Source organism: Quercus lobata, chromosome 2, assembly GCF_001633185.2.
Source record: "Quercus lobata isolate SW786 chromosome 2, ValleyOak3.0 Primary Assembly, whole genome shotgun sequence".
Classification (NCBI taxonomy): Eukaryota; Viridiplantae; Streptophyta; class Magnoliopsida; order Fagales; family Fagaceae; genus Quercus; species Quercus lobata.
In genome coordinates this window covers 80,703,557-80,757,352 of record NC_044905.1, presented here as the reverse complement: position 1 = coordinate 80,757,352, position 53,796 = coordinate 80,703,557, and the positions used below count along the sequence as shown (strand labels likewise).

Here is a 53,796-nt window from a genome sequence, read left to right as displayed (position 1 = left end):
AAATCTTACAATTTGAACTATTTATTGATGACATAGCTATTGATATTTAATTTTCTAAAAATTTTGCAAGTATGAAGAATATAAGAAGAATATATCATCTAATGGTGGATTTGTTAAACTTCATTTCTAATAAAAAGATATTGAGTAAGGTTATAGCTTAATACTACAACTAATTTTATAGTTAAATTTTTTCTATTTTTTATTATGAGAAATGTTACGTTCATAACAAATTTTAGATGATAAATTGTTATTGGTTACAATTTGAGTACATCATTGAAATTATTTTTTTGTCAACCAAGAACAACTTACCACTTAAGATTTATTGAGAAAATTTTGTAAAAGTATTGTGGACAAATTATTTTTCATTTTTTATTTTATTAGGTAATTTTCCATCTCCATGTGAAAGAGGGAGAGAAGAACCTCCAAATGAGGTCCTGCTGCTTGTGGACAGAAAGTTGCTTTTGTAGGTGAACCAGTCAAGAGGGAGGGATTGCTGAAATTACATAAATTATTCTGGTCGACCAGAGGTTTTTAATTTATATACCATTAACATTGAGTTAAGCTTGTCAATAATTTCATCCCCCTTTGGTTGTCCTCTCGGCCTTTTTTCTAACAACATTGTGTTTTTGTGTTATAGACAATCAATAGGTATATGCAGCAGCTGGGCTTGCTGTGGTTTTCTTCTTTACCTTGCTCTTTTTCAAAAACCTTTCCCCATCTTATTAGTCACAGCCCAGCCTCGCGGTTTTCTAACTGCAAACTCTTCTACTTCATGGACCAACAGTCCTGCTCCCAATTCTGTGAAATTTAAAGATGGATCATTTCATTTGTGAGAATCATACTTTCCAGTCAACCCTCCAATATATACCAGGTATATACCTGTGCTTGTGGCTTCTTCTGTAATCAAACATGCAATAACAGTACACACTTTGCCATTTTCAGTCTTTATTATTTATCCGCAAACACCACTCTGAGTGATCATACTCCACATGTTTTATGGTCTGCCAACCCAAAGAATCCAGTTAGCTACGATGCGACTTTGCATCTCACCTCAGATAGAGGTTTGGTGTTACAAAACGTTGATGGAACTATAGCGTGGTCGACAAACATCAGCAGCGACAAATTTGTGGCTGGTCTAAACTTAACCGACAAGTGCAACCTGCAGCTCTTGGATGAAAACAATGCAACAATTTGGCAATCTTTTGATCATCCAACTGACACGCTTGTTATTGGGCAACAATTTACTAGTGAAGGAGGATTGTTTTCGCTCTCTCTCACCACTTATGGGTTGTTTGCTTATTTCAATTTTTATCCTCCTCAACCCTATTATTCTTATACATTTAGTAATTCTTATAAAATTAGTTATGCTCAATTTCAAACTGAATCCTTTGATTTCATCGAAGGAAACCGTTCATTTTTCAAAATAATTATTAGTTCAAGTCAATACCAAATTTGCTATATATATGAGATTTGGGCTTGACGGACACTTGAGAGTGTATGATATTTTCTGGAAGGAAGTGGATGATCTTTTAACAAGTGATATTGGTTTCTGTGGTTACCCAACGGTTTGTGGCAATTATTCTATTTGTACTACAAACGACCAGTGTAGTTGTCCTGGACCCCGAAATGGGACAAGCTATTTTCAGCAAATCCAAGAAAGGCAGCCCGACCTCGGATGCTCTCTGGTTACTCAATTGTCTTGTGAAGCTTCCAAATATCACATTCTTTTAGAGCTCCAGAACGTCACATACTTTCCCTTTAGAAAACAGTCATACTTTCAAGATATAAATCTAGAGAGTTGTAAACAGGCATGCTTAAAAAATTGTTCTTGCAAAGCTGCTATTTATTATTCGATCTCCCTTGTTGGGAATTGCTATTTACAATCCCAAATTTTTTCACTGAGGTCCATTGTTGTTGAAGAAGAAGAAACTTGCTTTGAAGTGTACATCAAGGTGCAGAATAATGTTCCTCCTCTTCAGCAAAAAAACCAGCTTCAAATAATATTGGGATCCACTCTTGCATCTTTCTTTGCTTTGCTTCTTTTCATTGGAATCCTTGTTTTTCTATTTTGGAAAAAGGAAAATGCTGATGAAGCAGAGTATTCTTTAGATCTTGTACCAGGAATGCCCACGAGGTATTCTTATGCTGATTTGCAAGCAATAACAAAACAATTCAATTAAGGAGCTTGGTCACGGAGGATTTGGCATAGTTTTTGAAGGGACTCTATTTGACGGCACAACAATTGTAGTGAAGCGTTTTGATGGTTTTAGTCAAATCAAGAAATCATTTTTGGCTGAAGTTAAGACAATTGGTAGCGTTCATCATTTCAACTTGGTGAGACTAATTGGATTTTGTGCTGAAAAATATCATAGGCTTCTCGTTTATGAGTACATGTCCAATGGATCTTTAGATAAATGGGTATTTCATAAAACTTTTGATATGTTGCTTGATTGGCAACATAGAATGAAGATCATCCTTGACATTGCAAGGGGACTAACTTATTTACATGAGGATTGTAGACAAAGATAGTTCACTTGGATATAAAATCCCATAACATCCTCTTAGATGAAAATTTCAATGCAAAAATCTCTGATTTTGGGTTATCTAAACTAGTTGATTGTGATCAGAGCTAAGTTGTTACAATCAGGAGAGGGACTCTAGGCTATATGGCTCCAGAATGGTTAAGTTCAGTAATAGCAAAAAAAGTGGATGTGTATAGCTTCAGAATTGTGCTCTTGGAGATGTTGTGTAGAAGGAGAAATTTTGATCGCTCTCAGCCAGAAGAAGCAATGCATCTACTTCATCTTTTCATGAAAAAGATTATGGAGGACCAATTGTTGGATCTGATTGATACGTATAATGAAGATATGCAATTACATGGAGTTGGAAGTTGTGAATATAATGAGGGTTGCAGCATGGTGTTTGCAACATGATTTCACAAAGAGACCTTCCATGTCCACAGTAGTTAAAGTCTTGGAGGGTGATGTGAATGTTGAGTCTGACCTAGATTATTAGTTTTTGAATCCAACTTTACCAAGCATGAGAATTGGAGTTGATAACCAGGAAGAGCATCTTGTTGTTGTTACTCCATTATTGCCTTCAGTTTTATCAGGACCGCGGTGACTTTTTATTGTGCCATCTTCATTACTTAACCAATGAGGTAATTTCCCTACTTGTAATAAATTATGTCTTCCAATTTTATAGCAATCAGATGTAATTTACTATTTGATGAATAAACTTATTGTATTGTTGTGTTCCTCCTAAGGACTGGTGCATAATATATAGTATTGTTTTCCTAAGTTTGTACAATAGTTGCTGCATAATTATAATTATAATTATGTATGTGTATACAATTACATATTTGTGTTAGAGTCTCTCTCTCTCTCACACACAAATTTGCAATATCCTTTGTTTGATTCTTAATGAATAGAGTAAAAATGAACCTCTCACCAGTTCTTTATAATGTCATTCTCCACGTACCATCATTGGTGTTTCTTTGAATGAATACTTAATCGCAGACATAGTTTCGTTTTGGTGATAGACATAATTGATTGGTTGGTGGATTTTTGTAAGCAATGAGTCACTAAAAAATTTAACATGGTTGTATATTTTGAAAATCTAAGCGGTGTATTGCATCTTTGTTTATATTTTTAACATATATGTCAAATTACGTTTAAATTGAATGTTATTAACTATTCGATCCATAAACTTATTTTTTATGCATTATTATTATTATGATAATTCAATAGTTACAAGTGGAGTGAGATTTGAACAGTGGATGTCATGAACAAACCAAGATGTGCCAATCAATTGAGTTACGATACTTTTGACTTTTATGTATAATTTAAGATTATAAAAAATTGAAATTTAAATATTTGATTGATGACATAGCTATAGGTATTTAATTTTCTTAAAATTTTGCAAAAATGAAGTATATAACCAATTGAGCTAATGGTGAATTTATTAAAATTCACATATAATAAAAAGATATAAGGGGAGTTTGTAACTATTGCTTACAAATAGAAAACTTTGTCGTTATTATATATTATTTATGACAAAATTTTGCTACAAATTTGGTTGTAGCCTAAGGTTACAATTTAACTAAAAAAATTAACATTACTGCATATTTTGAAAATCTAACTATTGAATTGCAATTCTTAACACATATGTCAAATTTGATGGAAATTGGACGTTATTTTTTATGCATAATTTTAAACCAATAAAACTTAAAATTTAAATATTTAATTGATGATATAGTTATTGATCTTTGATCTCTTAGAATTTTTATAAATATGAAAGATATAAAAAGAAAATTTAATCAAATGATAAATTTGTTAAAATTCACATTTAATAAAAAGATAATGAATGAAGTTACAATCTTATACTACAACTAAATTTATTCCCAAACTTTATTGCCAAATTTTGTACTATTATTTATAGACATATCTAATGGTTAAAGAAGCCCAACAAGTCAGCGGTGTTGCTCCTTTCATTGATTGCCGTCGGAAACCCATGCAATGAAATGAGTCCTATTTGATCCAAAACCAAGTACTAAAGCTCACACTGACCCAATCTCAAGTGGGCTTGAATTCTCAACATAGTCTGTGGACTCATTGTAGTGGAAAGAAATTGCTATTGACTTCAAATCACCTCCTTGGGACAACACTGCTACTAGACAATACACTATAGCTTGTCGAGTCACTCATCAGCATAAAAACCAGCTCATTTCCCCTTTTCAACTCCCAAGAAGAAACACCCTCAAAATGATCTAAACCAAGCTCCATATTCCCAACTTCTCAAATTTGCACCTCACTCTTCCAAACCCAAAAATGCCCACCACTACTACCACCACCCTCCTCCTCCTCCTCCTCCTCCTCCTCCTCACCACTACAACCACCACCTCATCCTCCCCAATCCTAGGCCTAGACTCCTATCTAGCCCAACAATCCCGCCAAGACCCACAAGCCACAAACGACACCTTCCTTACCCTCCCAACCTCCCTAAAAAAATCCCTCTCCTCCCCATTCCCTCTCCCCTCCATCCCTTCCCTCACCTCCTCCCTCCTCTCCTTCTCCGTCCCTCTCTCCCTCCACATCCGCCTCGTCGGCACTTTCCCCCCTAACTCCCCTTCCCTCCTCTCCTCCTTCCTCTCCACCGCCTCCCAACCCCTCCACCACTTCCACGTCATCTCCCCTTTCAACCCCCCTTTCCATTCCCTCTCCATCCAACACACTCCCCATTTCGATATCGCCTTCTCCCCTCCTTCCCTCACTTCCACCCTCTCCGAATCCCTTTCCTCCCAAATCTCCAAATCCCCTTCTCCCCTCCGCTCTTCCCTCCTCTCCATTCCCTTCTCATCGATCGATACCATCGTCTCTTCCGATTTCCGCAGCGAAAACGAACACGAAAACCACGACGGAATCTTCATCTACCTCCTATACCTCGGCCCTCAATCAAAACCTTACGCTTACACCTACTCCGACTCCCATTCCTCCGCCGGCTTCACCGATTGCCTCGGAACGATCCACGCATCCAAAAATCGGTACTTATGGATCGATTTGGCCGCCGGACCCGTCGATTACGGCCCGGCTTTGTCCGGCGACGGCGTGCTCCCCCGCGGCGAATTCCACCCCCTCGCCGCCTTCCACAGCCGCCAGAAGTCCCAGAAATCGCTCCTCGCCGACGTATCTTCCCTGATTTGGAGTGCTTATCAGGTACTCCTCGTTCCTTCTTTGAGAATTCCTGTTCCTTTTGAGAATTCGTTGCTGGTTCAGTTCATACATGTTCGTAGTGGTAGTAGGGATTCGAGTTCGGATGGTTTGGATTGGAAGAAGATTGAGAGGACTTTGAGTGAGGATGGTGGATTGTTGTTACGTGATCAAACCTTGAGGTTTAAGAATTATGAGGTGAGTTTCGATAAGTGTCCGATTTGCTCGTTCGCAGTTTCTAGGTCGATTAACTCATACACGTCGAGGTTTCTTTTCGATAATTATACGTTGATTGTGAATGAGTATTTGGATTCAAAGCGTTTGCATCAGATATTGTTGGAGTCGGGTCAGGTGTTTAGGAGTGAGGCTGAAATGCCAGTGGATAACGATTTCGGTAGGGTTCTTCCGGTTTATGTGTTTGATTTGGATTACAATAATCATTTGTTGCTCGATCGGTATCACCAGTCTGTTGCTTTTAAAGACATGGTTATCGCGGTGAGGACTAGGAACACGCAGACTGTGAGTGATTATACTTGTAATGGTCGTCACATGTTTACTCAGACGAGTAGTCTTGAGAGGCCGCTTGTTGGTTCGATTCTGCAGAGCATGTGGGGGGTTTCACCTACCCATTTGTTGTGGAGCCCTAGACATAATAGTACTTTGGTGGATTATACATGGAGCGTAGGGCAGACCCCGTTTGGGCCGTTCTCGGAGAGTTTGTCATTGTCTTTCGTGCAGAAGGATGCAGCTAAGAGGAGCGTTCTTTTGACGATGATGAATTACAGTATAACGAGTGCCATTGATTTTCTTGAATCCATTGCTGAACATGGTGGTGATAGGAAGCTACTTAAACAGAATCAACATCTTGTGTTCGAACAAAGGTGGACTTTGTTCAAGTACAAGCTTGACAAAGCAGTTTCTGCTTTGTCGCATTTGGATTTTGAGATGGCTTTGTACTATTTGAAGTCTTCTGATCATGATCTGTATGCCATCCACTCTCTTGTCTATACTGCTTCTGATGAACTGGAGGCATCACTGGTATGCTTTAAGGACCCACCATTCCCATGGACTTTGGTTTCTTTCTCTGCAGGAGGTTTGATAGCTCTCTTTTATGTTTATTCAAAAAGAGACAAACTGTTCAGAAGTAAAAGAAAGCAATTTTGATGCTCTTCAGAGGAACCTCAAGTTTGTATCATTTGAATGCAATACTACACATGTATGTTGAAAGAGAGGTTAGTCAGAGGTCAGAAACTAGTAACTTATCAAAAAGAGGTCAGAAACTAGTATTCAGTTCACAGAAAACATTTTGTACTGCAGTTTGAGCTTGCACTTTGCCATGTTCTTAATCTGTTCTCTTAGTTCTTAATTTTTTTCAGTTACATGCTTTAATTTCATGACTTGTCTGATGGATGTTAGCAGTTAGCACTTCGATGGAGCTTCTGTGGTGATTGTTATACATTTTTTGCTGTTATTTTTTTTTATTCTTAAACCTTTTTTACTGACTGCCACTAGAATCATTAACATACACATACTCTAGATGAATGGTTATATTTTTTCTCTTTTGCAATGGAAAATTTTGCGTTGTAGCTAACTTCACTCTAACTGGTAATTCTATTGTTTGTGTAACCAATTGCATATGATGAATCACACAATTACTACTGTTGATACATGATACCATCTTTTGTTATCAATATCATCAATGTCATTCCCACCTGGCTTCAATATATAAATATCTGATAGCTGAATCTGGATTTCTAACATAGGAAATAGATAAGATGTCCAGGTCGTTTTGTCACAGAGATTTTGGGCCCTCCCTGTTCAGATAATTAAATCAAGTTTTCAGCTTAGGATGAAGATTAAATGTCCGATCAGTTTTGAAGGTCAATGCATCTGCACTTTTGGACCTCCCGTTTAGAATCATTGATGATTCTACTGTTATGAAGAATCGTAATATGGGTGGAGCTATAGTTCATTACTTATTAAAAAAAAAAAAGTCTATGAACTTACTAAAAAATGTAATGAAATCGTTTTCTATAATCTGCTGTCCTTGTTTCATTGGGATGCAGCTTTTTGCATCCTAAACTTTCTATTTTGGATCAGTTGATACCAAATTTTTTTTTTTGATAAGTAGTTGATACCAAATTTTTTAGTATTTGAAGCGCTAACACATTTATTTATAAGAGAGATAAATTGGAGTTTCTGAACATAGTATCTCAGTTTGTTTCAAACATTTGCTGCTGTTCAAGCAGGTATGTTGCCCTGTTGCTTATATTTTTTTGTAGATTGCTTTTATTATGAGTTTTATGCTCTATCTTCATGACTTTCCCAAGGAATCATAGCAGTCATAGAAGTTTGGTGAAAATTGAATGGATCTTGTGCCCCCTTTTTTCTTGGTTATACTAATATGTTCATTCCTCTAAGACCAGTTATGTAATTCAGATTTTAGGCCTTGTTTAACTTTTTCTTGCAGCTGGCATAATTGGGAAGAGAAACCAACTATTGTTATGATTATTTTGATAAGTTTGGGCCCCCAAAGAAACCAATTCTTGTGTTCTTACATAATACTAAATATGTCTAACATCTACTATTAATGTGTTCATGACACCATCATATATTTACACCATTAGTTTCCATCTTGCTGCTGTGTGCTTTACCCGATTGATTGAAGTTAGATTTTTAATGTTGAAGCCAGCTGATGCTTCAATTTACTTTTATAGATCCTGTGTGTGATGATGGTGATGAACTGATGATGATAAATACGTAAATACCAGGATATGTACTTGTGTAGATGCTAAGTAGAAAGATAATACTAGATAGGTGCTTGTGGTCCTTTTTGTCTTGCTCTTTCTTTGCATTGTAGACAACTACGTTTTAAAATCCTGAATTTTTTGGAAATATCATTCAGATATTGTATGTAGATTGTTAAGAATCATATGGGATTGCATCAGTTCTGCTGCTTCTGCATCATGAATATGGTTTTGTATGATTGTATCATGAGCATACCAAAGCATCATGTTAGAGCATTGAACCAAAATCTTAAGCAGTTATTGTCCGTACTTAAGTTATTTGGACCCTTAAATGAAGAGCACGTTTCTTTCTTTTTCAAATCCTTCATTGGTTTGAGGAAACACCACCTACGCATGACTACATTGTGTGCATGCACCCTTCCACTCTAGTTCAAATACAATGGTTTTTTAAAATAAAGTCTAGGATGCACCTAATTTTACCCAATTAATGTGTAACAGGTTGGTGCATAATAAGTTGAGCGTCAATAGTGATGTTGATCACCCCATTGTCAACTCAGCAAGATGTAAAATTGGGTGTGCAAGTGTCCATAGGATTGTTGTTTTTTAAGGATAAAATAGGGAAACCGTTCTATTTGGTCTTAAGGACTCTCTTGCATCTCTATTAGGAAATGAAAATTATATATAAAAATATAATAATAATAAAATTGGAAGCTAACTTCATTGGAAGTAATAATTATATTGTTTATCTAACCAATCTCATACATGAATTGCACAATTACTTTTGGTGATACCATCTTTTGTTATCAGTCAAGAGTCTTGTAACTCAATTGACACCTTCTGGTGTTTCCAACAAAGACTTCTAGGGTTCATATCCCCCTCCCCCATTGTATCTATCAAATAATAATAATAATAATAATAATAATTTTGTTATCAATATCATCCATGTCAATTCCACCTGGCTTCATTGTATGAATATCGGATAACTGAATCTGGATTTCTTAGGAAAAAGATAACACGTCCATGTAACTTTGTCACAGATTTTGGGGCCTCCCTCTTGTCAAATAATTGAATCAATTTTTCAGCTTAGGATGTAGATCAAACGTCTGATCAGTTTTGAAGGTAAAGGAATCTGTATTTTTGGACCTCCTGTGTCCATGTAACTTTGTCACATAGATTTTGGGGCCTCCCACTGGTCAAATAATTGAATCAAGTTTTCAGCTTAGGATGTGAAACTCTCTTTCCGAAATTTGTAGTTATAAGAGATAAATTGGAGTCTCAGGACATAATATCTCAGATTGCTCCAAACCTTTGCTGCTTTTCAAGCAGGCATTTTGCCCTGTTGCTTTTTGTGTTTTGTAGATTGCTTGTGTTATGAGTTTTATGTTCTATTTTCATGCCCTAGGAATCTTTTCATTCACAAAAGTCATAGGCATTCCTCTGACCAGTTATGTAATTTAGAATTTTAGGCCTTGTTTAACTTTGGCTTGCAGCTGGCATAATTGGGATGAGAAGCCAATTATTATTATTATTTTGATAAGTATGGTCCCAAAGAAACCAATTATTATGTTCCTACAAAATACTAAATATGTTCTTACATAATACTATATATGTCAGTATGTCACACATCTACTATTAATGTGTTGTTGATACAATTATATAATTATATCATTAGTTTCCATCTTTGCTGCTGTGTGCTTATACCAATTGATTGAATTTAGATTGTTAATGTAGAAGTCAGCTGATGCTTCAATTTAGCTATTTGAAAGATGAAGGCATTTGGGTATGAGCACTTCAAACCGATCAAATAATTGAATCATAGTTTTTATACATGAAGTTGCAAAATGTCCACTGGTGTTTGAGTTTTGATTCTTTTGATTTTGAAGGAAAACGTCTGCAGGTTTAATAGTGAGGGTATGAACTTGTAGGAATATTTCCATCATCCTCTGCCATATAGGTTGGGTCCTGGGAGGATTTATATGATTCATCTAGTACATTCTTTGACTCATGTTCATATATTTTTCTTTTAAAAGTGTTGTAATTAGTGTACAAAGCTACTGCATTTATGATGTTTGGGAGAGGTGGGTCAGTTATAGACATATTAGTTCACCTACTGTTACATTTTTTTTTTTAATTTTTATAATGAAAACTTTTTGCTCTCTCTCTTTCTCTCTCTCTCTCTCTCACACACACACACACACAGCTGGGTCAGGAATAGACATATCATCTCACCTGCTGATACATTTGGTTTTTATTTTTATGCGAAACTGTTTTGCTCTCGCTGTCACACATGGATATTTACTTTTATAGGTCCTCTGTTTGATCATGGTGATGAACTGATGATGATAAACACGTAAATACCTGGATATGTAATTGTGTGAGGAATCTTATGGAATTGTATTGGTTCTGCATCAAGAATTTTGTTTTATCTGGGTGTATATGTGGAACTGAGGCCAGTTACCTGTGCATGTATTATGTTTCCAGTGTCTAACTTGTACCAAGTATGTGAAACATTCATAGTCATAGTTAAAGGAGAGAAATTGAACTATTAAATTTTTTTTTGGTATTCTATTCCTTACTGAACACTTGAAATTCAACAGATGCCCGTTTCCATCGGGTCATTAAACTCCTTTGAATTTTTATTTTTATTTTTTATAATTATAAATCCAATGGGGAGAAGAAAGGAACAAAAAAAAAAAAAAGAAGAAAAAAAAAAGGATGCTGCCAGCTGAAAATCAAATTATGATAATTATGTTGCAGTGTGGTTAAACAATCTACCAAACTGTATAATTACTTGTCTAACTTTTATTTTTGAATGAGGTCTCGAGATTTTTAGATCACTATAGTGAGTAGATTATGGGGATGACCCAGCAGGTCTGGATGTTTTGTCGCTTGAGGTCATCTTCTTTATCAGTTTGATTGGTGAGTATTTATCACAGAACCATCAGAGTCCCTACTTAATTAGTACTTGGGTGTATATTTTACTCTATTTTCTCGTTTTAAGCATGCCTTTGCCTGTTGAAAAACACAAGAAATAACAGGCACAGTTACAACTTACAAGTATTTCTTTAAGTCAAGCATGAAGCATATGGTGCCTCCTTTGCGTCCTCCACGATTACTTATTAGGATTCTAGGTGTGTCTCATCAGAAAGTGTTAAAGACTAATATAATATTCAATTTGCAAAATTCAGATTGATAAAGAATTAAATTTCATGTTGCATAATACAGCTTACAAAACATAAAGAAAAAGCAATAAAATGCGTTGAAATTTTTAAAGGTATTGTTATTGTAATACACAACATTTATTTTTACGTGGAAGTTCAAACAATATGGTTTTCAATTGAACAACAAGCACTCTCTCCAACCGCATAAGTTTCTTGGTTCCTCAATTGCCATAGGGAAACAGCATGTAAGGGGTTCATCTTTGGTTTCTTATGAGAAAGAAATTCTTGAGACACCCATTTCATTGTTGGTCGAAACTTTGGTTTAGCACGTAAGCATGCAAATGCAATTGTAGCAACGAAGAAAACATCCCGAGCAACAAGTCGGTTTGGAGGTGGGAGACGTTGGTCTAATATTTCATTTAGCATCATATTTTGAGGTGATGATGATGATGATAATGAAGTCAGGAGTTCACCTGGATGTGTTCCCATTAATATTTCTAGTGCCAGCACACCAAAGCTATAAACATCACATTTTTCAGTCACTATCATAGTATATGCTAGTTCTGCACATAAAGAAAAGAACAATGAAAAGTATTAAAAAAAAAAAAGTAGTGCCTTCATTTTTTTTGAATTTTCTTTTGAACTTTTTCTTTGTGAATTTTTTAATTTTTTATGAAGAGGTTGGTTTTTATATAAAATTCCATTGCGAAAATGATTGTTTGCTACCATGAATATGTGGTTTGGTTCATATAACAAAACAATAAAGTAAGCTAAGTAGCATGATTATCAAGAAAACCCTAAATGGGAAATAAGGTATAGTTGGAAAAGAAAATTCACCTGGAGTAATATAACCATAAGTCCCAACAAGTAATGTTTGATTGGAGGAATTCGGATCAAGAAGTCTAGCTGTGCCAAAATCAGAGACGAAAGCCTCCAACTCAGAGTTCAATAGAATGTTGTTGCTACTTATATCTCGATGAACAATAACTTGGCCACATTCATGATGTATATAAGATAAGGCATGTGCTATACTTTTGACGGCAATCATTCTTTTCATCCAATCCAATTGCATCGCCTCATCATCATTGCTTAGGATAGAAAACAAGCTTCCCATTTTCATGTACTCATAGACCAAGAACATGCATATTTTATGCAAACAATAGCCATAAAGTTTAATAATATTTCTATGTCGAATTTCTGTTAACATTTTGATCTCATTTTTGAAACTCTTGTCAAACGTCGGATCCTCGGCTTCTAAACGATGAAGTTTCTTTAAGGCAACCACTTTACCATTGGGCAACTGTGCTTTGTAAACACTAACATAACCGCCTGTTCCAATACAATATCTAATGTCAAAGTCTTTTGTCGCTTCAATGATGTCTTCATATACAATTTTGCCATCATAATTCCATATTGAGAACAAGTCCCCATTCTTTGTTTCCATTGGATTAGATTTAGTTTTCTTGACCCTGTTTTGAAAGTGGAAAACACACCCAAGAATTGCAAGGACAGGCAAAAAGCCGAGAACTAAAAATTTTATTTGGTGGACAATTGATCTATTATTGTGTGGGAGGCAAGGAGGGAAACCTTTGATGTCACCACATAAATCTTTGTTGCCCATGAATGTGTAAGATGAAAATTTTAAGTAGCCATTTGGGATCCGACCATGTAAAGAATTGTAGCTAAGATTCAAGATCTCTAAATGTTGTGGATACCCAAGTTCAAATGGAATCTCTCCAGTGAGCTCATTATTATTAAGGTACAACTCACTCAAATTATTCATGTTGCCTATTTCTTGGGGAATGGAACCATTGATTTGGTTTAAATAAAGAGACAAAGTGACCAAATTGGTTAAATTACCCAAAGAAGAAGGGATGGAACCACTGATTTGGTTCCAATGAAGAGACAAAGTGACCAAATTGGTTAAATTACCCAAAGAAGAAGGGATGGAACCACTGATTTGGTTCAATTAAAGAGACAAAGTGACCAAATTGGTTAATTTGCCCAAAGAAGAAGGAATGGAGCCACTAATTTGGTTCGACTGAAGAGACAAAGTGACCAAATTGGTTAATTTGCCCAAAGAAGAAGGGATCGAGCCACTGATTTGGTTCGACTGAAGAGACAAAGTGACCAAATTGGTTAATTTGCTCAAAGAAGAAGGGATCGAGCCACTGATTTGGTTCGACTGAAGAGACAAAGTGACCAAATTGGTTGATTCGCCCAAAGAAGAAGGGATCGAGCCAGTGATTTGGTTCGAATGAAGAGACAAAGTGACCAAATTGGTTGATTCGCCCAAAGAAGAAGGGATGGAGCTAGTGATTTGGTTCGAATGAAGAGACAAAGTGACCAAATTGGTTGATTCGCCCAAAGAAGAAGGGATGGAGCCAGTGATTTGGTTCGAATGAAGAGACAAAGTGACCAAATTGGTTAATTTGCCCAAAGAAGAAGGGATGGAGGCACTGATTTGGTTCGAATGAAGAGACAAAGTGACCAAATTGGTTAAATTGCCCAAAGAAGAAGGGATGGAGCCATTGATTTGGTTTGAATGAAGAGACAAAGTGACCAAATTGGTTAATTTGCCCAAAGAAGGAGGGATGAAGCCAGTGAGCCTGTTATTAGTGAGGTTCAAGGAACTCAAATTCTTATTGTTTCCTAATTCTAGGGGAATAGGACCATTGATTTCATTAAAAGACAAATCCAAATTGGAAAGATTGGTTAAAAAAGCAAGAGCTGAAAGGATTGGTCCGGTGAATTTGTTATTATTTAGACTTAATTCTTGAAGATTCTTTAAATTTCCCAATTCTTTGGGGATGGAACCTTTGATTAGATTATAAGAAAGGTCAAGTGTCACTAATTGAGTGAGGTTTGCAATTGAAAGAGGTAATTCACCAGTGAGTTGATTACCTTGTGCACTCAAATATGTGAGATTGGTTAAAAGATATATCTCTGTGGGGATTGGTCCAATGAAATAATTTGAACCTAGATCTAATTTAAGAAGATTCTTTAAATTTCCGACGACTTTGGGGATAGAACCACTGATTGAATTATAAGATATATTAAAGGTCACTAATTGAGTGAGGTTTGCAAGTGAAATAGGCAACTCACCTTCCAGAACATTGTTGGATAGATCAAGGTAGGTGAGCTTCGAAAGTGTACCTATCTCATGTGGGATGCTCCCCTGAAGTCCCGTGAGAGAAAGACTGAGACGGACCAAATTCGGGAAGCAAGAGAAGTTCAATTTACTTATCTCATATCCTAGATAGAACCTAGCCATGTCAATCTCTGTGACGCTTCCATCATTGCATGTAATACCATACCACTGGCAATGACTTAAGTATTTACCGTTGGAAGGAAAAATCCACCACCTAGTCTCCATCAGAGCCTTCGCTTCTAGTTCTAGCGCTGGTGATTTCGAAGCTGCCATAGAGACAGCTGCATTAACCATTGTTGTGGCATGCATGAAGATACAAAGAACCAATGCTACTACCAGAATGGAAATGGAGACAAAGGAAGAGGGAGCCATGTTTGTTAGAGTGTATGATTGATTGATGAGTGCAAATGCAAGAACAAATGGTTGATTGCTATATACATTGATGACTGAACATCACTTTAAATGAGTGCGCTACTTTTTCTTTTTCTTTTTGACTTTGAATGAATACCAACGTGATTCTCACCAAGTACTATTGTCTTTTTGGAACCTTCCCGCAAGATTTCCTCCATATAATTATATCATCGTGGAAATTAATTTATCTTCGAATTTTCCTCGTAATGCAATTGAAGCCAACATTTTCACATTCCACTGTCGTTAGTTTGATTGTTTAGTCAAGATTCTATCTAGAGGACTTGCAGCGTAGCTTGCAATTTGAGTTAGGACTTAACTAGGACGCAGACGCAGTTGCGAAGAACCTTAGTAGTTCAATCAGTATTCTTAGTGTTTGGTAATAAGAATTATAAAACGATAAGAAAGTAAAGGCTCAGAGTTATAAAAAATAAAATAAAAAGCTTAAAAGGAAAATGCAATTTCATAGACCATATACTCAGTTTTACTCAGGGAGGTGAGCTGGTGCAGAAATTATTAACTATTTTAGCATTAGAACCAAATTTTCCTATTTTACACTTATTTTTCAAAACACCACACATCATATTATCAAATTTAAGTTACGTTTCATTAAAATATCAAATTTTCTTGATTTTTTTAATTGTTTCTCTTTCTTCACATAATAACTACCATTTACTCTTTTTCTTTATCCTCAAGATACATAAAAAAAGGAATAAAATACTAAATGCCAAATGAACAGTGCTAATGTAAATTTATAAGATTATTGTAGTAACTATGTATTTTACACAACTTTACATGACCTGATGTGGGTGAATTTTGGGATTAATTGGCTAAAATGTAGTACTTTTTCTATTATGCAAACATTGATGCAAATGCTCTTGGGAGTTTATATAATTTATTCCAAAGGTGCCAATGGTCTACCATACACATTAATATTTAAGAGTATTTACATTTGGTTTTGAAAAAAAAAAAAAAAAATCACTTTTTGAGAAGTGTTACGTTTGTAACATTTTCACAACACTTTTACAACAAATCTTAAATGAGCAGTTTTTACTACTTCTAATTTGAACTTACCACAGAAATCACTTTTTTGTCTACTAATTACAGTCAGTAACACCTTATTACTTAAAATTTATTTGTGAAACTGTTGTGAAAATATTGTAAAAATTACATTTTTTGAAATTCTTTGGTTCAACCTCCAATGGACCAAAATTTTGGAGAGATCAAATTTTATTTTTAATGGACTCAAATTTTTATTTAGGGTGGTCAAGCTTTTTTTTAGGGAGGTTAACAACCCATATTAATTTAAAATTAAAAAATTTTAAAGTATTATATAAAAAAAAAAAAATCAATTCCGCTGATTAACATGTAGAGCCGCCAGTGGGCATGCATGAAGATACAAAGAACCAATGCTACTACCAGAATGGAAATGGGGACAGAGGGAGCCTTGTTTTTTAGAGTGTATGATCGATTGATAGAGTGCAATAATGCAAGAACAAATGGTTGATTGGTATATACTCTATATATGGACAAAATGGCCTTATGCCATTTTCACCCAAATTATATAGCCTTATGCCCCCCTTTTCAAATTAATTAGGGAAATGCCCCTCTTTTGTAATTCGATTTTCTCAAAATCGAGTTAAAAAAAAAAAAATTCTAGAGTCCTATAATGACGTTTTTAAGACTTATAGTGACGTTTTGTAACTCGATTTCATGGAACTTGAGTTACAAAATGCCACTATAGGTTCTTAAAAACATCACTCTAGGGCTTAACTTGATTTTGAGAAAATCGAATTTCAAAAGAGGGGTATTTCCTAAATTAGTTTGGGAAGGGGGCATAAGGCTATATAGTTTGGGTGAAAAGAGCATAAGACAATTTTGTTCCTCTATATATTGATGACTGAAAACCAGTGGCGGCGCCACGTACAGGTCAGGGTGTTCCCAAGAACACCCTGACCTGAAAAAAATTAAAAAAAAAAAATTTATATTCAATCCATATTAGGAACACCCTCAATCCAGAATTAGGAACACCCTCAAATTAAATAATAATAATAAAATTATCCGTTCTACTTTCAAGCCAAAAAAAAAAAAAAAAAAAACCCAAAAAAAAATTTTTGAGCAAAAATCTGAAAAAAAAAAAAAAAAAATTGGTAACAGAGCCAAGCCCACTGCCCACGGCAAGCCCAACATAATACGGAGGTAGCAAACCCATGGATTCTCACCCCAAAAAAAAAAAGTACAGAGTAAATCAGAAATCAAACCACGGTCATGTTGTTGGCAGAGATCAATACAGTCTATACTCTATACAGAGCAAAAGCAAACCAAACCCCATTACCCAACACTGCAATACAGAGGTATTTATCAAAAAAAAAGAAAAAGAAACCAAATACAGAGTAAACCAAACCCCAGACCCAGAGCAAACCAAACCCACGGTGAGACGGTCACGTCGCTCACAGGTGCAACTCGCTCTGTTGCTCGTCGTCCTCGTCTAGTCATTGTCGCTCGCTCGCCCCTCGTCATCGCTCGTCGTTGCTCGCTCGCCCCTTGTCGTCGCTCGCTCGCCCCTCGTCGTCGCTCGCTCGCTTGCCCGTCGTCGCAGATCGCAGATCGGTCTCAGCTACTCCGGTGCTCGGCCTCAAGGTATTTCTCTCTCTTTTTCTCTCTGACTCTCTCTCAGTCTCTCACTCTCTCTCTCTCTTTCTCTCACTGAAATGAAAAATATGAAATGAAAAATATGAATGTCTGATGTCTCTCTCTCTCTTTATTCTAGTCTGAGTCAGTAACTCTCTCTCTCTCTCTTTTGAACTGTAAGACTCTGATTGGCTACCGAATCTTTACTCTCTCTCTCTTTTTTTTTTTTTTTGGGAACCAATCTTTACTCTTTAACTTTAATTTTCTTTTTGTCTGTTTTTTGGCTATATCTTAGCTTTATCTTATCCGTTGTTGTTGCTTGTTGGTCAGTGACTCAGTGTGTGTTGGTGAGATATTGATTAGTAATATGTATTGTGATTGTGAAATTTTCTGATTGGCAGGTTGTGATTGGGAGATGGTTTGTACTTTTCTGTTGAGTGGGGTAGGGATAGATGGGTTGATGGGCAGTGGGCACATGGGGCCGGGTAGTAAATAATAATTAAAGTAGTGTAATGTGTTGCACATTACACTGCTTTTATTATGCTGCACATGGGATGTATAATGTTTGGTTCTTTTAGTGTAATGTGCACAAGGGACTAAACAATATAACAAATTAAAGTAATATAATTAATGACAAACAAATTAAAGTAATATAGTTTATTGTTACGCTAAACAACAATAATTAAAGCAGTATAATTAACCAATACATTATAAAAGACAAATAAATTAGATTATGTTAGGCTAAATAATAATTAATAATTTTATAATTAATGAAACAATAATGTAACAAATTATAGTTTATAAAAGACAAACAAATTAATTAAACAACTAAACAACAATAATTAATAATTTTATTAATATTTCAAATAAACTTATAGTTTATTGTTTATTCCTTTGCTAGAATTATGGACAAATATTTGATAAGAAAACCATGTACCCAAGATTCAGCTCCTGCGCAAGATTCATCTTCATCTTTTAAGCAAATTCGTGTTAACTTTAACTTAGAGAATCTTCCTTCAGATCCTGGGCTACGACAAAAAATATCATCTTATCATCCTAATCATCATGATGAAATAAGAAGATATTATTTAACAAAAGGCCCTTGTCAACCTGTTTTACACAATGATGATTACCCTATATCTTATTTTTCTGGAAAGCCCAGTCGATTTATATCCAAATGGTATAAAAATAGATACTGGTTGGAATATAGTATAGACAAAGATGCAGTATTTTGTTTTTATTGCTACCTATTTGGGCAAGATGTTGGTAAGCAAGGAGGAGGTGACACTTTTGTAACGAAGGGATTCAAACTTTGGAATTAGAAAGATAAGTTAAATTCCCATGTTGGAGGAGTTAATAGTGCTCATTACCAAGCTGTCCAGAAGAGTGAAGATCTATTGAAGGAAAAGCAACACATTCAAAGTGTTTTTGTTAAGCAATCAAATCAAGATAAAATTGAATATCAGATTCAATTAAATGCAATAGTTAATTGCATAAGATTCATTTTATGCCGGGGATTAGCTTTTCGTGGTCACGATGAATCTCAAGGTTCAAGTGATAAAGGAAATTTCCTTGAGCTTGTACAATTTTTGGGGGATCACAATGAATCTATCAATGAAGTGTTGCAAAAAGTTCTGAAAAATTGCAAGCTTACCCACCCTGATATTCAAAAAGACATTGTGAATATAATTGCACGTGAAACATCCAAAGCCATCATCAAGAATCTTGACAATGGGTTCTTTTCAATATTAGTTGATGAGTCACGTGATATCTCAGTGAAAGAACAAATGACCCTCGTTCTTCGTTATGTGAACAAAGAAGGAATTATTATAGAGCGATTCCTTGGTATTGTACATGTAGTAAGTACTACCGCTTTGTCACTCAAACATGCTATTGAATGTTTACTTTGTGAACATAATTTGAGTTTATCGAACCTACGTGGGCAAGGTTATGACGGGGCTAGTAATATGCAATGTGATATCAATGGTCTCAAAACTTTAATTTTGAAAGAGAACAAGTCAGCATTTTATGTCCATTGTTTTGCTCATCAACTTCAATTGACACTTGTTACTGTTGCTAAAAATCACATTAACATTGCTGAATTTTTTTATGTGGTTAGTAATTTAGTAACTGTTGTTGGAGGCTCTTGTAAAAGATGAGATGCTCTTCGAGATACACAATTTGCCAAAATTAAAGAAGATTTTGGAGAATGGTGCACGTAGAAGTGGGCAAGGTTTGAATCAAGAGACAAATCTTAAATGTCCTGGTGATACACGTTGGGGATCATATTATGGGACTATTCTTAGCTTGATTTTGGTGTTCTCTGTTGTTGTTGTTGATGTACTAGAGATTATTGAAGAAGATGGCATCTCCGACCAAAAAGTTGAAGCTCGATCTATTATGAGGTCAATTCTTTCTTTTGAATTTGTCTTTACTCTACACTTGATGAAAAATATTTTAGGGATCACAAATGAGTTGTCAATAGCATTACAAAAAAAAAAAAAAAAAAAAAAAAATCAAGATATAGTAAATGCTATGGATCTTGTTAAAGTGTCTAAGCAACTGTTGCAAGTAATAAGAGATGATGGATGGGCATCTTTATTGGCTGAAGTATCTTTATTTTGTACCTCACATGATATTCCTATCTTGAACATGGAAGCGATATTTGTAGTTAGTGGGAGGCCGCGACGCAACACCCAACAAAATACAAATTTACATTATTATCGTGTTGAGCTATTCTACACAGTCATAGATATGCAACTTCAAGAGCTTAACAACCGCTTTTCTGAGGCGAATACCGATTTGCTACTTTGTATGGCTTGCTTGAATCCAAGTAATTCATTTGTGGTTTTCGATAAGGAAAAGTTGATACGTTTAGCTAAGTTCTATCCCTCTAATTTTCTTGGGACAGATATTTTGGCACTTGACTCTCAACTGCAGAATTATATTTTTGATATGCACAGCAATGACTTCTTTTTAGAGCTTCAAGGAGTTAGTGAACTTGCTGAAAAGTTAGTGAGTACAAGAAAACATGAAACTTATCCATTAGTCTATTTGCTAGTGAAGCTAGTTTTGACCCTTCCAATTTCTACTGCAACAGTAGAAAGAAGTTTTTCAGCAATGAAATATGTAAAGAATGAACTGCGCAATCGAATGGGAGATCAATGGATGAATGATTGCTTGGTTGTGTATATTGAAAAAAATGTAGCTTGTAGCATTGATAATGAGACTATTATGCAACGATTTCAAAATATGAAAACTCGTAGAAAACAATTGTAAATTTTATGTATATGTGTATTTTTTAATTGTTATCGTTGTCAATATATAAAATTTTCTTTTTATTAGATAATGTAATTTATGCTTATTGATGAACACCTGAAAAAATTTCCTGAAGTCCTCACTGCTGAAAACGTCACTTAAATGAGTGCAACTACTTTTTCTTTCTTCTTGACTAATGACTTTGAATGATTTCTACAAATCATCGTGGAAATTTCACTTCGAACCTTATATCTTCCGCGTAGCACAAGAAATAATGAAGCCAGCATTTCCACATTTCTCTGTCGTTGGTTCTGTCAGTCTAGATCTATCTAGTGGACTTGTTGCGTAGCTTGCAATTTGGTTCAGGACTCGTTCCCAAGAATCTGACGAGTTGACTGTTGACATCGTTGGTTGACTGTTGTAACTATTCTTAGTACTGTTTGATAATAAAGAAAGAAATGACCAGTGCACATAGTAAATTCTTATCTATAAAAAATAAAAAAGAATGTACAAATAATATACACAACTGTATTTTTACGAAAAACTCGTGACTTTAAGAAAGGGAAGCTTCAGAAGAATATTATAAAATAAAAAGCTTAAAAGAAAAATGCAATTTCCCCATTAAAAAAAAATGCAATTTCATAGACCATATACTTATTACTTAATAACTTGGGGAGTTTTGCTGCATTAGGATTCAGGAGTTTATATACTTTATTCCGAAGGCACCAATGGCCACATATATATATATATATATATATTTTGAGAGTATTTACATCCGATTTTGTAAATTTTAAAGTACAAAAGTAAAATCACTTTTTTATATTTTAACTACTCACTTTTCAAATACACTTTATACATCTTCTTCAATTTTTTTATATATCCAAATTTTTTTTGTTGTTGAAGTGAGAGTGTTTGAATAAAAAAAAAAAAAAAAAAAAGACAGAGAAAGATAACTTATTACGAATTCTATAGTTCTCTCCAAATTTGTTAAACATTGTAATATTTTGCAAAAAAAATTGAGTAGTACGAAAGAACGGGATATGAAATATATTTTTGGATGCTAATGTTATAACATCAGTGTTCATGTTTGGAATGTAAGGGCTTAAGAAATGGAAAGAAAAGACATCCAAAAGTGTTCATTTTTCTGGATTGAACCTTCCTCATCTTCCTCTTTGATAAGTTTTTTTTTTTTTTTTTTTTTTTTTTCCAACGACATCTACATGGGGAAACTTTTTCTTGTTGTTTTAGAAAAGGAAAATGGGTTTGATATCATCCGTCTCTTGCAATTTTTGTTTTATAAAGTCCGTCTCATGCAAAATGAGCTGAAGCTTTACTCCCCTTTTCATGCCATGTGACAAACTTTAAGCAAATCATGATTAATTCTTGCAAGGTGTGGCAAAGGTTGTGGCCGTAAAAGAATTGGTGTCCCAATTATATACATACATAGTCCCTCGTACCTTCAAACTGATGTTCCAAATCAAACACAACTTCTTGTTCCCTGTATATTGAATTTGTTAAGAATCACGTTTGAGCAGGCCAAAATATCACGTTAGAGCATTCAATCAAAATATTAAGTAATAAATGTCCATGCTCAAGTAATTTGGACTCTAAACCAAAGAGCATGTTCTTTTTTTAATTCTTCACTCGTTACTCTTGACTATATTATGTACGTGCACCCTTCCAGTCTAGCCCTAGTAAAATGCATCATTACATTGCTAACTTTTTCCACTCTCTCTCTCTTTCACACACACACACACACAGATGGGCCAGGAATAGATATTTTCTCATCACCTGCTGATACATTTGGTTTTAATTTTTATGCGAAACTGTTTTGCTCTCGCTGTCACACATGGAAATTTACTTTTATGGATCCTCTGTGTGATCATGGTGATGAACTGATGATGATAAACACGTAAATACCTGGATATGTAATTGTGTAGATGAATGATCTGTGTATGAAGATAATACTAGATAGGTGCCTGTGTTGCTTATGTCTTGCTCTTTCTTTTATTGTGGACACCTGCGTTTCAAAATTCATAATCTTTGGAAAAATCGTTTAGATATTGTACTTGTATGTAAATTGTGAGGAATCTTATGGAATTGTATTAGTTCTGCATCAAGAATTTGGTTTTATCTGGGTGTTTATGTAGAACTGAGACCAGTTACCCGTGCATATATTATGTTTACAGTGTCTAAGTACAAGTATGTGAAACATTCATAGAATGACTCCAATGTCATTGTTTATGGACAGAAATTGAACTATTAAATTTTTTTTTCCCTATTCTATTCATTACTGAACACTTGAAATTCAATAGATGCCCTTTTCCATGGTTATTAAACTCTGGATTTTTAATTCACTGAGCTCTTATTTTTTGAAATCCAAAGGGGAGAGAAAGGAAAAAAAAAAAAAGATTCTGCCAACTGAAAATCAAATTATGATAATTATGTTGCTATAAAATCTTGTGCTCTCACTCTAAATAGAAATGAACCTTTATTGATGAAAGAGTGAAATGAAAGCAATCAAATAATACTAGCTCTGACCCTATATTTATATACAAAGACTAAAGTAACCAAAGAAAACTATTAAAAAACTAACTCCCTAAAAGAGGGGAAAGTCTGTTACAATTGCATTCCAGCTCATGCACACGTGTCCAATCACCTTCTCAACATCCTTGCATACGTGGCATCATCTACTGCATTGAGTACAACACTTGATCATAGTGAGGCATTACTTCAATCATAGCCATAGCAGCCGTTTGATCAATGTCTTTGTCACCTTGAAGTTGTGAGCTAATCTGATTAGCAAAATGGATTTCTCCTTGATGCAAGGAAGCATCTTGCTGTGCTGTTTTAATACTCCCCCTCAAGAGCAAAGCTCTTGTTTCTTGATTGTGCTTCTTATACTCTGGATACTGTATTTTGAGCAAAAATGTTGATGACTCCCAGCCTTGCTAATAATCTGGAAAATTGATCAACCCCAAGTGCTTTTGTGAATATATCTGCCAGTTGATTCCTTGAAGAGACATAAAACATCTTGATGGTTCCATCCAACACTCTGTTTCTGACTTTATGACAGTCTGCTTCTATGTGTTTTGATCTCTCATGGAATACAAGATTTGCAGAGATATGTATGGCTGCCTGGTTGTCACAGTACAACAACACTGGTCTCTCATGTGGAATGTGCAAGTCTCTTAACAAGTAAAGCAACCAAGTAACTTCACATGTGGTGGTGGCCATGGATCTGTACTCTGCTTCAACAGAGGATCTAGACACTATGTCTTGCTTTTTAGATCTCCAAGAAATTAAAGAATCGCCCAAGAAAACACAATAACCAGTCAAGGATTTCCTTGTGTCAGGGCAGCCTGCCCAGTCAGCATCACAGAATGCCTTTAGCTGTAGGTCTGATTCAACAGGGAAGAATACCCCTTGTCCTGGTGTACCTTTGATGTATTGGAGGATTCTAGTGGCTGCCTTCATGTGTGGAATTCGAGGTTGAGCCAAATATTGACTAAGTCTATGAACTGCATAGGCTATATCAGGCCTGCTCAAAGTCAAGTACATCAATTTTCCTATTAACCTCCTGTATTGCCCTGCATCTTTAAGTAACTCCCCATCTGCCTTGGATAGTTTCAATTGTTGTTCCATTGGTGACTTGACAGGTTTGCAACCAAGCATTCCTGCCTCTTTTAGAACCTCAAGAGCATATTTTCTTTGGTTAATGCTAATACCTTTAGCACTTCTTGCAATTTCCAAACCCAAAAAGTACTTGAGTGAACCAAGATCTTTGATTCCAAATTTCTGGTCTAACAAGAATTTTAACTTGGCAACACAAGCTGAGTCATTTCCTGTAATTATCATATCATCTACATACACCAATAATGCAGTAAAAGAAGAACCATCAGTATGGACAAACAAGGAATGATCTGCCTGAGATTGTTTGAAGCCAAGCTGCACAATGGTAGCAGAAAGTTTAGCATTCCATTGCCTTGAAACTTGTTTAAGACCATATAAGGACTTCACCAATTTGCATACCAAAGGAGTAGCAGAAGTGGAACTATGAGACTCCCCCTTACTGTGAAAACCAAGAGGCAAATCCATGTATACCTCCTCATCAAGATCACCATGGAGAAACGCATTGTTTATGTCTAGTTGGTGTAAAGGCCACCCTTTGGCTGAAGCTAGAGCAATCAAAACCCTCACAGAAACAGTCTTAGCAACAGGACTAAAAGTCTCTAAGAAGTCAAGCCCTTCCCTTTAGGTGTATCCTTTAGCAACCAGCCTTGCTTTGTACCTTTCTACAGTGCCATCAGGATTTAGCTTCACTCTATAGACCCATTTACACCCAATAGGTCTTTTACCTAGTGGCAAAGGGGTAAGCACCCAAGTATGAGTCTGTTTTAAGGCTTGAATTTCTTTATCCATAGCCTCCCTCCAAAGAGGATCTGTGACAGCTTGATGGAAGTACTGAGGTGCCTGATGACCATGACTAACAGTCATGAGATAGGACTGATAGTTTGGATCCAAATGACAATAAGTGAGACAATCTGCAATGTCATAAGGAGTCCCTGAGACATGAGAAGAGGTAGCTGAAGGTGATATGGCAGCTGAATTGCAAGCATAGTCCTGTAAGTATACTGAAGTTTTGTGAGTTCTGGTGGACTTTCTGGTTGGTGGAGGATCTGCATTAGGAATGTTAGGAACAAAAAAAGCAGTATCAAGGGAATTAGAGGTAACCAAAGGCACACAAGGAGGAGTAGAACTGGGTGAAGGAGTTGAAGAAGGTTGGGAAGGTGAAATCAAAGAAGTACAAGGAGGAGAAGACTCAATGGGAGCATCTGGTATGCTGACAGGAGTAACAAAAGGATCTATAGCAGAAGCAGAAGCATCAACCTCAGTAACAAAGGGATCAGAAAAATCTTGTACAGTAGTAGCAAAATGAAAGATATTTTCATGAAAGTAAACATCTCTAGAAACAAACACAGCTTTGGTGGATAGATTCATTACCTTGTAACCTTTAACCCCAATAGGATAACCCAAAAAGACACACTTAGATGCTCTTGGATCAAATTTAGTCCTATTGTGAGAGAGGGTGGAAGCATAACATAGACATCCAAAGACCCTCAAATGAGAGTAAGTTGGGACTTGACCAAAAAGAACCTCAAAAGGAGTTTTATGATCTAAAACTGAAGATGGAGTTCAATTGATTAAGTAAGTAGCAGTAAGAATGCAATGCCCCCACAAATACAAAGGTAAGTTGGATTGAAATCTAAGTGCTCTTGCAACATTCAAGAGATGATCCAGCAGGTCTGGATGTTTTGTCTGGATGATCCAGTAGATTATGGGGTCGCTAGAGGTCATCTTCTTAGTTTGAATGGTGAGTATTTAGGACAAAACCATTAGAGTTTCTAATTAATTGGGTGTATATTTTTAGTCTATTTTCTCTGTTTTTAAGCATGCCTTCGCCTGTTGAAAAACACAAGAAATAACAGGTAGTAACAACTTCCAAGTATTTATTTAAGTCAAGCATGAAGCATATGGAAGATCCTTTGCGACCACCACGATTGCTTATGAGGATTCTAGATGTGTGTCACTAGAAAAGTGTTAAAGACTAATAAAATTTTTCAATTTGCAAAATTCAGATTGATAAAGTATTAAATTTCATGCTGCAAAATGCAGGAAACAAAGCATAGAGAAAAAGCGACACAATGCATTGAAATTTTTTTAAGTTATTCTTATTGTAATACACAGCATTTTTTTTTTTTTTTTTTTCCATAAAAGTTCAAACTTCAAACAATATGGTTCTCAATTGAGCAACAAGCACGCTCTTCAACTGCATAAGTTTCTTGGTTCCTCAATTGCCATAGGGAAATAGCATGTAATGGGTTCATTTTTGGTTTCTTATGAGAAAGAAATTCTTGAGACACCCATTTCATTGTTGGTCGAATCTTTGGTTTAGCTTGTAAGCATGCAAATGCAATTGTTGCAACGAAAAAAAAACATCCCTGGCAACCAGACAGTTTGGAGGTGGAAGACGTTGATCTAATATTTCATTTAGCATTATATTTTGGGGTGATGATGATGATAATGAAGTCAAGAGTTCACCAGGATGTGTTCCCATTAATATTTCTAGTGACAACACACCAAATCTATAAACATCACATTTTTCAGTTACTATCATAGTATATGCTAGTTTTGCACATAAAGAAAAGAACAATAAAAATAGGCGAAAAGCACATTTTGGTCCCTACATTTTCACACGATTCCTACTTTGGTCCCTAAATTTTATTTTTACCGCTTTTAGTCCCTGTTTAGAAAAACGCATTTTGTTTTAGTTCTTTCCGTTAGTGCCGTAGGGCACTGACCTACGTGGTAAACGGAATTATTAAAATAATAATAAAAAATTTTATTTTGTCATTAAAAAATGCCAAGTCAGCATTAAAATTAAAAAAAATAATTTATTAAATTTAACTAAATAAAAAAAATAAAACACAGAAATAAAAATAAAAAATCACATTAATTAAGATTGAAGTGTGTCTTGAGCAAGAACAACAAGAACACATACACAAACCCAGAAATTAAAATTCAAAAATTAAAATTTTCAAAATCATCACATACACATGAAAGTTTGGAGATGGTGTGGAGGAGAAGACGGAGGGAACTCCGGAGAGAATCTGGCGCCTGTTTTAACGCCGGAATTACCGACCTCCGCCGGATTCAACACCGATTAGATCCCTCGCACTTCCGAGAACTTCACAGACGATGACGACATCGACATCGACGACGAGGCCGCCGTGGATCTCGAAATCATCTGAGACGAGTCGGAAGAGGTCGAGGAAGAGGACGACGGAGAGGACCTTTTCCACGACACTTTCTTGGAGTAAGTACTCTCTCGACTCACAATCCGATCTCGATATTTGCTTCCTTCGTTTTTTGAAAACTGTTGAAAAATGTGGGACTTGGTGAAATGAAATGTAGTGATTATCGGAGAATGGATGAGCAGGACCAGTACGAGTCGGTGGGACTGGATGACTCGCTTGAGGACGAGAGAGATTTGGATCAGATCATGCAGGACCGTAGGGTTGCCGACTTGGAGCTCGACGCTCGCGAGGTTCGCGTCACTGGACGCAAGCTTCCTGAGTTTCTCCACGGTGCAGAATATTTTTGGATTGGTTGTGAGGTATTTTTGGATTGATTTGGTAGTTTGGAGTTTTAGGATTTGATGATTTTGCTAGGTTGAGAAAATGATGATTTTGAAAATTCTAATTTTTGAATTTTAATTTCTGGGTTTGTGTATGTGTTCTTGTTGTTCTTGCTCAAGACACACTTCAATCTTAATTAATGTGATTTTTTTTTTCTTTTATTTTTATTTTTTTATATAGTTAAATTTAATAAATTTTTTTTTTTAAATTTAAATGCTGACTTGGCATTTTTTAATGATAAAATAAAATTTTTTATTATTATTTTAATAATTCTGTTTGCCACGTAGGTCAGTGCCCTAACGGCACTGACGGAAAGGACTAAAACAGAAGGCTGTTTTTCTAAACAGGGACTAAAAGCAGTAAAAATAAAATTTAGGGACCAAAGTAGGAATCGTGTGAAAATGTAGGGACTAAAATGTGCTTTTTGCCTAAAAAGTATTAAAAAAGAAAAAAGTAATGCCTTCATTTGTCCATAATTTTTTTTTTTATTTTTTTAAAACAATTTTTATGTAGAGGTTAGTTTTTATATAAAATTCCATTGTGAAAGTGATTATTTGTTAACATGTGCATGTGGTTTGGTTCGTGTAACAAATACTAAAGCAAGCTAAGTAGCATGATTATCAAGAAAACCCTACACGAGAAAATAAGATATAGTTTGTTTGTTTGTTTGTTTTTTTTTTTTTTTTTTTTTTTTTTTTTTTTTTTTTTTTGAGAATGAGAAAATAAGATATAGTTGGAAAAGAAAAATTCACCTGGAGCAATATAACCAAAAGTCCCAGCAAGTAAAGTCTGATTGGAGGAATTCGGATCAAGATTTCTAGCCATACCAAAATCAGAGACAAAAGCCTCCAACTCAGAGTTCAATAGAATATTGTTGCTGCTTATACCTTGATGAACAATAACTTGGACACATTCATGATGCATATAAGATAAGGCATGAGCTATACTTTCGATGACAGTCATCCTTTTCATCCAATCCAATTCCACAACCTTAACATCATTGCTTAGGACAGAAAACAAGCTTCCCATTTCCATGTACTCATAGACCAAAAACATGCATCTTTTTTGCAAATAGTAGCCATAAAGTTTAACAATATTTCTATGTCGAATTTTTGTTAACATTTTGATCTCGTTTTTGAAACTCTTGTCAAAAGTTGGGTCCTCAACTTCTAAGCAATGAAGTTTCTTTAAGGCAACCACTTTACCATTGGGCAACTGTGCTTTGTAAACACTACCATAACCGCTTGTTCCAATGCAATATATAATGTCAAAGTCTTTTGTCTCTTCAATGATGTCTTCATATGCAATTTTGCCATCATAATTCCATATTGAGAAAAAGTCCCCATTTTTTGTTCCCCTTAACCCAGATTGTGTTTTCCTAGCTTGGGATCAAGAGTGAAAGATATACCCAAGAAGTAAAAGCACAAAAAAAAGGCTCGGGGGAACCCAAATTTTTACTTGGCGCATGGTTTTAGGAAGTGGAGGGCAAGGAACAGGAACAGAACCATTGATGTAACCACATAAATCCTTGTTGCCGATAAATCGATCGACTCCATAATAGCTAAAATTAAATGGAATTTGACCCTCCAAAGAATTATATGAAAAGTTAAAATTATTTAAGTAACTGAGAGAAAGCGGAACATTTCCATAAGTCCATTTATGGCCTCAAGCAAGCTTCTAGGCAATGGTTTGCCAAATTCTTAAGCACCTTGATTCAGCTTGGTTTCATTCAATCCAAAGCTGATTATTCTCTGTTTACCAGAAGGCATGGTGACATTTTCATGGTTCTTTTGGTCTATGTGGATGATGTTTTGATAGCTTGCAATGACAAGATTGAAGTGGATAGATTTAAAGTCATGTTAGATGATAAGTTTAAACTTAAAGATTTGGGTGATTTGAAATATTTCCTTGGTTTGGAGGTTGCAAGATCAGACAAAGGAATTGCTCTTTGTCAAAGGAAATACACTCTTGAACTACTCAATGATGTTGGACTGCTTGGCTGTAAGTATGCTAAAACTCCTATGGAGCACAACTTAAAGCTAAGCAAATTTGAAGGAGAAGAGCTTAAAGATCCCAGTCACTATAGAAGGTTTGTGGGTAGGCTCTTGTACTTAATGATCACAAGACCTGACATGACATTTGCTATCCATAAACTCAGTCAGTTTATGTCCAAGCCAAGGAGACCACATCTGGATGCAGCACATAGAGTGTTGCAGTATTTGAAGGGTGAACCAGGCAAAGGACTCATGTTTTCTTCTAGCACAGACTTGCACTTAAAAGGATTTGCAGATGCAGATTGGGCTGCATGTCCTGACACTAGGAGATTAGTGATTGGGTATATCATCTTCATTGGTAATTCTTTGGAGTCCTGGAAGTCTAAGAAGCAGTCTACAGTATCAAGATCCTCAACTGAAGCTGAGTACAGATCCATGGCAGTGGCAACATGTGAGATAGTGTGGATTTTGTACTTTCTCAAGGATATTGGAGTGAATCATGAAAAGGAGGCCTTGTTATTCTATGATAGTCAAGCTGCATCGCACATTGGCTCTAATCCAGTCTTTCATGAGAGGACAAAACATATATAAATAGACTGTCATATGGTTAGGGAAAAGATGTTGGAGAAGGTGATTAAGCTGAATCATGTTAGATCAAATTGTCAATTGGCTGATCTGCTCACTAAGGCTTTGAATTACAATCAATTTTCAACTCTTACTTGTAAAATGGGGATGCTTAATATACATACACTTGCTGCTCTTGAGGGGGAGTATCATAGTTTAGATGAAGCTGCCAAGATTAGTAGCAAGAGCAAGGTAGAAGCCAGCAACACAAAGGGTCATAGCACTGTTCACAGAGCAGTTGATTCTATAACAGAGCATAAATGGCAGAGAAGCATAAGTGAAGTACAATGACCATATGACCTGTGGTTTAGTGTGTTTAGGAGCTTACTTAAGTATTAACACGTGGGACAATTAGTTAATCTTGTAGCTAGCACGTGTGATAGGTTGTTAGTTCTGGTAGTTGGTTATTTTTGTGTTCACACCTGTGCAGACTAGTATATATATAGTTTCTGTAATCATTTTGCTATTTAATGAAATATATAGATTTCAATCCTTGATTCTGTGATATATAGGGAGTTTCTAGCAAATCTATGAGGAAACTATAATGGGTTATGAATCAAATGCGGTTCTATAATGTTAGTTATGAGAGAGAAATTCTGATTGTTTAAAAAATGATTATTTCAAAATATTTGTTGTGGGGCTAGAAGTAGAACCTTGGTTTAAGATGTTCACTCTAAACAACAAAGGCAAGTAGAAAGACTTGACCCTAGAGCCTTGCAGCATGAAATGGGGCAAGTCTTAAATTTCAAAATTTACCCAAGCGATAAATGAGGCAAGGCTCATATTTTAAGGTTAGGGATTCATTCACTATATGATTATTGGTTTTGAAAGCCCTTTTGGATATACACTACTGTAAGTTTTTTAAAAAAACCTTCTCTCCTCTCCCCGTGTGTGTGTATGTTAAAAAATACTTAATATTCTAAAAAAAAAATGATTATTAGTCTTGGACTTAGAAGAGATAGAAATGCTTGAGGGCACATTTGGTACATTGAATGTTGATTACAACATGAATGGTAATCTTTATTACTAAAAATAAAATATGTTGTAATAGAATAACTAAATTTATTCATTAGTTTGGTTGTGAGTTGTAATATTAGAATAAAACTTAAAATCTACTTTAAGAAATATCTCAATCATACAATTATATTTCCTAAAAAATAATATATTTTAAATTTGAGAGAGATGGGTTATTTTTTGATGATTTTTTATTTCCATAATTGTTACGTGGATATGAAAAGTTTGTTTATTTGGAAATATATTAATATTAGAAATTATTATACCTACTAAGTAATAGTTATTACAACCCTTATAGAGAAGAATAGTTATTCCTCATTTTAAAGAAGGGTTCGGCTTACCTTCAGTACTTTAAAATTTTTATTTATTTTTTATTTATACAAGATATAAATTCTACTCTAACCTAATCTAAGTGTATATGTGTGTGAAACTCCTTCCCAGAGACTTGAACCCGAGTCCTTACCCCCCACAACTCACAAACACTTATACTTGTGGAGTGACCATCGCACCAATATTAGAATAAAACTTAAAATCTATTTTAAGAAATATCTCAATCATACAATTATATTTCCTAAAAAATAATATATTTTAAATTTGAGAGAGATGGGTTATTTTTTGATGATTTTTTATTTCCATAATTGTTATGTGGATATGAAAAGTTTGTTTATTTGGAAATATATTAATATTAGAAATTATTATACCTGCTAAGTAATAGTTATTACAACCCTTATAGAGAAGAATAGTTATTCCTCATTTTAAAGAAGGGTTTGGCTTACCTCCAGTACTTTAAATTTTTTATTTATTTTTTATTTATACAAGATATAAATTCTACTCTAACCTAATCTAAGTGTATATGTGTGTGAAACTCCTTTCTAGAGACTTGAACTCGAGTCCTTACCCCCCACAACTCACAAACGTTTATACTTGTGGAGTGATCATCGCACCAAGGGTGTGCGGTGGTTCTCCTGTACTTTTTAAACTGGAATTTTCTTTTGTTTTAATGAGAAATTGCCACACCATCCACTAACTAAATAAAATGTGGAGATTAAAAGTTTAAATCCCACTACCATTTGTCATTGTGTATTTAAAACAAAAGTAGACGTTTAATTAAAAAGTATTACAAATAAGCCGAACTCTTTAAAGAATAACTATTCATAAGAAATGATTATTTTCTATAATAAAAACATAACTAAACTATTAAATAGCAAAATCATAGAAATAACTATAACATTACAATGCCTATTACAATCTACAAAACATGCCATTGCTTAATTGCTCTATAAAACACAATTATTTTTTACTTTTTTTTTTTTGAGAAATAATTACAATATGCTGCTAACTCCACAGCTCGAACTCTTTTCCCTCTAAACCCCTAAACACTTTGTACACGGAGATGTGCCAATTCAGCTACAAGGCCTTTGGTAATCACTTTTTACTTTGATAGTTATATGTACATGTCATATTGTTCAAATGTAATTATGACAATTTAAAGGTGATGAAATTTCTTAAGAGAATGTTTCTTTTTCAAATCCTTCACTGGACAGTAGGTCTAGGCACGGACTCAATTTCACACAAAACTAACGTGTCAAGTTGTGATTGTTTAATAATAAGTTGAGTGGTAATGGTGGACCCTTTGCTTTCTCTTCTCTCCAAATGTTACAATGGAAAGAGGTTGAAAGCAGAGCAAGCGTAAAAAATGTCACTAACCATTTCTCTCTCATTTTGAAAAGTCATTTATTTGTTAATGTGTGAATAAGATAGTGGTTTATTGCTAGTGTTGTGTAAGAAACTTGTAATAGATGCTAAGATTGAGTAATTCTTGTCCAGTTGATAAAGCATATCTAACATTATTTATGTTATTTGCTCTATAAAATACAATCAATTTTCCTACTTTTATATACATGTTATATTAGTCAAATAATTCCTGGGAACCATTTTAGTCCTAACAGTGATGTTTTCTATGCCCCAATGTGGAGAGGTCGATGGGGTTTGAAGTGGTTGAATTACGTTCATATTTGCTCTACAATCTCGTTCCTCATTGAGAGCAAAGGATCAACAACTTCCTTTTTAGGCTACTTTAGAATCTAGTTTCTTGGTCAAAATGCTAATACTTTAAGAGAAGGGTGCCTTCTTATTACAAGGGGATCGTCGTGATCAGGCGTAGGAAAACGTTTACTAAAAACATCTTTGTGAACTTGGAAAACTCTGTGAGAGAATATGTGCATTTGGATTTTTTTTTTCCATAAGCGTATTTGCTAAAAGTCGACAAAAGTACAATTATAATTGAAAAGAAGTGAAACTATAAAAAGACGTATATAAATAATAAGCTAACGAAAGCAAGCTGATCCGAACATGCATAGATGATTAAGAAAGTTGATGGCCTAATGATAGGAGTGCTGTTAAGTGTGAAATTTCTTGTTGGGTAAGTTTCAATCCACATGGGAAGGTGTATAAAACTAGACATTATCTCAAAGAGGCCAGGGGCTTAGTGATTTATGTATACCTGAAGATGTGGACTATCTACACCTAAATAGAAAGACACTATGAGGCATCACTTGTTACACATTACTGGCTTTGGGCGTTAATTTATGATGGTATATGATGATTGCCTTTGAGTTAGATAACATTGCCAAACTAGATTTACAGATTTAAGTTTAATTTGCAAGCCAGCGATGACTACTTTGAAGTCAAAAGTGATGAAATGTACATTGGTGTACCATCAACTTTATGACTATTAGTATTCAATTGCTAGTGAAATTTACGTGTAAGCAATGTCAATAATACTTACATATATACACACACACACAGACCAAAACAAGCTCTAAGCTCTTGATATTCTCAATGCAAAACACCATACATGCATTTTCTAAAGAATTTACACCCACTAGTAAATAAATGAAAAGCATATCATGCTGTTTCATATAAGGCCATTTATAATATGAAATCAAGTCCTCTTTCTTGCAATTCTATGCTGTCTTCATTGGAATTGCAGACAAATGGGATGTCACCAATTCCATCATAAAAGATCCCAAAGAAATCATCATCACTACCCATCTGTGCTTGGTTGTTTGGCTCTTCCCCATCAGTGTCATCTTCAGAAATGTTTGAATTCTTCTCAACTAATTCTTTGAATACCGAAGATCGAAGGAGGCGGCCCAGTGCAGTGGGAGAGGAAGACTTATTGATTGAGCTAACAGGAATTTTGCTTTCAAATATATCATGCTTTTCAGGGGACTTCAAGTAGCCTGTGACCAAAGGATTAGTGTGTAAGAACAAGGATATGGATTTCTCTTTTGGATTGTAGTTACTTGGTGATGTCACTGTATGAGGCTCTGGGATGGCCTGTAGTTCATGAGTGGCTAATGAGGCATTTGGTCCTGGCTTTAACCATCCTATGTATGTACTCAAGTCAAAGTTGGTCACAGCATTGATCCCTCTGTACTCAATTGCTGCAATGTCATAAGCACGAGCAGCTTCCTCTTGGGTACCTATTAGAATAATGGCTAAATGATTTAATTATCACTTTTCTAACAGTTTAAGTTTTTAGGACAATTAGTAGTTTATCGTAAAGTAGCTGGTCTTAAAAATGAGGGAGAAATATGGATATGTAATATGTAACATACTGTAAGTAGCAAGGTAGAGGTATTTGTTTCCAAAAACTCTCCCTATTCTTGCTTCCCATCTGCCATTATTATGGTGCCTGCATAATATTCACACACAATATGATTCTCTTTCCATTAGTTATATTCTCAAGTGGTTGGTTTTATCAAATATCAAGAGACTCACCTTGCAACTCCCCTATACTTGGATACACCTCTTGAGAAACCACTGCTTTTTCTGAAAGAAACAAAACCCAAATCATGTTATTTAGAGGAAGTGTCCACGGTTGTGGATTACAGTCTATTTTTAACAATATGTATGAGGGATCATACCTTCTTAAAGTGGCCAAATACTCCTCTTTTGTCACAGATTGCATTATTTCAATCTCAGTCTCATAATCAGACACCTGTAAAAAGTATCCATGGTATCAAATTAATTTCCTTTATGTTATATGACTTTCTAAAGGTTTGCAGGAAATCAATTGTAATCCATAAAATTTCATTCTTACTGGGAAATTGGTGAAAGTTGTTGTCCCCCAAGTGAAAAGTTTTCTACCTTGTTTCCCTTTCTTCTTCTGTGTTATATTCCAAGATAGCTTACCCCACAAGTGAGCTTCAAACCGTCCTGTCCATCTATGTCCGTCAGTGGCGGCCCCACTTGTATGTGAGGGAGGTCACAGGACCACCCTCACTTGCCATTTTATTTTTTATTTATTTTTTTACCTAGCAAAAAAAATATATAAATAATTAGTTTAAATTAATCAGTTTAGTGAACGTGTGTATATATATATATATATATATATATATATACTTATAAAAAAAATATTATATACTATATTAACTTATTTTTACTACCTTAATAAAAATGTTAATCAATATGATTTGAGAATCACAAGAATATAAATTCAACAAAAATAATAGTATTGCTACATCCACAATACTTTCACAATAAATCTTATGTGATAAGCGGTTAGAAATTATTATGGCCACTTTATTATTCTCATATTAGCTCTTATTAGTCTTTTTTTTATAATTTTTTTTTTTTTTTTTTTTATCTTTGGTAGTACAAAAAATTTAATATTTCATGTTTTTTTTTTTTTTTTTTTTTTTTGACGTTTATATATTCAAGTTGTCTCTTTATTAAATTTGGTATAATTTAAATTTTTTAGTGACTATCCTAAAAAAAATTCCTAAAGCCACCATTGGTGTCTGTTCATTTCATTGATTCAAGTTCATCATCAATAAAGGAAAAGAGACATAAATAGTCATGTATGTTATAGAATCATAAACCACTTAATTCCTTAATTTAGACCTGCTGACTCCACGAAATCTTGAACTTCTTTTTCACTGCGGTGGCATTACTAGAAGTTTGGTCAACTTGTTGCTGTGGCAATTGCTGCTGTTTCTGATCACTTTTATTATAATTATCATCACTGTTACTAAGTGCAGCTACAGTTGTATCTCTTCGCCGTCTCTTCACAGAACGTGTTCCCTCAGCCTCACCATTTGCCACACACATGCGCAGCCTTCCTACATTCTCTTCATTCTTCACCACCATTGTTTCCATCTCTTGTATCCTTCCTTTGATGCTTTCACTCTTCCTTTGCTTCTTTGTGTGGTTGCTTGATCTAATAAGTTAAGAGTTTATGTATATATATATATACACACACACACATCACTAGTTTGCTTCATTTGGCTTATTATTTTTTTTGTTGTTACACCTGTGATTTAATAAAAGTCTAAATAAAGGAGACGACGATCAGTAGGTAGACAAATTTGGAATGTCAATCCACTGTTTCCAGTGCTTTTGGCTTTGCTACACATAGCCGGCTGGCTGCAGATAACACCATAAGTACAAGGTTAAAGCAAGGCTATGCCATTTCAAATGATGTTTTGTTTTGATTTGCTTTGTTTTTTAGATGGTTTATTGTTGGTGACTTGGTGTAGTTAAGTAGGTAGGATTCAAACTCAGATTTTTTTTTTTTTTTTTAAACAATAAGAGATTTTTTTATGGATTTTACTTTAAAAAATAAAAATAAAATTTAGTTGAGCTATAGAACTACATTTTATTTTTAAGCAAAAAGCATAAGTAAACTTTTGCATTGCTATTAATACAACTAGTGCGTGTTTGGGAACAGATTTTAAGCCCCTCTTCTTTCTTTCTTTCTTTTTTTTTTTTTTTTTTTGGCTTTTTAACTTTTATGTACAGTTTTTTAAAATCTCGCTTTTTTTTTTTTTTTTTCATTTTTTTCAAAATACAAATTTATTTTAGCATATTTTTAGCAAAAGTTAAATAAGTTGTTCCCAACTTAGAGATGATAACACTTTAGTAGGGAAGAATGAAACAAGAATATGACCATAATGTTCCTCAAAAAAAAAAAAAAAAAATACGACCATAAAAATCCTACACCTCTTAATTTTTTAAAGATATTTAGAGTTCAAATCTTTTCTCCCTTGTTTTAACTATCAAATTCCATAAAATTAAGACAGGTTTTTGATACACATCTTGTACATATAAACTATAATTGCTTGCAGCTATAGTTTTTTTTTTTAGAAACAAAAACACACGTACAAGGGAGCGGGAAGTAGGTTTTAACACAAAGACACATTACAACTCTACTCGAAAGTCATGGTAACTTTTAAAGGAGAGTATGACAAATTATATTACACACAATATACTCTTTTAAGTAATGTGAAATAATTATCCATTCTTTTAGTTATAGTTATAACTTATACTTTCTTACAACACGCACTTAGCGTGCGTGAAAATGCTAGTCTTAGTTAACTCCTAACTTGGGTTGTAAAAATCATTATTAAAGCCTCATTAAGACCTAATAAATTTCTTTTGCCTTCATTTTCCCTGATTGTTGAATTCTCCTTTAGCTGCCTTATTCCCATATATTCCATTAAGACCCAATAAATTGCTTTTGCCTCAGCTCATTTTTGTCCCTCTTATAACAAGGGGAAAAAAAGTGATTTAATTTTTTAAACCTGAGTTCTTTATGTGGGAAGTATTGGGGGATACCATTGAGCCACAAATTTCTTGGTGCCTGTACTATCTCCACTCTATAAATTGGAATCTGCTGAGTCCAACATCTTGCTGTTATGCTAATACTGAGCTCAATAATCTATTTGATCAAGAATATAGGAATGTAAAAAAGAAAAAGAAAAAAAGAATCCAACCTCCAATTACATCAAAACCATACAAGATCAGTTGGATTAGTGACTGAAAAAAAAGGGGTGCTTTGGAATCTGCTGAGTCCAACATCTTGCTGTTAGGCTAATACTGAGCTCAATAATCTATTTGATCAAGAATATAGGAATGTAAAAAAAAAGAAAAAAAAGAATCCAATCTCCAATTACATCAAAACCATACAAGATCAGTTGGATTAGTGACTGAAAAAAAAGGGGTGCTTCTTGGGTAGATGATCAGCCTATTGGTGCTACTCACGGCTTATTGTGAAGAATCAGAACTTTTTTTTTTTGTTGCTAATTTGTAAAGAACAGAATTATAGAAGAAATTATGGCAACTAATAATGCATGAGATGTTACTAGGCTTTGAAGCCTTTTTAATATAAAAAAACAATAATAATAATAACAAATGAGCTATTTTGTTTCCAAAAAAAAAACCCAGATGCACAAGCATTAAGCTGCAAACACACCCAGATTATAATCAACAACAAAGAAACATAATAATCAGCTCACACTAGAACCTACAATAAAAGGAAAATAGTCCTCTCCAGTTCATAGAAAATGAAAATGAAAATCTTAATCGTGAAATTGACTCTCTCAATTTCTAGTGAAATGGAGAAGATCTTGTTCCACAACAAATACTAGCACCAATAAAAAAATAGAAATAGTCAGATGCCAAAGGTTACAGAGGACCCAATTTGAAACAGAATTTGGAACATTTTGACTAAAGAAACAATCAATATCTAACATCCTACATATATACTTGCATACTCAATTTTAAAATTTGATCTAACATTACAATCAATCCACAGGTGGTAGATCTATCACAGCTGCCCAAGCTATCTTACAGATAGTTTGCTATAAAAACTTTTCCTTTTAATCTTTAAGCTTTGGTCCTAGGCTTTGGTTTAAGCCAGCATCTTTATTAATGTATCATTTGTCTCGATACAACATAATTCTTCTACTTTTTGAAATTGAATTGTTTAAAAAAATTGTTCGTAAAGTTGTACTTTGAGAAAGTGTGGTTTCAAAACGGAATGCCAAACATGCATAAATTAGGGGAAAATCACATTATTAAGAAAGTAGAAACAATTTTGTCGATGACAAAAACAAAAAACGACATGCCGTATAGGCTTTTCATCAGACACAAAAGGAGTACACGCCCACAGCTTATGATATCCAAATTGGCGCCAGAAGGTAGTGTGCGCAATGCGCACCGTCTTCTCTACTTATATATATGTTCAGAAGGCCACTCTCCCTCTCTCATTTTCCAAATCCATTTCTCTCTCTCTCTCTCTCTCTAAAAACCTATTTTGCTCTGCGATTTCAATTTCGATTTCTGAGCCATGACCGACGGTCACCTCTTCAACAATATCTCTCTCGGCGGCCGTGGAGGCACTGTAAGCTCTCTCTCTCTCTCTCTTAGTGCATTTCGTTTTGCTCTGCGATTTCCATTTCTGAGCTATGAGTTTTTGTTCTTCGATTTACTTTTTTTTTCTCAACGCTATTTCGTAACCCTAAAGTAATTTCCATGTACAACGTAACTCTCTGTGGTTGGGTGCGTTTGGTTCCGCCGTTAGTCGGGGTGTTGAAGATTAGGGATTTTGACATTTTGTGACTGTTTGGCCGCTAATCGCGAAACCCTAATTGATTTTGTTTTTTTCTTTGTTCTACTATTTTTTATTTCTTAGTTTGGTTCTGAAAAATTTTGGCTTTGGAGTTTGGTCTGTTATGTTAGTTGGGTGACTTCTTGAGGAAAATGGTGCGTTTTATAAACCTTAATTTGTGACTTTAGAGCCCTAATTTCGCTGCATTTTCTAAAAGTTTTCAAATTTGGTGCGTTTGGTTGCAGTGATAGTGGGAGGAGTTGAGATGATTTATTAGGGATTTGGTGACTGTGGGTGCTAAAAATGGTCTTGAAACCCTAATTGATTGTGTTTTTAGTAATTTTTTTTTTCCTTTTCGTTTGATTATGAGAAATTGGGCTTTGGTTTGTTAAGTTTGCTTGGTTACTCGTGAGGAAAATGATGCATTTTGCAAACCCTAGTTTTCTGACTGTGGGACCCTAATTTCACTGCTTTTGATAATTTTTTTGAATTGCATACCTGGAAGTTCTAGATAAGCTGTTTGGTTAGTGAGAAATTGCAGGAGAAAAAGTGAACTTTGTAATGCTGTTATTGGAACTTACTTGTGTCTTCAATTAGGAACCCTAATTCATTTTATATCTTTTCTCCCAATTTTATGTATATATTGTTTTGAGCTGTTTAATTGCTAAATACTTTTGGGGGTAGAAATGACTCTCAAAATCTTTTTCACATGATTCACATCATGTAAACTTTTTGGTAATTGCCAAAGGTTTTTGAGATTGGTAAATTTGATTATTAAGTAAAGTTAGGGAATTTTTAGAATGCTTCCCAGAAGGAAAAAAGAAAATATAAAGGCTTGGAAAGCTTCTAAGTGTGCCCTCTTGATAATGCTATTAAAACTTTATTTTATTGCATTTTTTTAGACTTAATTACTCTAGCCCAAACGATGTTATGCTTTACTGAAATCAAATCTTGACATATTCATAATGATTTCATGTTGTCATATGTTGAATGCAGAATCCAGGGCAGCTGAAGGTATTTTCAGGAGGCATTTTATGGAAGAAACAAGGAGGTGGTAAGGCAGTTGAGGTGGATAAAGCTGACATCATGGGGGTGACATGGATGAAGGTCCCAAGGTCAAATCAACTTGGTGTTCGGATCAAAGATGGGTTATACTATAAGTTTACCGGATTTCGAGACCAGGTTAATATTCTCTCTCTCTCTCTCTCTCTCTTAACTATTTTAGTGAATGCTATAAAAGAAATGCACTTTAGCTTTTGTTAACAAGCTGAGCTGTTGGTTTCTTGTTCCATGCATCTGTTGTGTGTCAATGTCTTTTTTGAATGATAATAATATGGAAATCTCTCTAATCATGCATAAATGCCCAAAACAAGCTTATCCTTATGTTGCTCTTTTATTCTCGTGCTGTAGGATGTCACAAATTTGACCAATTTCTTCCAAAACGCTTGTGGCATAACACCGGAGGAGAAACAACTTTCTGTCAGTGGACGGAATTGGGGAGAAGTTGATTTAAATGGTCAGTTACTCTTTTCTACTCACTTTTTTTCTGAATGTTATATATTAAATCATCTTGTGTTATGCTACCCTTGATCTGGCTTGTGGGAATGTTCTTTGGTTGGTGTAGATTCTCTCTCTCTCTCTCTCTCTCTGTCTGTGTGTTTATTTTGGGTAAGTGATAAATTCAGATGGCACTACCATAGCTTATAGAAATTTCCTTTTTTTTTTTTTTTTTGGGAATTCTATTGTTTTTCAAGAAAATTACAATGTCATTTACATGAAATCTTGTGAACCATCCTTGAAGTGACCATTATTTGGTGTTTTTCCTTTGTAAACTTCCCATTCCTTTTTTTTTTTTTTTTTTTCTTTTCCCCACTCTTAAATAAATTTACTTATCAAAAAATAATTTGGAGTTTCTTGCTTGTCAAATTAGAATTTTGTGAGTCTCCAACTTATGCTAAAGTATTTCAGAAACCTTCTCATACATGCAATCTTGTGGTCTCCTCAGCTTTAATTGTTATTTCTTATTATCCTCGCTGCAATATCATGAGAGTTTTTTTTTTTTTTGGTTAAAATACTATTTTGGTTCCTAAACTTTACCAAAAGTTTGTTTTTCATCCTTAAACTATTATTTACAAGGTTTAGGGATGAAAAAAAATAACTTTTTAAAGTTTAAGAACGAAAAACAAAATTTTGTTAAAGTTTAGGGACCAAAATAGTATTTTACCCTTTTTTTTCTCTATCTAGAACTTACCAGTGTTATAGAAAGTAGAGTTTTTTATTTTTTATTTAAATTGTTACAAGTATGTTGATTATCTTTCATATATGATTTTTGCTGCTACTAGGCTAGTAGTGGTAGGCTGCCCTGATTGTATAATTTCATCCCTTCTCTATTGCTTTTTGCAGGGAATATGCTGACTTTTTTGGTTGGTTCAAAGCAAGCCTTTGAGGTATCTCTAGCAGATGTCTCACAAACTCAGCTTCAAGGGAAAAATGATGTAATCTTAGAGTTCCATGTGGATGATACAACTGGAGCTAATGAGGTCTGTGGGGGTGTATTTAAGCTTATGTTTATTGAATGACTGCAAAGTACTCACTAATTGGATGTTTATGAACACATAGTTATTTTCAGAACTGGATGTTTATGAACACATAGTTACTTTCAGAACTGCTATATTGAAATTTAGGCTTTATTTGTGGCCCCTAAAAAAATGCTTTACTTGGTATATGACATCTCTATTTTTGAGAAGGTACTTAGTATAAGATTATCCTAGATGGCAACAAATATTTTAATTTTAGATTGCTTGTTTGAGATTAATGTTATTGCTTTCTGATTGTTTTTATGTTATTATCACAGAAAGATTCATTGATGGAGATAAGTTTTCATATACCTAATTCTAACACCCAATTTGTTGGTGATGAGAATCGTCCTCCTGCTCAGGTTGGTTTCTTCTTGCTATGTGGTAAAATTGTGTGATTTACTTATTGTGATTGTCACTGATGTCTTTTCCATCAACTGTGTTAGGTTTTCCGTGACAAAATTATGTCAATGGCAGATGTTGGTGCTGGAGGTGAAGAAGCTGTGGTTACCTTTGAGGGTATTGCTATCCTCACGCCAAGGTAGGTGTTGTGGGATGCTGAGAACTTTATATGTTCCCTTCATGTATGGCTAACATAAATTTTTACTTTTTGCAGGGGGCGATACAATGTTGAACTTCATCTCTCATTCTTACGTCTCCAAGGACAAGCTAATGATTTCAAAATTCAGTACAGCAGTGTTGTTCGGCTGTTTTTACTTCCTAAGGTTTTCTTCTTGGGGCTGATATATAAGGGTGCTGATTAAAATGTTCAATTTATGTATATTCATATCATGTGTATAGATTGTTATATGTGTATTCGTATCATGCAATTTATAATTGCCTTTGATCAATTGATCAGTTCTGGTTTCTGTAATACCGATCAAAATTTATATGGCCTTGTTCTTTACATTTATGCAGTCAAATCAGCCACATACATTCGTTGTTGTTACTCTTGATCCACCAATCCGTAAAGGGCAAACTTTGTACCCACATATTGTTTTGCAGGTATTTTGTTGGTTTCAGTGTATCACTATAGGATCCTATTATTGCCATGTTCTCATATCTTCATTCTTGCACAGTTTGAAACTGACTTTGTAGTTCATAGTGACCTGACAATGAGCGAAGATCTTTTGAACACCAAATACAAGGAAAAGCTAGAACCTTCATATAAGGTAATATATTTCATTTGTTTGTTTGTTTCTGTTTTCTTATTCTTTTTATTAGCTCTTAATTGCTAGACTTTAGAGTTGCATATAAGTTTTAGAGACCTGAGCTTGCTAGATTCACATTTAAGTTCTTTGATGGCTTGATTTGAACAAACAGGGGCTCATTCATGAAGTTTTTACAACAATATTGCGTGGCTTGTCTGGTGCCAAAGTTACTAAACCAGGAAAATTCCGTAGTTGTCAAGATGGTTATGCTGTGAAGTCATCATTGAAGGCTGAAGATGGGGTCCTCTATCCACTTGAAAAGAGTTTCTTCTTTCTACCAAAACCTCCTACGCTTATTCTTCATGAAGAGGTACAGTGTTTTAACTTTTGCAGATAAATTATAAATCTGATATAGTGTGATGGACACCACATGGAGATTGACCCATTTTATTTTATTTCTGATTATAGATCGAGTATTTGGAATTTGAGAGGCATGCTGCTGGTGGCTCAAATATGCATTACTTTGATCTTCTTATAAGACTGAAAACTGAGCAAGAACATCTATTTCGGAACATCCAGAGGAATGAATACCATAATCTTTTTGACTTCATCAGGTAATTTAATTTTCTCATCTCATTTCATGGATAGTAATCATCTAGTTGTCTTCAAGTTCTCAACTTTGGGCAATTCATGCAGTGGGAAGGGATTGAAAATTATGAACCTGGGAGATGTCCAAACTGCAGATGGTGTGGCACGTGTTCTTCAGGATGAAGATGATGATGCTGTTGACCCACATCTTGAGCGCATTAAGAATCTAGCTGGTGGAGATGAGAGTGATGAAGAGGTAAAATCTTCCTACTATTGGTTTTCTTGTTCCTTTTTTTTGGGGTGGCTGCCATAGACATGCAAAGCATGTAAGAAATTTTGACATTTTTGGTATTTTTATAAAATGTGGGATCCTGAAACTTAAAGTAAACTGTGTGTGTGTGCGCATGTTTGTCTGCATGCAGTTGAGTAGCTGTTCTGACTGTCTAGTATGTGTTTAGACGTCTTTGCATTTTTTAGCTTTTTCTCATGTGTTTTAGCGTTCATGCGATCCAGTTGTTCAGCCCATGTGTTTCAGTGTTTCTTCATGTCTTCTTATCTCTTGTTTCTGTACTTGTCTTTTGGTATGCTTGTGTGCCTGCCACTGCTTTGCTTGTGTATGTCTCTGGGAATGCTTTTTGAGAAGTGCGTTTACATGTGATGACTTTCTGCAGGATGAAGATTTCGTCATTGACAAAGATGATGGAGGTTCTCCAACTGATGATTCTGGGGAGGAGGAATCCGATGCTAGTGAAAGTGGAGATGAGAAAGAGGCAAACCATTTTTATTGTCATTTTTTTTGTTCAGTTTTTAAGAGGATTATGATTAGATTTTATTTGGTTACTCACATTAAATGAATGCCAAATTTCAGAAGCCTGCCAAAAAGGAATCCAGAAAAGAGACATCTTCGAAGGCATCTTCTTCTAAGAAGAAATCTAGAGATGGAGATGAAGATGGTTCAAAGAAGAAGAAACAGAAAAAGAAAAAGGACCCAAATGCACCCAAGAGGGCAATGTCTGGTTTCATGTTCTTCTCACAAATGGAAAGAGAGGTGAGTTGTCTGTCCTACATTTACAGCACTGATTATGTCTTTTGTTGGTATAGTACAAGTTCAAGGGAAAAATGAAATTAGATGGCATGGATGGGTTGGTTATGTGGGCCTGGAGAGGATATTTTAGGTCAGGGCAGATTTTTGTTGATATTTTTTTCAGGGAAAGTCCAAAAAAAAAAATCCTGGAGTTTTATCCTCGTGACAAGTGAAACCTCATACTTTTAGATGTATCACTTTAAACCCCATACTTTAATTATTGTTCCAAACAAAACCCCACCTATGGTCTCAGGTGTTTCAAAATTTTCAAGTGTTTAGCACAATAGTGAAAGTGTGGGGGTTTGAAGTGGCACATTTGAAAGTATGGATTTTAATATGCAGGACTTCTGTTGTTTTATGATAAATTTATTCGTAATGGTTTCGGTTCAGGTTGAGTGCATATGTATCGGTGTATAACATATGGATAACCATCCTGGCTTGAACCGACTCAACCATTACCAAGCCGACTAAGGTTCCTACCCATAGTCAGCCAGTTCTATTTTGAGCCAAGTGAAAATGTCTTTGATTGCAATGTGAGAAAATAGAGCAATCTAACAGAGTAATTCTTTTTATATGGGGGTTTACAAATGTCATTTTTGTTGTTGTTGTTGTTGTTAATACATGCAACTAGTAATTGTTGAGTGTTGGTCATGAGTATATTCCTAACCTTAGTCCTGTTGACCACAGAATGTAAAGAAAACCAACCCTGGAATTGCGTTTACAGAGGTGGGAAGAGTTCTTGGAGATAAGTGGAAAAAGATGACAGGTAATCATTGCTCTTCATCAGGAACTCTGTATGATTTGCCAATTATAGCTTGTATTACTTGGCAGCATCTTAATACTTTCCCATCTGTGCTGAATGTGTGTGCAGTGGAGGAGAAAGAACCATATGAAGCAAAGGCTCAGCAAGATAAAAAACGTTACAAGGATGAAATCAGCGGCTACAAGAACCCACAACCAATGAATATAGATTCAGGAAATGAATCAGATAGCGCATAGATTAGCATAGATAATATTATCCTCCAGTTTTTGTGCAACTGTTGTATTGGTCAGCTCAGATTAATACTAGATATTTGTGGGATATTTGACAATGTATCTATGCATGTTCAGTTAGAAGCTATTTTCTCCTATACTTAACTGATGGGCTAGTTGGTAATGAAAATTCCATATCAGGTTTGGTGCCTGGTTATGACTTCTAAGTACTTTAATGATCCGTTTGGATTGAGGAGCAAGGAGAGGATCCGTTTGGATTGAGGAGCAAGGAGAGGGAGTAGAAAATAGTGAAATTGACCCAAAATTAACTTATTTTTTGCCAATTCTACTTTACTCCCCTCCCTTTCACCTCACCTCCCTCCCTCCCTCCTCAATCCAAACGGGCTCTAAGGGTGACAATGTTTCACACATAATTGCGCATTAGTTTTCATTTGAGGCTTTTGTGAAAAAGTAGCATGTTTGATAATTCAATTGTTCTCAATTCAGTTATCATCATTTTAGGATTTTCTTCCACCCAAAATTATATATCCTTTTTGTATTAAGCTACTTAAAAAGAGATATCTCCATACCATTTTGGAATGACTTCTAATACATATATGGACACTAATATTTATTTTTTGAAAAATGTGTATTACAACTTATAATTGAGTATTTATCAATCTTTAGAATGTGCCTATAGAGTATTCGTTAACATGATTCTTCTTTTAAAAATAACTCAAATTGTGGGCATATATCCAAAAAAGAACACATAACAACAATGAATTTATGCGTGCAGTCAATGTATCATTAACAAGTGTATTTTCTTTAATTTATGTGTGCAAACACATATCATGCACATGACCCCACTATTACCTAGAAAACCCACTACCCAATAAACCCATATCACCCACACCTATAGTTGCCTAGAAAACCCACCGCCCAACAAACCCATATCACCCACACATCCCACAACCACAACTATCAAAATTGAACCACTTCCACTGGCACGGTGCCACCCAAAAACCAACAACAAACCAAAACCAAGTAAAAAAAAAATGCAACTCACCTACCCAAAATCATAATCCACTTCCACTCAAAACACAACCCATAGATCTACTACTCAACCGTTGCTCCTTCTTCACCCAAAACCACGAGATAGAGAGTTGAAGAGTTAGGGCATGAGAGGGAGAAAGTTGAGAAGAGAAAGTTAGAAGGTGAAAGGGAGGCAGCTGAGAGAAAAGAGAGATTCAACACCACCACCACACTTTGATCGACGAGCAATCGATCGCAATCTACATGATCAACAAGGTTTTGTTGCCAAATGAGCTTCTTAAGGCTCAAGCCGAGACTTTGACATTAGCTCCGACTCCCGAAAAGGCAGTGGATTATCTCAAGGCAAGTAAGAAGAAGACGAAGAAGATGGGTTTGTGAAAGGGTTTTTATTTTATTTTATGATTTGGAGAGAGAGAGAGAGAGAGAGAGAGAGAGAGAGAGAGAGAATAAAAGTTAGGGACAAAGTTGTCTTTTGCTGTCTAAATTGGTGGGTTTTAAAATATTTTGGGCCTAGTTGGTATTATCACAAATCTCAAGGTAGATTTGTGAAATTTACCTTTTTTTTTGGGGGGGGGGGGGGAGGGGATTTTGGTGTGAGGCTAGGTAGGACACAAGTTAGACTTGATCTACTCCGGGTTAGTTTTGACCTAATCCAACAAGTTTATTTTTTATTATATATATATATATATATATATATAGAAAATAATTAAGAAATTTAAAGGATTTTTTTTTTAATTTAACTTTTTATAAAATACAGAATGTTTTAGACACCAAATTTTTTTTTTTTAATAAAATAAGCAATTAACAATATTGTGGGGCCCGAAATCTGAGGTCCCAGCCCACTTAGTATTAGAAGCCCAAGCCCAGGCCGAGGAGCCTTACTGCTAAAGACGCGCAATGAAAGCTCCTCGAAGGTCCAGGGATGTGGCCGAGGACGACTTTGAGCCCAACATCTTACGGAGAGGCCTGAAGAAAAGGACAAATTCAGTACAAGATAAGCACAAGGGAGAAGGCTGCCAACGCCTTAATGTGGAGCCCATCGCCTGACAAACCCATACCGATATTATGCTGTCCAGCTTTTCCCAACCACTCTGATGTGAGGATTGACAAGACGGGTAACCACCCCAAACAAGGAGAAACGGACACGTAGGTGAAGGATGGGAAGGAAATATTAGTATAAAAGGGAAGCTTATGGCATTGAGAGAGGGGGTCTTCCCGGGAACCAGAAAAAAGGGGGAAGATGCGCTCATAAAAATGGACGACGGCGAGGACGAGACGCTCCTCGGACTAATTCCGAGGAGATAGATCTTCACACTACGTCCGTGTAAGGCTTAGACATACAGGCCAAATCCCCCCTCGAATGGGCTTCCATGAAAATCCTGACTAAACCGTTACCCCACGACCAAGGTCTAGCCTTTCCAAACCCACTCTCTATAAATCATATTGTTCGGGCCCTTTACACACGAGCCCAACATAATCCTTGGGTCGTAAAAATCGTGTCCCTACAAATATATATATATTTTTCTAAAAAAAAAATCTTTTTTATTTTTTTTATTTTTTATTTTTATAGAAGAAAGCAACTTATGTATAGAAATATTTTTTTATTATATGTTTGAAATATAAAAAGGTATAATTATTTTTGATAAAGTTAGAAAATATTCAAAGTATATTTTGTAAAATAAGAAACATAAAACTATGTAATATGAGAAAAAAATTACATTACTTTTTAAAAACTGTTTGGCAGTGTTTGAGGGCCTTAGAAAGTGGCTAAAGGGTTTTATATTACGCAGGGTTATATTTTGAGGGTATCGGTGAGTTTTTTATTTTTATTATTTTTTATTTAAATTTTTTTTTTAAAGAGAGTTTCAATCTATAAATCTACTACTAATAGTGGCTCTTTATCAACGGACCAAGACATTTATCGCTTTTTTGGTGTAAGCAGGGATTAAACTCCAAATTCAACCATCAGAGATTTTAGTAGTTGAGCTAAATAGAACCCATTTTGTTTTTTTTTTAAATTAATTTTTATTGTCTTGTGTCTGGTTGAGGCTTTTTTTTTTTTTTTTTTGAGAAACTCTGGTTGAGGTTTGAGTACATAGAAGTGCTGTATTTTTACAGCCGACTTCTTGAAGTGTGCTTAGCAAAAGGCATAAATCTTTGTGTTTTTTTACACAACCTTTTTTTGCAAATTATCTACTAATTTTAACTTTTTTTTTTTTTTGAAAATAGGTTATGTAAGGACTCGATTTGTAACGAACCGTAACAGTGTTGGGTTTGCACGTAAAAAGGCCCAAACAATATCATTTGTAGAGCATGGGTTTGAAAGGCTAGGTCTCAGTCACCAGACGGTGGGTTTTTCGTGGTGTTCATACATGGTTAAGTCATTTTCGCCCTAGGAGTCTTTCTCTTGGAGGCGGGCTGGGAAGCTCTGGTTTTTGGCCATTTTTTCCAGCCCCCTCTCTGGATTACTTATTTTTCCTTTTATACTAGCCTGTGTTTTTTTATCCTTCATCCACGTGTAGGATCGACATTCCAAGATTGATACTTGTCCCATCAGCCCATACCCAGAGTGGTTGGGGGTGGTTGTAAAAGCTGGAGAGTATGGCTCTGTCAGGTGCAGAGTATTGAATGGCAGTAAGGGCAGCTTTCCCTGGTCGTTATACTTTCCAGCATACCCTTTTCTATTGGCGCAGATATTTTAGATTTTTTTCCCAAGTTGTTTCTATACCATTTTTTCCCTTTCTTCTTGTGAGATCTCGGACATGCCGAGGACTGAATTGTCCTCGGCTGTGTCCCAAGGCTATTTTGTACTTGTATTAACGATCCTGGGCTATAACCCTTCTCGGCTCGGGCCTTGGGCCCCAATGAATAAATGGGATTGGCCCACGAATTATTGGGCCCCACAGGTTAATTTTTACTTTTTATTTTTTTATCACATATTTATAAGACTATATCTCAAACGACAATTATCGAGGTTAGGATTTGACAATTTGTCAAAATTACATAGCCTGTATGAAAACCATGAACAAACTATATTTTTAAGTGTGAAATTTTACAAAAAAAGAGGGTTCTTTCACATAATTGCTTATATAATATAAAAAACACCATATTTTAATCAATTAAGCCTAAAATTAACCTACATGAATTAACCCATGTAAAGTTGTGTAAAAACATATGGTTACTAACTGTTAAGTAATCATGTAAATTTAAACGCACTATTCATTTTGCATTTTTTTTTCTTTATATATCTCGAGAATGAAATAAGAGAGTAGATAATGGTTGTTATGTATAAAGAAAGATAAATTTTTTTTAAAAAATTGATATTTTAATGAAATATAGTGTAAAATAAATAATCTAATGTGAGTTGTTTTGAAAAGTAAGAATGTAAAAAAAAAAAAAAAAACTACACTTTGCTTACCTGTAGTTTGCCCAAAAAACACTTTGCATACTTGTGGTTTAAAATTTGACACTTTACCCACCTGAAGTAAGTTACATTTGTCTCATGTTACCCACCTCTATTAAAAACATGTGTAAATTTGTATTTTTGTTACCCTTTTATGTCTCTCTCCTCTTAAAACATAAAAAACTAAAAAATCAAGAGAAAAGATCTAAAAGCTAAGTTTTGTAAAAAAAATAAAAAAAATAAAACCTAGCCTTTGTTTTGGTAGAAACTAGTGTTGACACCCATTTTTTGAATCCATACCCAAAAGCCCATACGAAGGAAAGCCCAATGAAAAGCAAGGCCCAAAAACCCACCAAGAAGACCGAAAAGCAAGAAAGGTCCAAAGAAAGAAGTGCAAGGGAAAGCGATTTACAGCAAAACACAGATCTACAGTAGATTACAAATCAGCAGCAGAATATAGATCTACCGCAAAATACAGTTCTTTAGCAAAATAGCTTTGACAGATCAAGGAAAATTGGGCCAAGACCCTTTTGATCCAATCAACATTATCTGGCCCACAAAGGCCCAAATCCTTTTGTATAAAAGGATAGGCATGAAAACTAATATGAAAAAGCACGATGAAAAGATACAAGGAACAACAGGAAGTGTCAGCAGCAAGAATTGCGTGAAGGAAAGAAAAGCCAAATTAAAGCAAATGACAAACACAACATGAAACACATAAAGAAATAAGATAAAGACACGTAGCAGAACAAAACAAAACTAGTCTGCTACAGCAGAAATAACGTGGGAACGAAAGAAGACAAAAACAAAAGATAGTGGAGCAAGCACACAAGGGCTGGAGTACCACCAACTTGTAACCAGGCAATACAAGGGAGATGGACCCATTGTCAAGGAGATTCAGAGGGTGTGGTTTAGTGGTAGGGGGAAAATGGGGTCTATATTTGGTTTCCAACCATGACTTCTTTTGGGAATATACCTTGCTAGGATGGTATCTTACCCAAAAGAAGTAATAGATGGTTGGGACCATCTGATACATGTTATAGAACTAGGGAGTGAGGTAGCCCAATCCTTATTCATTTGAACTTAGAGATAGAGGTATACAACAAGAACAAACAAAAGGGAATTTTGTTGTGAAATGAGTAGTGGTGCAGCAAACATGTACTGAGCAATGGTAGTGGTCGGGGCAACCAATGGGTTGGTGGGTAGTCCTGAAGAGATGCCCACAACAAACTAAAAATAGTTGGTAAAGCCCTAGGGGTAAAAGGGAAAAATCACATTGAATTAGCTCACTATAAAAGGAGAAGATATCCATGGATGAAAAGAGGGGGAAGCACCTAAGGGGGGAAACCCATGGTAAGAGAGTAGTAAGTACCCAGCGAGAAGGACCCAGGAAAAGGAAAGACCAAAAGGGGAAACAATCCACAGTAAGAGAGTAGTAATAAACTAAAAGTAAAAAGAACAGAGAGAACGAAAGAAAGAAAGTGGTAAAAAGAAGAGAGAAAACATGGCAGGAATAGGAGCATGTATCAATAGACCATATTTTCCCTCCCTCTTAGCAAACCCACTCTTTGAAGTCCCCAAAAGTAATAGCTAGTAGCTATTTAGGCCTATTTTCCAAAATGCACAACTTTGATGGCAAAAGCCTATGACAAGATTGTTCAAGTTGGGGTTTGGGTTCTTTCTTGTTTTACTTATCCTATGAGAAGATTCAATACTTGATTTTGATTGCAAATATATTTGATTTCACTTGTTAGAACTTATATATGCTGTATTTAATCATTCTGCTGTAGCACGTTTTTATCACGTTTGTTGCATCAATTGTCCTACTGTGGTATCTTTATTTGCTGTACTAGTTATTCTGCTGTAGCACCTTTTTATTATATTTACCGTGTTAGCTATTATACTAGCTAAACTTTTTCTGCAAAAGCTTTCTTATTTCTTTGTTATTACGTGTTTTACTTTTGACACGAACTAATTATTATCCTAAGTATATATACATATACATTGTAGCTTATGTTCTATCATATATTTTATATATGTATATGTGAATACGTATAAGTATATATATTCATATATGTATGTATGTATATATATTTGAGAATATGCTAACCCATTTGGACTAACATTTGTTTGATGGGTATTTTCTTTGAGTTTTAGATTTGTTTATGTGCAGGAAGTAGAAAAGTATTTCTGTAATAAGAAAAATAAAGAGGAGTCATTCACATTGCAGAAAGCTTTACTACGCAACAGACAGCTTTACTGCACAACAGAAGGTTTTATTGCACGACAGAAAGTTTTATTGCACAGCAGAAAGCTTTACTGCATAGTCGAAAGTTTTACTGCGGAACTGAAGATTTTATTGCACAGCAGAAAGTTTTACTGCACAGTAGAAAAGTCAGTATTGTGGCAGAAACTAGAGAAAAGTTCTTTCTGCGGCAGGAACAGCGAATAAGCCCACTTTGCAGCGTCTTCCCTTGGACTTGAACTCAGTGTTTGCGCACAAACTAGCAGCGGCAGAGTGGTACTTTGAAGCCCATTCTGCGAAGCGCCAAACCCAACTTCCTTCTTGGAAAAAGCCTAAACTAAGTGTTGTCCAATAACATCAAAATGCGTGTCTAAGGTACAAGAAACATAAAAAGAACCCCCGACAACTAGCAAGATATAACCATCATATCC

At 35.1% G+C, this 53,796-nt stretch overlaps 7 protein-coding genes and 1 pseudogene across 8 annotated transcripts; 4 read left to right on the top strand and 4 right to left on the bottom strand.

The window, feature by feature from the left end:
- Positions 1 to 1,626: 1,626 nt before the first annotated feature.
- On the top strand, positions 1,627 to 2,933 carry LOC115972065 (annotated as a pseudogene).
- A 1,763-nt stretch (positions 2,934 to 4,696) lies between these two features.
- On the top strand, positions 4,697 to 7,189 carry LOC115976822. The gene has a single exon (XM_031098315.1). The coding sequence runs from the start codon at positions 4,830 to 4,832 to the stop codon at positions 6,870 to 6,872; it is 2,043 nt and encodes a 680-aa protein (XP_030954175.1). The 5' UTR covers positions 4,697 to 4,829; the 3' UTR covers positions 6,873 to 7,189.
- Positions 7,190 to 11,717: 4,528 nt separating this feature from the next.
- Positions 11,718 to 15,154, bottom strand: LOC115976821 (MDIS1-interacting receptor like kinase 2-like). 2 transcript variants are annotated; one of them, XM_031098314.1, is made up of 3 exons: positions 14,722 to 15,154; positions 12,454 to 12,945; positions 11,718 to 12,179 (listed from the first exon to the last, which is right to left on the bottom strand). In XM_031098314.1, exons 1-3 carry the CDS (start codon positions 15,137 to 15,139, stop codon positions 11,773 to 11,775), a joined length of 1,317 nt encoding a protein of 438 aa, XP_030954174.1. In that variant the 5' UTR covers positions 15,140 to 15,154; the 3' UTR covers positions 11,718 to 11,772. The 2 variants fall into 2 exon arrangements, with proteins under 2 accessions (XP_030954174.1, XP_030954172.1); XM_031098312.1 differs by having other exon boundaries at positions 12,454 to 15,154.
- An 8,808-nt stretch (positions 15,155 to 23,962) lies between these two features.
- Positions 23,963 to 25,162, bottom strand: LOC115972055 (uncharacterized mitochondrial protein AtMg00810-like). Its single transcript, XM_031092207.1, has one exon. The coding sequence runs from the start codon at positions 25,160 to 25,162 to the stop codon at positions 23,963 to 23,965; it is 1,200 nt and encodes a 399-aa protein (XP_030948067.1).
- A 3,440-nt stretch (positions 25,163 to 28,602) lies between these two features.
- LOC115972043 (MDIS1-interacting receptor like kinase 2-like) lies at positions 28,603 to 30,032 on the bottom strand. Its single transcript, XM_031092184.1, has 3 exons — positions 29,972 to 30,032; positions 29,016 to 29,645; positions 28,603 to 28,613 (listed from the first exon to the last, which is right to left on the bottom strand). The coding sequence occupies exons 1-3, from the start codon at positions 30,030 to 30,032 to the stop codon at positions 28,603 to 28,605; spliced, it is 702 nt and encodes a 233-aa protein (XP_030948044.1).
- Positions 30,033 to 30,044: 12 nt separating this feature from the next.
- LOC115972033 (uncharacterized mitochondrial protein AtMg00810-like) lies at positions 30,045 to 30,848 on the top strand. Its single transcript, XM_031092172.1, has one exon. The coding sequence runs from the start codon at positions 30,045 to 30,047 to the stop codon at positions 30,846 to 30,848; it is 804 nt and encodes a 267-aa protein (XP_030948032.1).
- Positions 30,849 to 34,826: 3,978 nt separating this feature from the next.
- On the bottom strand, positions 34,827 to 37,052 carry LOC115972026 (AP2-like ethylene-responsive transcription factor At1g79700). Its single transcript, XM_031092166.1, has 7 exons — positions 36,880 to 37,052; positions 36,808 to 36,833; positions 36,004 to 36,134; positions 35,828 to 35,901; positions 35,682 to 35,732; positions 35,519 to 35,595; positions 34,827 to 35,383 (listed from the first exon to the last, which is right to left on the bottom strand). The coding sequence occupies exons 1-7, from the start codon at positions 37,050 to 37,052 to the stop codon at positions 34,827 to 34,829; spliced, it is 1,089 nt and encodes a 362-aa protein (XP_030948026.1).
- Positions 37,053 to 39,941: 2,889 nt separating this feature from the next.
- LOC115976820 (FACT complex subunit SSRP1) lies at positions 39,942 to 46,891 on the top strand. The gene is made up of 16 exons (XM_031098311.1): positions 39,942 to 40,086; positions 41,290 to 41,475; positions 41,704 to 41,809; positions 42,697 to 42,833; positions 43,148 to 43,231; positions 43,316 to 43,410; positions 43,486 to 43,594; positions 43,788 to 43,874; positions 43,949 to 44,041; positions 44,193 to 44,390; positions 44,489 to 44,634; positions 44,717 to 44,864; positions 45,280 to 45,378; positions 45,477 to 45,656; positions 46,380 to 46,458; positions 46,564 to 46,891. Exons 1-16 carry the CDS (start codon positions 40,033 to 40,035, stop codon positions 46,689 to 46,691), a joined length of 1,929 nt encoding a protein of 642 aa, XP_030954171.1. The 5' UTR covers positions 39,942 to 40,032; the 3' UTR covers positions 46,692 to 46,891.
- Positions 46,892 to 53,796: the final 6,905 nt, after the last annotated feature.

Bases quoted from the DNA above. Each gene is read 5' to 3' on its own strand.
- LOC115976822 (XM_031098315.1), top strand. From the start codon at position 4,830: ATGCCCACCACTACTACCACCACCCTCCTCCTCCTCCTCCTCCTCCTC.
- LOC115976821 (XM_031098312.1), bottom strand. From the start codon at position 13,399: ATGAATAATTTGAGTGAGTTGTACCTTAATAATAATGAGCTCACTGGA. The intron at 12,180-12,453 runs GTGAATTTTCTT...CTTTATGTGCAG, and splicing joins TTATGGTTATATTACTCCAG to AACTAGCATATACTATGATA.
- LOC115972055 (XM_031092207.1), bottom strand. From the start codon at position 25,162: ATGGATTTGCCTCTTGGTTTTCACAGTAAGGGGGAGTCTCATAGTTCC.
- LOC115972043 (XM_031092184.1), bottom strand. From the start codon at position 30,032: ATGCCTTCTGGTAAACAGAGAATAATCAGCTTTGGATTGAATGAAACC. The intron at 29,646-29,971 runs GTGCTTAAGAAT...CTTGATCCCAAG, and splicing joins TGAAACCAAGCTGAATCAAG to CTAGGAAAACACAATCTGGG.
- LOC115972033 (XM_031092172.1), top strand. From the start codon at position 30,045: ATGGTTCTTTTGGTCTATGTGGATGATGTTTTGATAGCTTGCAATGAC.
- LOC115972026 (XM_031092166.1), bottom strand. From the start codon at position 37,052: ATGGTGGTGAAGAATGAAGAGAATGTAGGAAGGCTGCGCATGTGTGTG. The intron at 36,834-36,879 runs GCAACAAGTTGA...GCAGTGAAAAAG, and splicing joins AAACAGCAGCAATTGCCACA to AAGTTCAAGATTTCGTGGAG. The intron at 35,596-35,681 runs GTGAGTCTCTTG...AATATTATGCAG, and splicing joins AAGTATAGGGGAGTTGCAAG to GCACCATAATAATGGCAGAT.
- LOC115976820 (XM_031098311.1), top strand. From the start codon at position 40,033: ATGACCGACGGTCACCTCTTCAACAATATCTCTCTCGGCGGCCGTGGA. The intron at 40,087-41,289 runs GTAAGCTCTCTC...TGTTGAATGCAG, and splicing joins TCGGCGGCCGTGGAGGCACT to AATCCAGGGCAGCTGAAGGT. The intron at 43,875-43,948 runs GTATTTTGTTGG...ATTCTTGCACAG, and splicing joins ACCCACATATTGTTTTGCAG to TTTGAAACTGACTTTGTAGT.